At 38.3% G+C, this 72089-nt stretch overlaps 4 protein-coding genes across 6 annotated transcripts; 3 read left to right on the plus strand and 1 right to left on the minus strand.

Moving 5' to 3' along the window:
* The first annotated feature begins 1347 nt into the window (after positions 1-1347).
* On the plus strand, positions 1348-3416 carry LOC145780147 (C-type lectin lectoxin-Enh6-like). The gene is made up of 4 exons (XM_082591858.1): positions 1348-1452; positions 2039-2083; positions 2377-2533; positions 2908-3416. Exons 3-4 carry the CDS (start codon positions 2514-2516, stop codon positions 3161-3163), a joined length of 276 nt encoding a protein of 91 aa, XP_082447984.1. The 5' UTR covers positions 1348-1452; positions 2039-2083; positions 2377-2513; the 3' UTR covers positions 3164-3416.
* A 21728-nt stretch (positions 3417-25144) lies between these two features.
* On the plus strand, positions 25145-29009 carry LOC145779209 (uncharacterized). Its single transcript, XM_082590744.1, has 4 exons — positions 25145-25205; positions 26824-27075; positions 27876-27975; positions 28430-29009. Exons 1-4 carry the CDS (start codon positions 25145-25147, stop codon positions 28842-28844), a joined length of 828 nt encoding a protein of 275 aa, XP_082446870.1. The 3' UTR covers positions 28845-29009.
* A 682-nt stretch (positions 29010-29691) lies between these two features.
* Positions 29692-46519, minus strand: LOC145780093 (neuroglobin-like). Of its 3 annotated transcripts, none has more exons than XM_082591806.1 (4): positions 46382-46519; positions 31964-32080; positions 30554-30674; positions 29692-30025 (listed from the first exon to the last, which is right to left on the minus strand). In XM_082591806.1, exons 1-4 carry the CDS (start codon positions 46477-46479, stop codon positions 29897-29899), a joined length of 465 nt encoding a protein of 154 aa, XP_082447932.1. In that variant the 5' UTR covers positions 46480-46519; the 3' UTR covers positions 29692-29896. The 3 variants fall into 3 exon arrangements, with proteins under 3 accessions (XP_082447932.1, XP_082447933.1, XP_082447931.1); XM_082591807.1 differs by lacking the exon at positions 46382-46519 and adding an exon at positions 32255-32383; XM_082591805.1 differs by lacking the exons at positions 29692-30025; positions 30554-30674; positions 31964-32080 and adding exons at positions 44723-45028; positions 45330-45450; positions 46092-46208 and having other exon boundaries at positions 46382-46518.
* A 14637-nt stretch (positions 46520-61156) lies between these two features.
* LOC145780079 (neuroglobin-like) lies at positions 61157-67223 on the plus strand. Its single transcript, XM_082591789.1, has 4 exons — positions 61157-61297; positions 64176-64292; positions 64542-64662; positions 66282-67223. Exons 1-4 carry the CDS (start codon positions 61200-61202, stop codon positions 66405-66407), a joined length of 462 nt encoding a protein of 153 aa, XP_082447915.1. The 5' UTR covers positions 61157-61199; the 3' UTR covers positions 66408-67223.
* Positions 67224-72089: the final 4866 nt, after the last annotated feature.

A 72089-nucleotide genomic window follows, 5' to 3' on the forward strand; every position in this document is an offset into this window, starting at 1 on the left:
CTATTTACTGTAATTGCTTCAGCTCTGCTTGCTGCATTGAGCACTTGGTTTGCAATTGCTGCAATTAAGCTCTGGAAAACGCTAAAGCTATATATATATAGTTATATACTGTATGTTAACGTTGATGCATGTATATAAATATATACAGGCCCATGTGAGCACCGCCTTGCCCCTCTCCCGAAATTCACTAGTGGGCTTCTGACTGTAGTGATGGCTATTAAAAGTAAGGCAGGAAAGCACTAGGTTACGGCCGCAAACTCTTTCAATGTATAGGGAAAAAATTTACGTTTATCATTTCTGCAAATTACAGGCTAAACAATTCCATAGGTTTTTATGAAAAAATATTGAAAATGCCAACAAGGCAGTAGTGTAACCGGAAAAAACTTTGACAATGTAAGGCCTAGACTTTACTAAACAGCCGTGCCTCTCTACCCCCCCCCCCCCCCACTATTGGCGGGCACAGGGGCGGTTAACACGGCCCAGATATATATCATTTAGAAAAAAATAACAAGGAAAAGTTTTGTGCTACTTAAAGTTTGACGTAATACCGGCGCAAACGCAAACTGAAAAATAAAAATAAGCAGAAAAAAGTGAAACTGTAATCAACCGATCAAACGCATCAATTTGTAAGCCTACAAGCATGAAACATGAAAACGTCAAAATTATTTACGGCCAAAATTTGCAAACAATTATTGATTGGGACGTGACCATAGATTAGAAGGTAAAATTGTTTTTTGATGTAAAAATATGAAGTAAAGAGTTTTTAGTAATGAATATTGATATTTGTGGCGAAAATGCAACATAAAAAAACGTGTGGTAATGGTAAATTGAGATAAAAAAGAAGATAAAGTAAGTAATACAATTTACAGTTTTTTAATTTAAATTTGTGTCTGCGCTACTGAAAATTGTTTAGTATTGATGGCAGTAGAAGGATCTGCACTAGCAGTAAATATTTTTTCGGTGACGCATAAGTCGTATCATCTGATTGCTTTAAAGCTGGCAACGATTTTCAAGTTTGTTGTTATAGCTTTTCAATAACCAGATTAATTTGGAAAGTTTAATTGAATTATCTTCCCAGTTAGAGTTAATTGAGTTAAGTATTGGAAACAGAGATATTAGAAACAGTTTTTGTTTCCTGTAAAGAAATCCAACACATCAAATCATAAATGCATAAACTTTTTATCATAACACCACTCAGCAATAAGGTACCTTAGCTGAGTGGTGTTAATACTTTAGCAGCTAAGGTATAATACTCATGCATTATAAACGCTTCTAACCACATTCAAAGTAATATAAGTAAATTTCAATTAACCAGGATGACTCTACACTAAAAAGTGCAAATGCCGAGGATAAAAGAACTGTCCACTAAATGGAAATTGCCTCTTCGACTGTGTTGTCTGAGGCTCGCAAGACAACTCATCACTTAGCAGAAACATAATGGACTCACAGAAGGTAAGTTTAAACAAGATCTTGAAACCATGTAAAGTCTTTCAACAATCTAAAATCAAAAAATGAATTTTTCAAATTAATTTAGTCACTAAAAAAAATAAAAATATAATAAATTACAATTAAGTGAAAAATTGTTGCCAGCTTGAAGCCACACCGATGTGATTGAATCCATCACATCACGTACTGATGGATTCAGAAGATGTGATTTATGCTTCACCGAAAAAACGTATACTGTAGGTTACATTGTTACTTTAGATCCTTTTATGTTCATCAGTCTATTTTTTGTATGGTAACAACACCGCAAAAGTAGTCCCGAAATCACATAAGATACAATGTAGGCCTACAGAACGATTATAACTACTACCGGTACTCACACTATCAACAATAACAACAACCGATTCTGACTGACATTAAGCGTAGTTAATAGCCTCCAGTCAAATTTGACTTGCATGTTAGTTTGATCTGCATGTAGGACGTAGGTGTTCAGGTAGGTATGTTTCAGCATAAAGTAAAATCGTCAGCTGCACTAAGTGCGTTTAACTGCTTAGGTTAAGAATTTTTTTAACAAATTTATGTTGAATTGTCGCAGGAAGAATAGCAGCTCTGGAGCAGCAACTGGGTCTTCTGACGCGCGGTAAGAACCTCGAGATTTCAAAACACCAACAAATCTAACTTTTAAAATTGTTTTTTACAAACGTTTTCTTTTCAAGATTAATTAGGATAAGAAGTTTTTTATTACAACATAACTAAAAATTTCTATATGTATTACAATTAGTGTATACAACCTAAATTTTTTTCATAATATGAAAAAATAGTTTTCAATGCTTCAATAAAAACCAGTAATCTGTGCCTGTTAAAACGATATCAAATTAGCAATGAACACAACAGGAATTAGTTGGCAGTCAAAATTATATTCTTTTCCAACAGCCTTGACCACTGTGCCAGAATCAGGATGGTTTAACGGATTGAATGGATTCCAGTACAAGTTAACAGAAGCTGCAGCCAGTTGGCAAGCAACCCAAGCAGCTTGCCAAAAACTTAGAGGAGATCTTGCTATTCATGGGATGCAAAGTGATATTAGAAAGTTAGTGGTTGCTTGTTTTATTTTTAATTTTTGACCGATGCATTGTTGCCTCTACCTTGTCTCTCCCCTTGATTTTTTCTCAAGCTATTCTGCCTTCGCTTTATGCAATACTTGTCCGTAAATGATATACAGAGTTAGGTTTTATCGAATAAGAATATGCGAGGGATTTAGTGAGCTCAATATGTCCCTGGAATATGCAATCAGAAATAACAGCGTAGGTTAATATGTTGTAATCAGAGAAGTTTATTGGTGAATTCATTTCACAGAATACTACATTCACTGAAAACAACCTTTTGAAAAAGTTGTTTGTTTACTTTTGCAAAATATCACCTCTAAACCAGTCATGTCTTTTTGATGTTGATCTTATTTTTAAGGTACATATACAATGGAATGTCAGGTTCTGGTGGCCTTTGGATAGGATTGCGTGATGTTGAAGAAGAAGGAACGTTCAAATGGATAGATGAGACTGTTTCAACTCCAGACAATACTGCATGGTACATAGGAGAACCAAACGGAGGCATCGCAGAAAATTGTGCAGTGATAAATCCACCTCACTTCTTGCATCGCTTCAGCGATGCCAGATGTAATGGCTTCTTCAAAGGAATCTGTGAGAAACGTCTCACTGCTTAAAGCTGTGAGTTCAAACAAATAAAAGGACAAGAAAACTACAAGAAAGCTTTGTTTTGATTAATGTATTAAAATATCTTGAATCAATGGGCCACAAACACAACAGTCAAAACGAACGATTTTATACGAATGGCAAATGGAAGACCATGGAAGACCATGATTGCCAACGTCTGTATCAGATCAGGCACATAATCATCATCATTAAAATATCCACAAAGCCGATTTGTACTTATCATTTATATTTTACATTTTTTTTGTGCAGTGATCTATTTTGTAGCTATCAACGTTAATGGTAGTTCAACAACAAACTGTGGTTGACATGTTGAAATTTTCCTGCTTGTTTTTTTGCAATTGCTTTATGATGAAATACAATCATTGTAATTTTATGGAAATCTATGTTCATTCGGAGTAGTCTGCTAAGTAATCAACAACAAAATTGCGAATCAGAATATAATTTATATGCAGAACGTTTCAAACAGTTTCATTCGCTTTCATTAGCCTAGATTGCTTTTTATAGTCATGTTTGCAGCTTTCAGAAAGGCAGAGAAAGCAGAAACTAAACATCAGCTGGGTCAAAACCAAGCCGGTCAAAACTGGTTCTCCATTCAGGGAAATAGAAGCTTTCGTTGATATATTTCGCTTGGACAACCAACGGTCCTCAGTCGGCTGAGAAAACTAAATTCTTGTGTTCAAAATTCATCTCAGAGAAAAAAGATTTAAGTACACGTTTGTACAAATTGACTGAACAAAGTATAAAAAGATTAACTTTTAAGGACGATTAGGAAAAAGAATTACCTTCTGACATGTGTCAAACCCACAACAATGCTTGATATGAACGACTTGGTTACATGTCTTGTAATGCAAAGGAATTTATTTTCACACGAGTCAGTTCAATCATTAACAGCTAAAAATTGATTTTGATCAGCTAGCAGCTAGATCATCTTCAGTTAAGCTTATTCAAACGAGATATAAAAAATTTAATTTTAAATAGAAAATTAAAATTTTATTTGAATAAACTTAACTGAAGATGATCTAGCTGCTATCTGATCGAAATCGACTTTTAGCTGTTTATGATTCAACTGACTCTTGTGAAAATAAGTTCGTTTGTGTCAGGCTACTTTTAAGAACGTTGATCTTCTTCTTCTGGCTTTATTCCCACTTCAAGTGGGATTGCCGGTGCAGATTGCAGTCCTCCACATCACTCTGTCAGCAGCATCTTCTTTATTCCCACTATTTCCATATCTTCTGTCACACAATCTTTCCATCTTCTTTTCGGCCTTCCTCGCTTTCTTTTACCAACTTTCTTATTCTTCTCGCGAAATAATCTTCGTCTCACTTTACGAGGTGACTCAACCATTTAAGGCGTGTCTCTCTCAGCTTGTCTTCCAGCTGTCCGACTTGCATTCGTTCTCTGATGATTTCATTTCTTACTCGGTCCTGCTTTGTTAAGTTAATGGCTGTCTTAAAAGTTTTTAACATTTGTACTTTGTTCCTAACCGCATCTGGTGTTGCGTCATCAAAACATGAATCACAAATGTGGTTAGTTGAAAACGCCGCATGGTGTCACTCAAGAGCTCTAATCAAAATTATTTGTTGTCTTTTCGAAACAAAAATTATGCAAATTACGGTCTGGTTTATTGCGCTGCGAAATATTGGTCTACGAAAAGTTTTGGGTATCTCTTTCTTTACTGTTCCTGGAGACATTGAGCTTTACTGAGCAATCAAATCAGCTTTTTTTACATTAATTCCATGTAGATTCTATTTGAATAAGACCTTCTGATGATCCGTTAGATGAAACAATTTGTAAAGGCTTCAGATAGTAATAACAATATTTGATCTAATTCCATGTATGTAAACGTTAAAGTCAAAACCACCTCACAAAAAAACATTTTATTCTGTTAGTCTATTTGGATTTGCTCAGCCAGGCAAAATTTGTGATACCTTTTTAAGCGGAAGAGAAAGTGACATTTTGCTGCAAAGTTGAAATGACGAGACTGTTCAAGAGAGTGCCAAAGCCTCATGCGACAAGTGACGTCATCTCGTTGCAGCTTACAATTTTAAACGGACTTCCTGGTGACAACAACACACTCTGCATAAGTTTGTTGTTTTGAATTTGTGCGAAAAATAACGTTTTTTAAGTTTGAGCCTATAATTAAGGCTGACTGCAACTTTAAAGCAGTTTTTGTGGCATGTCACCAATTCAAGTAAGGTTGAATAACAATACGAAGTTTAAAATTAGATACAGAAAAACTAAGAAATGCCTGTATTTACGTTATGTAAAGTTGGTTTTTACAGTGGTATGTGTTACTAGGGATTTGAGGTTTTGCTTTTGACAAGGCGACTAAAAATATACTGGAGTTAATTTTAGTTGGCCTATTAATCAAAGACTAAATTAGCAGAGGTTCGTGATATCGCAATTGTAAATGTTTTCTTTTTACTTGCGACAAAGACCTAACATATGTTTGGCCACACAGTAGCTTAATTGTGTTTACCAGACGTTAAATTTGGATACAAACAGGCTGTATTCAGCTAGTAAAAGTCAGATGAAACGCAGTAGTTTGCATTAAATAGATTGTGGACACCATAGCACACTGACTAACATACAGCTTGTAGCCAAAGCATGGTAAAAGCAGTGCGTGGAAAAGTAGAACGGCAAGTTCAGATAGCATTTATCGAGGACTACTACATATCACTCAGACTTGACGTCGATTGCCTGTGCGCTATACAAAGCAGTCAGTGTCAATGCAGTCTTACAGACACCCAGCCAATAGCATTAAGTTATTACTTGCGGGAAACGTTTTTGTCAGATACTTACATAATGTGCATTTTCAAATAACGTTATGTCCCTTTTAGATGTACGTCGCTTACAAAGCTTCACCATGCAGACAGTTTCAATCGAGTCTTACAGAGCAAGATTTCATTACCGTATTTCACTGGAAGCCCAATTGAAAAGTTGAAAATTCGTCGTGTCACATCTCGACAAAAATATTCTGAAACTTTAAGGATATAAAGAACATGAGAATACAAAAACATTTTATAATGGCTACCTTATAAACTAACGCTCGTTTACAGAGAGAAGCAAGAAATACTGTGGTGGGAGCAATATTTCTCTCATTACTGTAAAATCAAATCAGGGTAAGCTACTCAACGTAGCGGTGTAATACCGCAACTTTGATCTCGCAAAGCGGGTTGTTGCTGGTCATTAAAATGACAACTTGATTTGACGCATGTGACGCAGTAAAATAAGTTTCATTCATCATCATTACCATCATCACTAAGTTCATCCTCTCATCGAGGATCGGAGGCAATGAAACGCCAAGATTCTCTGCTGAGATATTTTTATTGTAGGTTTGAAGACTTTAAAGTGCCTCTGACAGGTAAATAAATTCGCTAAATTTACCTAAGATACCAAAAAGATGACACTAACAAACTTCCCTGACCAGCAAATCGTAAAAAATATCAACAGGCTACTAAGTTACACCATAGAGGTTACACGCTTGCAAACTTTTGTTGACATCGGCGAATCTGGCACTCATTCAATTGCAAAAATAAAAACGGCAACACCGCTGTGACGTCACAGTAAGTGGGAAGGATACATTCTTTCTTTGTGATGACTTGGTAAAGTATGGTACGGCTACTGCAAAACGTGAATGTGTGGGACTCTGTTGGTCTAAAGCATGTGCAAATTAAGAATTACCGAAATGAAAAAGTGAACTTATGATTACTATCAGGTTTCGATCAAATAGGTTGAGTTTACTTTTATCAAACAGCATCTCAATTCAATTGAAATTGCAGTTTCATAGGGCTACAATTTTCATACTTTTTCATTTGTCCTAATCTGGCTATAGCCATTTTGCAGTGTAACAACAGTATCTCACAAACAGTACCTTTAATTTATGGTTGAGGCAATGCCTACAAATTGCTGTTTATGTGACATTGTCAGTGACAAAGACCGTGTGCTTTCTTTTCCCACTTTCCCACAAAACAAGGTACTGAGAAGAAAATGGTCAAAGTTTTCTTCAAGTGTTCGAAAGTGGGATGGGCCATACAAAACTAGTCGTATATGTTCACTTCACTGAAGATGATTTTGTTAATACCACTCAAGTAAAAATGCCTACAGGCATGTGTTGGAGTGTATACTACAAGGTGATGCTCTCGGAAGCAACAATCGGATTGTGATGCCGTCATGCATTGTTTGGCGAATCCGAAACAATTTTCTAGATCCAGATGGCCGTTCCACAGGATTTCAATGGCCAACTGAAGGCACATTATGAGAGAGAGAGAGAGAACTTTTATTTATTTTTGAATAGTGAGGATGAATTAAATATGAATGATGATTAGTACGATTTCTTCATTTTTCACTTCAAGTATATTTTAGGTTTTGTAGGAACGTATCCAATACAGTTTTATTAAACTGCAAAAAACAATAAATCTTCGAAAAAACCAACCGCTTGTACCAACTCCGACCAAACTGTGATCCACCAGTTACATCTAGGAAGCGTTTGTTTCATCCGTTGCTAACGACGTCCACTTAGGATGACGTAATACCACCAAAGTCGTCCCAGAGCAGTGAAATATAGAGTTTCGCCTGTGGTCGCGCTGCGGAGCAGTCGTTTGATTAAATTACGCCCTAACCAGTCGAGCTACGAGGTTAAGATTAAAAAGTTCGCTAAGTGTAATTCTGCGCTAGGAAATGCTTTAAAAAGTTACTATACTTGGATCCAACCTGTCAGGGGCACTTTAACATCATTAGTCCGTATTCTTGGTGGTCTATTTTGTTAACCATTCATTCTTCCTTCACTACCAGTATTACAGTATATTTGTCTAACAGTTAATTGAATTTTAAATTCGACGCTCTAAATGGCTGTTTTGTTCGACTTATGATAGAGGGCCTGTCATGCTCGAGAAGTCACCTAAAAAGAGACTGTTAAAAAATGAGGTTTCCGAATGAAAGTAGTTCAAAATGCAAATAGAATATAGTGCAAAATGCAAAAATTTGTTACGTCACTAAAAAAAAGCTGAACAGTATGTTGCAACAAGCATGTGGATTGTGGCAGTTGTTATTGGTCTTGAGCTTAAATAGTAGGTAATTACCGCACCCACTAGACTGCTCGAGAGGCTGGATACAAAGAAGTTTGAAAGATGGTACGAAGCTGTCCAAACCATCCCCTTCCTTGCGCGAATTATTTGTGTTTATTATGTTTTGCATTTGCTGTTGTCTTCATAATATACAGTAGATATTAATACGATCTGTTTTCGTACGCTGAAAGCACGTCACGGGCTATATCTTTGCCCTGTGCTAATTAATCGCTAATAACGGGAGCTATGAAAATCAAAGAGCCAAAATATTTTACAAGGTAATAGCCATGTGTGTTGTGCATATAGAAATTAAAGTTTTACCGAACAAATTTATTGAAGTAAACGTCAGAAGGTCGGTTTTTATTGTACTTTCCCAAAAATAGCTTCAAAATTGAAATTTTTGAATTATAACATAAAGTAATGCTAAACTAAACAAAAATTTACTTTTGCTCATAAAAGAAGGCATATTCCCAGCCAGCAAGCCAATATGGGTCCCACATGGGGACCCATATGGGCTGATGTACGGGCCCCATGTGAGCTGCCTATATGGGACCCATACACATTGTGTCCGCGGGTATCACATTGCGCCCATATGGGCTGCCTATATTCATTTATGGGTTTCATGTGGGTTGCTCACATTCAACTCACATATTAATGTGGGCTGCCTATATGCAACCCCTACCCATATGTAACCCATAAATCTAAGGCTGCCCATATGTACTGTATATCAGGTATATATATATGGTCACAGCGGTAAACCATAATCTCTTCGTGGGAAAATTGTAACGTAAGATTCCCAAATCCGTTCGTCTGCATGCAATGACCCAAAAATAAACACACTTTCGAAACGTCTATTCAAACAGTGTATTCCAGTAAAATTAGCCCGAGGCTATCGAAAATAGGTGTAACGCCTACACCTCTAAAAAAACTGTCACTACACAACAGATTACTTGGATAAAAGACGGAACCTTTGTCCAGCTAGCAAGCACTAAGCCAACAGTTAAATGTGCGGCCAACTTTCAAACAATCATTTTACGAATGACCAGAATAGATAGCAATATCTCAAATTCACGTATGCAGTACTGTGACGCAATAAATGAAAGACAATTATGAAGTCATTCCAACAGGTGTTTAAGCTGATGTAATATTTCCTGTTTAAACAGGCCCAAACAAGTCCTAACAAGTTTGACACAAGTCTATGAACGATGGTGCAATTTTGGCACATTTTCTAGCAACTTCCATGACGTAATATTCAGTAGACTTGAACGGTTTTATATGACGTTTGATTTGTACAGAGATTGGCCGTAACAATATATTAACTGCAGACAGTTGCCAAAGTGCTCAAACTGCAAGCAGTGAACTTTGCGCAATGCATATCAAGGTGCCCCCAGTAAAGCGCCAACCAAGAGCGTCAATTACGTTTCTTTTTTTTTTTTTCGCGCAGCAAGCCAGCAAGCCCATATGGGCCCCATATATTATTTTAATGGGCTTGTGGGCATGTGGGTTCTATGTGGGTTTTTTTGTTTTTGCCATTTGTGCCCAATATGGGCTTTCTTGCAGAATGTGTTGCTAAATGACAAGGTGGAATATAAAACTTCCAATCTTCAAATGCGTGATCATATAAATGCATTTTAATAAATTTAGCCACATAAAATTATTGATCATGGGTTAAGCATGAAATATTGATGGGCCTCCACTTTGTTTATGGGCAGACCATGGGCTGCCCACTTTGTTTATGGGCAGACCATGGTCTGCCCACATTTTTTATGGGCAGAACATGAGCTGCCCACATTTTTTATGGGCAGACCATGGGCTGCATAAATTTTTTATGGGCAGACCATGGGCTACCCACATTTTTCATGGGCAGACCATGGGCTGCCCACATTTTTTATGGGCAGACCATGGGCTGCCCACATTTTTTATGGGCAGACCATGGGCTACCCACATTTTTCATGGGCAGGCCAGGCCATGGGAAAAAAAAAAAAAAAATTATTGCTATGCATTGCGCAAAGTTCACTGCTTGCAGTTTGAGCGCTTTGGCATCTGTCTACAGTTGTATATATACCTGATCTACATATGGGCAGCCTGTATTAGATTTATGGGTTACATATGGGCAGCCCATATTAGATTTGTGGGTTGAGTGTGAGCAACCCATAAATGAATATGGGCAGCCTATATGGGGGCAATGTGATGCCCGCGGACACAATGTGTATGGGTCCCATATGGGAAGCTCACATGGGGCCCGTACATCAGCCCATATGGGTCCCCATGTGGGGCCCGTACATCAGCCCATATGGGTCCCCATGTGGGACCCATATGGGCTTGCTGGCTGGGGTGTGAGTCTTTGTAATGGCAATTTAATAAGATGGATTTTAATAAGCTAGATATTACAGTATATTCTATAGCGTATAATTATTTTTCCTTTAATAATAGCCTAAGATGAAAATTTAGAAACCAAACTTGTGGATGCTTTCAGTATGGGCGCCATTTAATCTCTAGAATTGTGAAATGCAGTTTATATCTAACACTCAATCCTGAAGAAGTCAGTCGTGTCTGATTGACGAAACGTCGGAGTTAAAACAGATTATCACCTTATACATCTTGTCATAGTACAGCTTAGTTTGCACCCAGAAGAACGTATATCATGTCATTTAACTTAATGCCTGAACAGCCTTATTTAATTTCGTAGGCTCCTACAGTTAGATGTTTTACTACTTTTTGTTCATCCTTTTTTTATAAGCTGCTTTTTACTAAGATTAAACCTACTCTGACTCTCCGAAGTTGATTAGGAAGCAAGGTTGAAAGGTTGAAACCTTACAAATAATAAACAACGCTTGGAAGATTATTTGAAACTGATCAACTATTTGTTCACCTGGACGTCACAATGCTCGTCAAAATCATCATTCTTGTATGTGCAGGTAAATGTATAGTGTGCAAGTGATTTCAACATGTGCTTTTACTTGCACCCACAAAGTTTATTCATTGATTTACATATGCCAACTATACTGCATAGTTTAGATAAAAAACTACTATCAATCCAATCATTGAGGGTTGGATGTAGGCTACCAACAGTGCATCATTCACCGATAAAGAAAATCGATTGATTAAGCAATTTTATCCGCCGATCAGTTTTTCTCCAACCAACTACAATCCTTTGCATAGAATCGACAAAGACTGATTCACAGATAATCTTCACAATTATTGATTCTCAATTTAACGAATCGAACGACTAGCTTAATCGCCTGCTTAAAAAATCTTATGTTGGTGCAGGTTGCTCTAAAAGATCTTAAATGTCATTAAATGTCGCAAAGCATTGACCGGAAGTTCGTGTTCATATAAAACTCGTAGCCTACTATCAGCCCATGCTGGTGCGATCTATACCTTGTTTCGTCATATAAGATAGGTTTAATGGGGTGATGACATCATTATTATTGTTTTCTTCAGCTTATAGATGTAAACATTCTGATTTGATTAGTTACTGCATGTTTGATTCAAAATGAAAGTAGACTAATCTGTATGCCATGACAGATGTTGATTTTCAATATAGAGACTTGGACTTCTTTTCTTTTCAGGATTTTGTTTCAAAAATGTTGGATGTCAAAATCCAAGAATTGTGAACGATACCTTTCGCTTCCAACAATTTAGAATTATGAATAATAACTTTTACCAACAATGGGAGTTCAACCAACCCAATAATAACGTCACGTTCGCCGCATTTGTGCTACAATTCTATACAGATCGAGCAGGAGACGAAATCACCTTGCCTGATAGTGAGTAAAACGTATGTGCCGTATGTTTAGAAGTTTATCCTGTGCACCTGTAACTTGAGTCATTCGAAAGTCAAGTGACGCTAGATCAAGGCGCAGCAAGTAAAGTGCTGTTCGGCCAACACCACATCACCCAACAGTGTTAAAAACTTATTTTTGTCATTGATTAAAATTAAATACATCTCTTGTGCTATTTGCTGTATTGGTAGGCTAGACTACTGCAAAGTTGTGGAAAGTAACTAAAATGCTTTTGCTCCATAACTCACACGACTACTTACAGTAGCTCCAAAAGAATTCTGAAATGTTGTTTCAACCGGGAATTTTCTTGCCTATTTGTTTTCAGAGAAAAAATTTAACTTGACCTCAAACATTTTGGTTAATTTTTGTGTTTTCTCCAGTTGGATTGGCACTTGCAGTATTTGTGTTTCAGATGCAAACCATTTGATGATGATGTTTTGTCAATACCTAAGACAAAATTAGCGGTCAGTTGTACACTGTACAAGTTGTGGCTTGTGCCAAGGGAAGCAAAAATGGGCTTACTGCTCCCACTTTTCGATAAATTTCCTTAATTTTTCCACAAAACATAAAAAAGAGGGATAATTTTAAATTTATTTTGTCGAATGTCGTGGTTTTTTTCTGCCTCTTGTTTGTTTGAGTCCTACTAGGTCTAATAACTCATAGGGTAGGCTACTTACAAAGCATGGTTTACCTGTGATATTCTGGCATATTGTAGGTGTACATAAGAATTGCAAAAGGAGCCCAAGTTGGAATTTTAAAAATTGAACCTATTCTAAACTTAACAGCATGAAAGTCACATTTAGGTTTTTATTCTGGGCTCAGTAGCCAAAAATTAAATGGAGGCTTATTGAAGAAGCAAAACTAAAATGATTTATAAAAATTACCCGCTTTTAAACCTTTCAGGTTTTTACACAATCTGGAATGAAAGCATTTTAATCAATGTAACTTCGTTAAAAGTTTACTGATTCCAGTTCAATTAAATTCTTGTTGCTGTTTTTGTTGTAAGTTATTTCATTGCTTAGCTATTGACTGAGATGTACGTATACGTCGCAAATTCTACGCCGTAGACTTGCGGCGCAGCAAAATGTCAGATGAACACTTTCAGATGCTTGTGTTTCTTCGTGGAAATTTAAAATAAAACTTGTTTGTTTCGAGTAGTTTATACAGTGTGTTTATACAGCCTTATACAGTGTTTATACAGTCGGCAGCAATGGCCGAGTGGTTAGCGCGTTGGGCTCACAGTCGAAAGCCTGCATGTTCGACTCTAGCCACCCGCACTTGTTGTTGTTTCTCTAGGCAAGAAACTTTACGATAATTGCCTCTACCCAGTGATCGATTTCGAGTAATGGGTAGTACCAAATTTAAGTCATAAGTAAAGTAGACAACCGGAAACAGACATTGCCGTCGGCTGCAGCGTGGGTCAGGTGTGTGTCGGAAGGCGTAGACCGATGCATAGCGCTCAAGTCCGCTTTCCCGCAATGCAGGATAAAGATAAAACAAAACAAAAAACAAACAAAGTGTGAATGTTGGGCACCTAGCAAACAAAATGAGTTTACGCTAGTGTATGCGCTACGCTGACGCCGCCAACTATTTTTTACAAGTTACGTTGACGCATACGGCGTATGGTTTTTCGAACGTTTGCGTTTACGCTGACGGCGTCAATATTTTTTGTATGCGCGTACAATGCCGTACATCACACTGGCTATTGATGGGAACAAAAAATCCATGTTGCACCATATAATTTTATATTATTTCAGATCAAACGTTGCCCACACTAGCATCAAAAAGTAGAAGAAAAAATTGCTGGAGATATATTCTTTCAAACAACTTGACATCATGTTGTTTGAATCAGTTAGAAAAAACATATTGCCCTAAAAACAACGTCACCAGCAATGCAACAGGAAGAATTCTTCTCTCAATAAATGCTGCAAACAATACTCCACGCCTTCGACTTCAATTCACCTCGCTCTTTGTACCTTGCCTTGCCTGCGACACCCCTGGTAAGTTTTGATGTATAACTTTGTTATAGTTTGCACAGCTGTAGAAAATCAACCTTTTATTAGTAAAAAAAAGTGTCACGTTTGTAGTTTCAAGCCAAAGTTTAGAACAAATTTTTCAATTTTGTGGTTTTAAAAAATTTGTCAGATTTGAAAAGTTGTGAAATTGACTAAAAATTTGCTTGAAACGCAAGCGATATGGCACATTTAATCCCGTAGTGTCATAACTCATGGGCTTTTAAGGTTAGTCAGAGAAAACCAATTACATCACATAAGACACAACTACTGATCACTAGTGCTGGAAGTTGCTGACGCAGTTAACAAAGTCTGTGGTAAGTTCGTCGCCGTTGGAAAACAGGACTAGCTTACATTCCACTAAGTCAGTGGAATACACATTACACAGGTCAACAGTTTAAAATCAACTTTCTGGTACATAAACAAAAAGATTGTTTTTAAGGTAAATTTGGGTCGCTGAATAAATCTTTTTTTTTACTTCAGCCTTTACACGTTAATGTGTGATGGCTGCAGTGAAAAAAAAAAGATTTGACACGCTGAAACGGACTTTAGTTTCGCATTCCCCGGCCTCGAAAACTCCCAAACCCCTTCTTATTGTGGTGACCAGTGCTGTTATTCATTTATCCATATCCGTTTGGCTTTCCAAAACTTTTCGCTTTTGAAATTTGCTTCTCGTGTCTTTTATAAACTTTTTTTACCGCTTGTGGTTTGGTATAGCGCGCTCACCTGGCAAGTGTCCTTAAAGTTTAGTGATGTTAGCAAATCTGAACGAAATGAAGCGTGTCATCGTCAATAGGCTAGCCATATATTCCATTTTTGCTATGAATAGAACGAAACAAAAAGTTTGCTCTGTTGCGAAACGAAATAGTTTGAATATATGTCCCACTGTAGATTTCTTACCAAAGTAACCATCAGAAGAACCATTATTTTAATATAAGTTTTGCCCGGATAATTTTTTTAAATTTTCAATGCAAGCCTAGCAATGCAGGCCCAGTAGTAGTTCCTACTGCATTATTTTTTTAACTCAACAACAACAACAAAAAAACTGCTACCTTAATATCATGCTGTTTTTTCAATTTTGTTGCTTTGAAATACGGTTCAATGACGTTGAACACTGTGGGATGTTTGCATTGAGGGTTTTATCATAATGCTTTTAAAAACAGTCTACTACTGCACTGTAAAAACCTTAGGTTAGCTTTGTTGAAGCATGCTTTATTGATAGATAGGCTACTGTATTTTAACAGAAAATGTATTTTACGCTGCCATTAGCAATCAAGCTTTTAAGGGTACCGGGAGTTAAAATGAAAAAATGTGCATCAGAAATGAAAATTCGCAGACAACTTTAAAAGTTAAATTTCCTTGATTGTAAACTGGAATGTTTTTAAATTCTCATTCAATAACAAGTGAGAGTAAGATTGGAGCATTTTAATTTTGTTTAGTTATACACATATTTTTATTTAATAACACATTGCTTATGTATATTACGAAAATAAGTTTAAATCTAAGCAAAACTTTTTGAACTTTTTGCAGTCGACAGACCGTGTCAAAAGGAAACGAGCCAAAATAAAAGTAAGATGTTGTCATATTGCTTCAATATGTCACCAGCCATAACTTAAGCAACCAAAATTAAATAACGTCAAAGTTTTTTTGCTTTGTTTAAAGCTCTATTTCGTTCTGGTGTAACATAAGGTCAAACAACGTGATGTGAAGGTTTAACTTATTTTACCCTTTTGCTAACAAGAGTGCATGAGGCCTATGCTTCCAAACGATTACGTTTCTGCTTTTGCCTATATTGTATATATAATAATATTCATCACACTATTATCTTACATATTTTTGTTGAGCCTTTAAAGATCGAAAAAACCTAGAACATCACATAACTAAGGCGAAAGAGAAAATTGAATTGAGTCCTGTCTTTGTCATGAGTTACCAAAGGGGGTGATGGGGGACTTATATACCAGTCCCAGGTATACAAGTCCCCCCACCACCCCCCTTGGTAACTCATGACAAAGACAGGACTCAATTCAATTTTCTCTTTCGTCTTAGTTATGTGATGTTCTAAGCGTTACCTTAAAGATCAAGTTCCTTCCAATGCTACACCTCACACGAGCGATCAAATTCTGCATGTGTTATTGCTCTATGAGAAAATCGAACTTGCCACTATTTTTGTTTGTGCATTAGTTTAAATCGCTCTTGTTGCAAGTGTTCATACGTCATCAATTGAAATTGACCTGGAATATAGGGAGAAATAGCTGTATTGTGTCTTGACCACTTTCCCTTTACTTTAATAGTTTCTAACCCCAACCGAAACCCTCACCTAACCCTGAAGTTTGTGGTTTGAAAATAATGAAGTAAAAGGAAAGTAGGTAGTAAAGTCTTGAATTTTGTTTGTGCAATAAAGTGTTAATCGTCCTTGCATTTGCAAGTGTTAATTGTAGGTCTATTTTCAAAGAAAAGAGTTTTATTTTTTATCTCTTATCTAGGTTTGGTGCACAGATATCTAGACTAGTCTAGAAATCTGTGGGTTTGGTGACTGTACAATTTTAAAATAGTGGTAACACTGTTTTATCGATGTATATTTTAAACCTTTGTGTTTTACCATCTTTTCTTTTTTGTTGTTGCCCAATTTGTATGTTTACTTTGCAGTTCTTTACATGTTTGAGCAAGCAGCAAAAAATAAAGTTGAAATAAAATTGAAATGAATTTAGTTCGTAATATTACAACATTGCAAGAATAGTTTTTACAAAGTATTTTGTTTGACTTTATAGCTTTGCAATCAACTACACAAGAAAGTCAATCAATTAGCAACAGCGCCATTGCTGCTACTGTGGTTGCCGTCTTGTTTGGCATTCTCTTGCTGATAGCATTAGCTCTGATCGGTCTTCTGCTCGTGAAACTGAGGTATGTGTCTGAATAGAATATACTGCACCTGACTACAATAGTGAGCATTTTACACCCTTTTGCAGCACAATAAAGCATTTATATTAGTCGAAGCAAACCATAAAGCAGTCATTGAAAAGTTGAATGAACAAATTTATTTGCAGTTAATTTAAAGCAATGGTTGTTTGTCCACTCCTTCTATCACCCCCTTCATCACAACGGTAGCTTTACTCGAATTCTTAATTATTCTGCTGCTTGAATATAAGACATTTATTGAACAATAAATACTACTAATACTACAAAAAGTGCTCAATTCCAAGCAAAAAAGCCAAGCAGAGCGAATAACGTCAAATATAGTTATTACTTTCTAAAACCTCTACAGCCTGTTTCACCCTAAAAAGGGAATCATCAGAAGGTCTTCATTCAAATGGAATATAGACTTTCTGGTGTTTGTCGTATCCAGGCTTACACCCGGTGGTTGAAGATTTAGATTAAGTGGACGGAAAGGTAAGGAAGCCAATCTTCGTGTCCACCTTCAGGCATGTCATTAAGTGTCCTGCCAAAGACACAGCCGCATGCTCTTGAGCGGTGTCGAACCGGCGCCCTTTCGATTACCGTTCCAGGGCTCTAACCACTCGGCTATGCAGCCGACGATCCCCCTTTAAGGGTGAAACAGGCTGTAGAGGTTTTAAAAAGTAATAACTATATTTGATGTAAATGTACAAGGTCATATCTTTGCATCATTTCAGCATTTTCTAATTTTTGTTTTGCAAATGTATCACATCAATTGAGTTCTAATCTATTAAAGTTTTGACAGCCGCACAATGTTACGTTTGTTCTTAGTAATATAATTATTAATTTTGTTTTTGTGTTTGCCTTGGCTGAATTACACGCAATTATTGCAGTTGGGTACAATGCATTTTTAAATTTATCATTTTGGACTGTTTCAGTTGTCCTATTATAAGGATATACAATTGTATGATAAGGCTAGAGCTCCTTTGAAACAAAACACAAAGTGCTGTATAGTTTGATCTTTTTCTAGGTAATCATGCGCTGTGACATACAATCATGTGGCTATTCGTTTGATGCCTCAGAGGAAAAGTGTTTTTTTTTAACCACTTAGCATGCCAACCTTCAGCCTCGTCATTCAAAACATGTTGTTGTTTTTAATTTATCCTGCAGGCAGTGGCTCGATGTTTTAACATCACTTTTTCATCATTTCTACGTTAATGTTCAGACCGTTGACAAACGTGACTGGAGATAGCTTTGCGCAGCTACTTTCTGGTGAACAAAAATAACAACATATACATTCGACAAGGAAGTTTGATATTGTATCCTATACATAGATGGCAGTCAACGTTATTTGGAACGGTGGCAGCCTTTGTTGCGGTGCAATTCCACTTCCTTCAGATCTTAGTAACGGTTTCTTAATTGATGTTGTTTAGCCGGAGGATATTGATTGAGGTGTATTTGTCTTCGGAGTGAGAAACTCTTTTAAAAAAACTTAATAGCCTACTAGCAGGTTTGTGTAGTTGCAAGGGCTTTTGATTATTGAGAGATGCCCACTAACCGAGGCTGATAGTTTAACATTATTGTAATGTTCACTTGTTGTTGAAATGTGAAGAAAGGCGTTCTTCCCGGCTATCAGCACAAGGCTGATTACTCACTAGCACAGCGAGCAGCAGTAACGCTTCGCTAACCAGAACGGTGTAGCTTCCACGCTAGCCATAAAGACCTCCAATTAAACGTTTAAGTTATTTTGGCAGCCGATTGTAGCATCGAATAGACAGCGATAGACACGTGTTTCGCCCATGAGGCTGGGCTCATCAGTATCGCACCGTATTCTTGCTGCACTGATGAGCCCAGCCTCATGGGCGAAACACGTGTCTATCGCTGTCTATTCGATGCTACAATCGGCTGCCAAAATAACTTAAACGTTTAATTGGAGGTCTTTATGGCTAGCGTGGAAGCTACACCGTTCTGGTTAGCGAAGCGTTACTGCTGCTCGCTGTGCTAGTGAGTAATCAGCCTTGTGCTGATAGCCGGGAAGAACGCCTTTCTTCACATAACCCACCCCAGGCACCTGCTGGTTTTGTTGGCTCTTTCTTTCCACAAAGATAAGAGTTAAACTGACTGGTAAAGCGGCGGTCGATTACTCAAGTGGCAAGAATACGGTGCGATACTGATGAGCCCAGCCTCATGGGCGAAACACGTGTCTATCGCTGTCTATTCGATGCTACAATCGGCTGCCAAAATAACTTAAACGTTTAATTGGAGGTCTTTATGGCTAGCGTGGAAGCTACACCGTTCTGGTTAGCGAAGCGTTACTGCTGCTCGCTGTGCTAGTGAGTAATCAGCCTTGTGCTGATAGCCGGGAAGAACGCCTTTCTTCACATAACCCACCCCAGGCACCTGCTGGTTTTGTTGGCTCTTTCTTTCCACAAAGATAAGAGTTAAACTGACTGGTAAAGCGGCGGTCGATTACTCAAGTGGCAAGAATACGGTGCGATACTGATGAGCCCAGCCTCATGGGCGAAACACGTGTCTATCGCTGTCTATTCGATGCTACAATCGGCTGCCAAAATAACTTAAATGTTGTTGAAATGTTACTGCCTGCAACTTTATCGTTCACTAAATGCTACTAAACGCAGGGTTGTCCAAATATACGTTGTACAAGCATACAGGCCGAAAATGAAACCATCGTGGCATGATCACATCGTTTCTAAGTTTGCAAAACCGGTTGAAAACCATTGAGCTATTGGGTAACTTTTTTATCCAAAACCACAACCTCAAAAATAAATACTAATTCTATTTGCAATATGTTGTGGTAGTTTAGCGTACACTCATGTAAAATGGGTCACAGCAAATTGTGTGATGACGGCAATGAACCCCAATCGATTGTGAGTGAATTATGTTCTGTTGGATGGCTCAAAGCCTTCAGTCTGACATTATGACGTTAGAAAGCCCATAAAGTTGGAAAGCCCATCTAAATCAAGATCCGGCCAACGGACATGCAAAGGAACAATTAACATATCGAGCACAGCCGAGTGATGTGGGCTACAGTACGATGCTTGAAAGGGCTTTGGTTCCGTTCTTGTCGCTCAACAACTGATAGAGTCTTTAACGACACGGCTAATCTGTAATTTTGTATACGATATCATCACATTATTACCCGACTTATTCTCACTGCATTATGTGAGAAAGAACACAATCGGTACCGTTTTTAAAGTTTTTGGTATGACCCGATCTGGAATGAATCTTGAATCTAGCATATGGATAAAACAAAAGTTGCACAATTGTTTCTATATATTTTATAGCGTCAAAACTTAGAACAAAGAAAATAGAGAAGAACAAGCCGTTCGCGCACACTACCAGCACGAGAGCCGAAATCGAAGCCGCTCGACCCCTGAGCTGGTTCGACACCACCCAAAAGCGCCCGACTTCCCGTCCACATAATCCAGATCTTAAACCACAGGCGTGAGCGCGGACACGACAAAATTCTCATCAAAATTTTTGTTGTATTTCCAGACGTTCAGAGCTTTCCAAGCCTACCGCATTCAATCCCCCTGCGGTCGTCCTACAAAGTAACAATGACGTCATAGACGCAAATACCTACCATGAGATTCATGTAAACCACAGCGATACCTTTGATGACGCTGCATCAGCTGACAGTGTCGTGGAGGGTGCTACAGAGAATGGATATTATCAGTTTTCACAGGAAGAGCCAGCGGCTGAGCCCACCTATAGCGTTGTACAAAAGAAGAAGTCGTTATCTGCCACGCCGGACCACCTACCCTCCAATGAAACCGAGCAATCTCCCGACGATACGTAAGAAAGGCGATGTCATCGTCACAACAATGATGAATCTTTTAAAGATGAAAGATCAAGCTTGCATTAGCTGGCTAAATATTTATCAACATTCTAGCGTTTTACTTTTCATAAATGTTTTTGAGTGAAGAAGACTACGTAGGCCTAATTGTTTGTTGTGTTTTGCGCATGATGCTCTATGTTAGCAACTCTATGATTTGAAAAACAAGTTGTTTACACATTTGACTATGCCTGCTGCAAACCAGTGATTAGCAGCCTAAGTTAAATCTTAGTGCGTTTACTTGGCCAATGAACATTATCACGTTTTCTCGATATCATCGCAATTTATACATTCGGTTGCTGTGTTGTATATCTCAGTGCTTGCAGGCTTAGCCTACTAGCTGCTGTGCTGTTGCATTGTTTCCTGTCTAATCTGCATAGCTAGATACTGCTACCAATTAGGATAATCACGACCACACTAGTGTTGATTACGACTACTCTGCTTGTCTATTCGGCGTTTACGACAATAACTACAATTATGTAACATTTTAAGTAATCGGATACAATTGCTTTCCTATTCTACAATTATAATTATAATTATTACTACAATTTCAAAACACATGCTTATGATTATAAAAGTTGGCATGAACTGTGTCACATTAATAGCCTATTAATGTGACACAGTGATAGGCTCAAGAAGAACCAACTGCTTTTTCTTTCAATTATGATCATATTCGTTTTTCGTTTCCAATTTTGTAACATAATTTATGAAACATCGTTAAGTAGAGATTGTAGACTATAAAAAAATTAAGAGAAAAGCAGCCAAAGATCATGGTGTAACCAGTTCGAAACAACATAAATCACCAAAAGATCTCCTATGATTTCGCAGGGCCGTTGAAAAGAAAATTTTTGGCCTAACGCTAATCAATTCCCCCTCCCACCAAACAAAGTATCTCTAAAGAACACTATAACTTCAAGAACTACGAAGTGGCTTCTTTGTTCCCATTTCTCCCTGAATCAATTCCGAACCCCTAAAATGATCTATGAAACCCAGGTTCCAGAGTAGTATAGCTTCTGGAGCCTGGACCCTGTCAACCATATTGAATTTGCAAGTGTATTTTTCTTGAAGCTGTTTGCTTTCAATTACTTTGACAATCAATAAGATGATCTGTGTTTTCGTGCATTTAATTAGATTGCTGAGTACTCTATAATTACCAAAACTTTATGCCAAAACTCATTTGGTAATCTATAATTACCAAAACTCCTGCCACCTACCATAGGCGTAGCCAGGGGGGCGAAAGGGGCCATGGCCCCCCAAAAATTTTCAAAGTTTGGATTCCGAAGTTGAGCCCTTTGTTGAAAATATAATAAAATTTGTAGAAATTTATAACGTTTTCCAAGACATCTGGCTAGTAACACCCCCCAGGACTTGTTTTAGACACACAGAAAGACACCAATAAATTTTGCAAATCGTAAATCGCGCAAAATTTACTCGATTTACGTTTCTTTTAACTAATTTGTGGAAGCAATTTCAGAATCGCTTACTCTGTTGGGTTTTAATAAGTTAATAGCTGTTTATCTGCTAATAAATTTCATACAAATATTACCCTAAAAGTGTTTCCAGAAAGCGCTATAATCCATTATTTAAGTGTAATTTTGCAAAAATTTTCCGGGGGAGCATGCCCCCGGACCTCCCCTTCGGCACGCTCTAACCCCCACCAGTTTCATTGCTTCCCCTTGCTCAAGCCACCAGGATACGCCACTGCACATCAGGTGGTGATGTCTTAAATCAAACACTTTGTCGTTCTCTTCAATTCATCAAATATTTGCGCACCCCCCAAAATTTTTTTCCTGGCTACGCCACTGCCACCTATATTACCTTTTTGTAGTTACCATCCGGAGCGCTTTCTTCTATCTAACAGTCTTGCTATTAACTTAGATGTTATACTGTTGCTTCCCTGATTTAATGACAAATTGCATTGATGATGATTATGTGCCTGATCTGATGCAGACGTTAAAGATCATGGTCTTCCAAACTTCTCTGTCATTTGACATCCGTACAAAATCGGTAGTTTTGATTGTTGTGTTTGTGACCCAATGGTTCAAGCTGTTTAAATAAGTTAATCTTTGCCGACCTCTGCTTCTTTTTCCCTGTATCATGCTCATTAGTGCTAATCTTTCCAAATCTCCATGTCTGTGAATATGCGCTATTGCCATGCAAAAATTAATACCAAATATCCTTCAATAATATAAGGCATATCATTGAAGGAAAATTGGTATTAAGTTTTGCATGGCATTAACGCTTGTTTGCCTTAAAACGCTGCTATGTAACTATGCGCAATGCTGCACTTGATTTATCGCATTTATCGATGAGAAAACCGTTAACTTACGGTGCTGCATCGACACCGCACGAGCTCCAGACAGTGAATGAATCCGTTTGTTGTAGAGGTGTAGCCTACCTAGTTGGGTTGACTTTGCAACTTATGATTTGACGACCAGAACATACCGAATGTTTTGTCAGACGATCACCATCAGTTTCGTTTTCTCATTTATAGTAACAACTGCACTTCTTAAATTGTGGCAGTTTCGAAGGAAAAGTATTGCAATTCTAGGAGATAAAAATATGCCACGTCGAGAAATTGACCATCGCTTCAGATTAAATGTATTTAATGTTCAAACAATCTAGCTTTCTTTGAAAGCAACTTAGTTTACAACGTACAAAGCAGAAAAGACAGTGACAAAAGGCACATTAAGTCTTAGGTATCGCCTGATTGATGTTTATTTTGATTTGGAATGCTTAATTAAAACTTTTTCCAGCTCTTTACGCCACACTCAAATTTTTCTGTGATTTGGAACTTTTACTCCCTGGAAATTGTTGAACATCTCTAAAACTTGCGCCTGCTTTTTTTCATCGCATAACTGTGGCAGTCATTATTATTCATGTAAATATTAATTTACAGTTGCAATCAATGTGTTTAATGCTCATCAACATACTTAGCTGAAAATTGAATGAGGCTGTTCACCAGGCATTTAGTTAAAAGACATGATGCGTTCCACTAGTGCAAATTAAGCTAACCTACCCTACTGCAGTTCATTGCTATTTAGAAGTCCCTTCAATCATTTCATTTTTGCAAAAAAATCGCTGTGTTTGTTTTTTTATTTTATCTTTAAAAAAATGAAGTAATTAAAATGTTTTTATTGAAACATGTGGTGTCATAAATAGGATCATGGTTTAGGGACTCATGTTGTCAATTTTCTTGTAGCCAGGTAAGTCCCAAAAATCTGCAGTTCACAATAGGGAATGACAACAATTAGAGACAGTAATCTTAAGCCCTCCAAAGGTAATAAAAAATAAATCTCGGCCCTGGAGCATGAAGAAAGAAGTTGGGTTTTGCCACTCCGGGTTTTGTATCGCTCTTACAGTTAAATGTGGAAGAGCTTAATAAAGCAAAACGTGACGTTTTGGGGCGAATAACACAGCAGTAGCCTACGAGGCAAGTGCAATTCTCCTACACAAAACTCATTTTCTGTAGCCTGCTCTCCCAAAAGCAGTTGGTTTGTCAACATTGGGCGACTGCATTATCGAGTCGCTGCTTGAGGATGCGCAGATATCTGACCCCGATGAAACGCAGTGTAAAACAACAACAACTTCTTATACAAAAAAAGAAGTAGGCTAAACGTTGACAGGAGGTGCAGGGGGTACGTTTGTACGCGGGTCCGGAATTATTTCTAGTTCTTTGTAACCTGAAGGGCTCCTGGAGTTTGACGAAACCACCGCGCATGGTTTGAATACAAGCCTATTGCGTTTTTTATAGTAGGATCCCTCAAACGCTTAAGTATTATAGTCCTGTACTGCGAAAACTCACGCGCGACAACGCAAAAAATACTCATTTTGTTTCATTGGTCCCACATCTCCCCTAGTGTCTTGATTTGGAGGTCGAGAACCTCATTGGTATCGGACCAACATCACTCTCTCAATGGCCCTGTTTGCTGATGTGTCGATGTCATGTGAGGGCTGCTGGTTTTTGAAACAAGATCCCCGAGATATATAGCAGTAAACATTCCCATTAGAACCCAGCTGTTCCAGCCGGAAGCACGTTTGCTAGAAATACAAGTCAGTTTGTTATAGGATAGTGAAAGGCCGCAATTTCTGCAATTGGTAAACAGAAGGGAAAAAGCAGGAATCTAAGCGAAGTTAACTAAGCTAGAGTAGGCTACTTAGCCTAGGTTCAAACCTACACAGGTTCTGCAATGCTTACGGACATCAAACCTTAGGTATAGGCTATGCTTTCAAAACATAACGCTTCGCCGAAATCTTGACGTCTTTGTAAACTTTTCTATTGAACAATAATTGTCCACCACTTGTTTGAATCTTCTTTCGTCTTAAAATAACAAATATAACTTTGGACAGCAGTGTTGTAATGTTTTCTCAAATTAAATGCCATTCTGAAGACTTGAGGAGTTTCTTCACAGCAGCCATATGTAAGTATTGTGGTGGTGTTGAGTTAAACGAAAGTTTGAGGTTTTGCAAACTAAGTTGTCACACTTCTTGCGGTATAGTGCAGGGACTGTACACTGACAGCAAAATCCATCATGTTTATATTGATTCGACTTCTGCAGACGTTAAATCAATGTAAAAACGACAAGTTTGGTGTGCGGGAGACTACATTTATGTGCTTTGTTAATTAATGTAAGTTATCATTAATGTTGCCTTTGTGTATAGGCCTAATTACTTTATCACTAAACCTCTCAATGCTACGACATTAGGGCGCAAAATCAACGGCTTTTTCATACAGTATTATGAAAGATTTAAACTAGATACGAAATTGACAACTTAGAAACTGACATGAGCCAAGGTGACGATGAGAATCAAAGATTTCTGGGTTAGAGCAGTGGGGAGAAAGAGAGGCTTTATGAAGCCTTAATAAGCCATTGTCTAGTCTAAAAAATCGTAAAAAAAATGGTTTGGCGTCACAATTTAGCAAATTGTACGAGTTAGTATAACAGAAACCCAGCGTTTTGCAAGGTACTTTACTGGGTGGGTTAGTTTTCACATGGGAATTACGTTTCTTTAATATTATTATCTAATAGCTGTTTAGAAAACCTACATGGTCAAAAAATCTCATTGTAATATTTTTGATTTCTCTTCCGTTTTTTGCGCTTTTCCATTTGGAAAAAGCCAATGCCAGTTCAATGTATCTTCTCCGTTTGGTGTGCGAATTTATCAGTCACGGAGTATTAGAACAGTCCAGAAATGTTCCTGGACCTTCCTTCCTCAAAATAATCAAGAGGACTTCACTTTAATAGTGAAAGTTCGTGACTTTGAAGGAAAGAGCGAAACCGATTACATAGAATGGCCGAATGGTAAAATATTTCGAAATTTACTTTTGGTGTAAAATTAAATCGAACTTTTTAATTCGTGTGTAGCACTGACTGTTTATATGATTTCATTTGGAACGGGCTTTGGCATAAGAATCTGTCTTTTACCATGACACTTCTTTGTCTAACCTGCAAGCACATATGTAACAACCTAAACAAGAAATAAGTTTAATTTGAAGGAATTTTATTGACGCTCCCCTTTCGAATGAGATTTTATTCAACAAGAGTCATAAAACGCAATAATTCTGATGAATATAAAACTAACAAGGCTAAAACAAACACAACAGTTAAACATGGAGGTCATGAACATTTTATCTAATTAATACCGTATGTAATTTTTCGTTCGTTTTGGTCCACTAGTGCTGAAATCTATTTATATTGTAGGCTAGTTGTGTTTCGAATAATTTTTGTTTCGGTCCAGTTGTGCTGAAGAGTTCTAATGAACGAAAACATGTTCCACAACATCAATTAAATTATATTTATTGAAATACTATTGTGAGTGTTAGCCTGGTCAAATGTTTTAAGGTTCAGACTTTTAGGGAAAAAAAGCTATTGATTTGTTTTCTTAGTGATTACTTTCTGTAATAGGTTGATCGCCCATTTGAGGAAGTGTCATAGTACCAGATCGCCTTTTCCGGTTAGTTTTTCCCACTTTTGAAACACAACAGTTATAAACCTATGGCAAGTGAATTAACACTTTAAGAGCTTGAATTTATTCCAGGGGTACGGTGGACTGGACTAGACTATTTAGCACCTCCTGCATACAACTGTATGAAATATGTAAGGGCGAATGGAAAGTCCAAAGATTGCGTCGGAAAGTTGGCGGATGAATATTGCCCTGGCGAACAAATAGAGTTGAAAAACTGGCCACCAATTATAACCAGTTCAGCATCAGGAAATTCTGGTCGGAGTTTTCCTCCATATCTCTTCTTTGAAATAGTCTACATCGACTTATTTTGCCCAAAACCTCAAGGTATGACGAGTATTAAAGTTGTGGCTATATACTCTATAGTTAACACAAAAGATATTTTTTAAAGAACAGAATCGGTAGCCTACTGTTGTTTCAAGATTTTGGTATAATTAGTCCTGGTATCGAACCCAGACATGCCAGCACTAGAGCCTGTAACAATAACCACTCGGCTACTGAGCTGGTGTACGAAAACGAAAGATGTGGGATTCTAACTGCATAATGATTGCGCATGTGCGAAACTCATTGCAAAAAACATACGCTGATGTGGTGATGTTGCGTGACAATAGCTAGTTTCTATTCATAATAATGTGCATTGTGCAATGTGCAGTAAGCAGTTCATTACGTTACTTGTGTCAAGCTTCGCGACAGTTTTTCTCCTTTGGTGTTGTTGAAAAGACTGATCGTGCTAACTAAGCCTTGCCTGCCTACCTACATTTTAACTGTTAGCATGCACGTGTATTGGCTGTTCAAAATAACGAGACAATGGGTTCTAAACACTGTTTAACGAGTGCATATTTTAAACCAATGTATTGATTTTGCTCTTTTCTTCTATTGGTGCCAAATCTGTGTGTTACTATTTTTTCTCTGCATGGTTGCTCCAGCAATGAAACAATAGATTGAATTCAAAAACAAACAAAAAAATTAATCAGTGACATTTTGATTTCTCTCTGACGTCTTTATATAATGTAAACGGATAGAAATAAAGCTTGCGCTCCTATCTAAAGAACTTGACCAAGGTATAACTGTTGCAACAAAACACAAAATGTAGAGGAATATTATTTGACACTTCTATACACTTTCAGACACCAGCGACAACATGATCTCCACAGCAGTAGCTGCAATATTTGCGATTCTTTTTCTAGTAAGCGTGCCTATCATTATCGCATTATTGCGCAAGACAAGGTGAGATAACTAAATTCAAACTTGCGTTTGTTTTTTCCTTAGTAAGTCCATGTAAGCAGCAGAATACCCTTGTGACAAAATAAAAAACGGTGTTGGTTGTAAATTGTAATGTCTTTAACATGACATGAGATGAAATCGAACCCAGACGGTGGGAAACTCCAAGTAGGTATAGACGTATAGTAGATCTAATATTGCGGACATAACACACTATAATGTAATTGTTTAGTTGGTTTTGTTTAGGTAGGCTAAACTTTTGAAAATATTATACCCAAGGTACAATCGGCGTTTGTTTGTAGAAAACCTGAAACTATCGCAAACGAAATCTAGTGATAGTAGCCTTATATTTCATATTTGAAAAGTATATTTTAGGAAAATTATGATTCATTCGCACAGAAAATTAAATGAAAAACTGCCATTTAAAGTCGAATTTTTCGTAAAATCTCATGATTTACAGAAATCCATCAGAATTCAACCAATCTACCATCAGAGAAACAAGACAGAGAAATGTAGGAAGCATCAACACGTACAGTGAAGTAAGTCCATCAGTAAAGGCACCGATCACTTTAGCTGGACCAGCAAACATGTCTGCATTACAAGAAAATAAAGATATTTTAGTTGGGTCAACAAAACCTTCAGTCGATAATAATTCAAGATATCAAGCTGGTGCGTCACAAAACATCACACCGATTGGTGCAAACCAACCGGTAGCATCATCTAGCGGACCTAATAATTACAGTGAAATTGGTTTGCTAAACAACTCTGCAATAAACGGTTTTCAGCCTGATACTGGCGGCAATGGAGGAGACAAGCAAGTAGTAGAAAATGTCCTTTATCACACTTTTGAAGGTTCCAAAACACAGTCTACCTAAATAACTCACAATGATTGTTGGCAAGAATCTAAAATTACGTTGCGTAGTTTATTTTGAATTTATCGATTGAATATGAGAACACTGAACCAGGAAATTTTTTTGAAAACAGAAAATAACTTTTTGAAAACACAGTTTTACTTTACGCAGCATATACAGTGGTGTCATCTGTCTTCGTTTTCATTGTGCAATAAATTACCAGTAGAAATGTTGGCGTCTGGATGTCATTGTGTTTGACAAGGCATCCAGCAGGCAAAGATAAGTTAATTAATTAAATAGCTACAGTAATGGATCTAGTCTACTCAAGATAGGCTAATATATCAAGGCAACACACTAATTTTCTAAATAAAAATGGACAAACGAAGCAAGCCTGAATGGAGTACGAGTGTGAGCTCTGTGGAACCCGATCTTGCAGATCCCAACTAAAAGGAAACACGCACTTACAATTGAAGGATGTTTTCAAAAGTGCTACTTTATAATCAGTAATTGTTCTACAAAACCTTATGTAATAGCATCGTTGGTGGCTGAAAGAACTAAGGAAACCTTTCACATAACGAGTCACAATGTTATCCGCTTACCAACGATTGTTTACGACCTACGCTATTCTGCCATCTCACTGAAAGTGACAAGCTGGGCAGTTAAGTAACCCATTGCTTTCCTGTTAGCGCCACAGTGGGTATAGCCCATACTAACGAATTGTTTTTATCCAACGGCTTTCTAATGATGACACTTATCTAAAAGTTTAATCGCTGCAGACAACTGGTGGACCCTGATGGTCCAAGATAAAGACCAGGCTTCGTAAGCCGAATTGAGAGAACATCTTATCTAAAAATGATCGCAACACGAAACCTCAAACGAAAGGTATTTTATCAACGCAACAAAAAAACAGGCAATTGTTACAATGCACAAAGTGTCGTGAAAACAAGCCAGTGTATAGCCTGATAAAGTCCAATATGTCGCCTACACAGCACGTAGAAACTTCACTTTGACTTTGCTTTGCTTTGCTTTCAGTCCTGGATAGAACCATAAAAAGTCAAACCCATGGTTAGTCGTGTTCAGTACTGACTGAGGATTCCATTCTTAATAACTTCGTAACCCGCAGTCCATGCCTCCACAACTTCTGCGGTTGCTTTGTCTTTAAGAGCAGACTTGATGACCTTGATCAAAACTCCTCCCATCACCAGCTGAAATAGTTACATTAATAATCTGTATGGTTTGTATCATGTGGTGATCATGTATTTGGTGATCATTAAGCTTAGTAGTGATTTAGCCATTTATAGGTAGGCTATGCATTTAGTTGGCAAACTGTAGGAACCTAATTTTTCACAATTGCTTCAGCATGTTGCACTTCAAAACGCGAAAGTTCTATTTTAAATGTTCATCACAACTATGAGCACAGAATGCTGTGATTCAATGCTTGAATGCTAATTTTTGGTCTGAGGAGCACCATTAAACCATGTCAGAATATAAAAGCAGCTTCAGCTGTAATGCCAATAAAAATATACAATCGCTACATGAAAAGGTGTCCTGAGACTGCACAAAACCAAATTAAGTATGATCAAAAATTTCAAGTAATTGAAAGAGGTGAAGACGCTACTGGGTATGCAAGTTTGGTGATATCAGTCATTCAGTGATGTCGTAAATCTAAACACTAAACATATGTCATAGATTTATTTCATCACAATGATGTTCTCGATGCAGCATTGGCAAACCTCAAATTCTTTTTTGGCAACTTCCTTGAGCTTATGCTTACGTCCAAGCCGATGCAGCAACGCTTCCAACTCTTCGGAGTGGTCCAACAAGGTCACAATTTCTCCAATGGCTCTGGCAACCCTGTCGAAGAAAGTGAAATTGTTTAGAGTTGAGGACAAATGTAACTGTACTTGAAGAATTTCCAAAGTAATTATAAGCAAGAGCGCAGTCAGGGGAGGGCAAAGGAGGCAATTGATTTTACGAACTGAAGAGGAAAGTGTGGATTGTTACAAGGCTGAGCAATTCAAGACACTAAAATTTCGTTTTCGTTAATTTGTAACTACTACGACACTTGAGAGGACACCGATTCGACATCACTCAAGAGAACGCGGATACGTCTTTAGTGTCTGCCTCCTGTTATGAATCCATACTCATTCATCACAAATCCTCAAATTAGGGTTTAATAAACAAAACACACGATATAGCTGAACATAAACATAGTGGTTAACATCAACATAAGGTAGTAGGTATTAACTTAGAGATTATACACTACAGCTTACAAACTAAAGATTACATGCAACTGAAATGTCTTCACTACTAAACAATCTGCTGTATGAAGCTACGCTGCTAAAACACAAGTAAAATGTCGCGGCAGGTATTTGATTGTTTAAACCAGGGAGTCGAACCGAACCCGAACCGGATTTTTGTAAACCGGTTTTGGTGCGATTTTGTCTGAACCTTAACCGGAACTGAACCGAAAATTTGAGTTAGCTTAAACCCTAACCGAACCCGAACCGGTTGAAAAAAGCGGTTCACTCCAGCATTACGTCATTGTTCGCATTGTAGTAAGTGAAGTTGTACGTAGCATGTTATCTTGGAGGCCACATTGTACGGATGAATTATAGCCTATTCCGTAACACACGATCCACTATCATCGATGCTTTGGAGAGGAAAGTTTGAGGTAAGCAACTTTTGTTCTGTGACATCATAGACAATATAGTTTGATTGTAACTTGTGCAACAAACAACAAAGGCAAGTTAATTGAGCAAAGCAGTGTTGAGATCAGTGTTGCCAACCTTGCGGTTTTCACGCCCCATTGGGCTAGTTAGTAGTTGGGCAATAGTAGGCCTAGGCCTAATTTTATCGGACCCGAACCGGAACTTATAAAACCGGTTATAAGTTTCTTCGAACCCGAACCGGAACTGAACCAAATTTTGAAACAATCTTTGAACCAGAACCGGACCCGAACCGGAAAAATCAAACGGTTCGACTCCCTGGTTTAAACGAGCAATTGCCTACGTCATAGTAGGAGGAGCAATACCGCAAAGGAGAAGCAATCGAAATGATTAGGCATGAGGCAAAATAAAAATGGTCCGTTGTAACTTGTAATCTACAACACCTAGGTGTAACAAAATGAATACCGAACTTACTTCGTTGCGTGAGCCATCAGCTTGGGATAATCTTTTATGTCCTTGACAAGAAATCCGACATCAACCGGGGCACAATCGTAAAAGAATGCAGCGAGGCGTAACTCGTCAGAAAAAAGCCTTTGAACAAAATCATGTATAAATACACTAAAACGAATCAAGATGTGAATTAGAAAACTGTAGCCTAATCTTGTTACAACACATTGCACTACAACGCAAATAACACTTTTTGTTTAGGAAGCATTTTTAAACACTTAATAAAATGCTCAACTATTTACACCCACATAAACTCACTGAATAAAGATAGCACGGCCTACTTCTATCATTCCGAGTTTAGCTATTTCCTCCCATGAAGTTCTCAGGAGTGTGATTTGACGTTCAGAAAGAGACATAATGAGTTTACATTTAAATGGGGAAAATAAAAAGTACTTTGCAAGTAAACGTTTCATTAAAGTGGTTCACCTCCATCAGAATCGTAGCTTGACCGTTTTTTTAGGTGTTCACTTTTCAGAAAACCTCAGTTTACTTGCATTTAAAAAAATCCCTGGGTGTGTTTTCATCAAGAGCTTCACTGTAACTGTGACAAGTAGACTTATGTGCTTAAAGCTTACTTTAAAAGTAAACACCTAAAACAATGGTCACGCCACGCTACTGCTCTTTATGCAAGTTAACGTTTTAGTGCATAGCAGATAAAAGTTAAACCTTTTAAAAATAAATTAAACTTGCAATATATTGTAGATGCCTACACTTTTCTTTGCAATGTCTTGCATAATAACGAATAGTTTTTTCTGATCTTAAGCGTATAAACATCAACCGGGGCTGGTCTGTTTACAACTGTAATAGCTGGTCTGTTACCAAAGGAAGTCTTGAAAGATTGGATGCCTGTCATCGAAGACATTTACGTTTCATAACTGGTCATACTTGGCCAAACAGTCTTATCTCGAACAAAAATCTCTACAAAATATGCAACAGTGAACCATTGTCTTGCAAGATCTCCACCATGAGATGGAACATGTTTGGACACATTCTGAGACTTCACCAGGACTCACCTTCCCAGAAAGCCCTTGAATTTGCAATAATTGGCAGCAAAAAGTACCAAGGCCGAACCGGACGTCACCGTACCAATTTATTACAACTGCCGAGATCTGACATCAGAAAAGCTGGCCTGGGATCCCTGCTCAGCACACCACATCTCCATCGATTGCAAAACATCGCAATGGACAAAACAGAATGGAGATCCTATCTACCTTGTTGAAAGACTGATCGAAGCCAGCGGATGCCAAACGATTTGGCTACACTGGCGGCGGAGACAGTTACAATAATAATAAGCGTATAACTGATGCGCTAGCTTAGTCAGGAGTCAGGACACAACCCGAAGCGTTCGTTCTAGAAAAAGAAATCTTCACTCACAGGGACGCAAACGAGAACAGCATTGTTCACCGCTTCACGATGAGTTCCTTTCTACCAACACTCTCTTTGCAAGTGAACTCGAGCTGTGCGGCGATGCTGCTTGAAGTGAGACTGAAACATCAGCGGTAAGCTACATTACAACCATAGGCTTCATGCAAACTCCTGGTAACAATGATAGCTTGGTAAAGACGCATTGGAAACCAACCTTTTTGTGTTTAATTCAACAAATATACAAGAACTTTATGCTTTGAGCTTCCACGTTGCAACTGCACCATTTAATTAAAAAGTAGTGTTTTTCTTCATTTTGTGATTAATTCACAAAAACGTATCGTTGCAGGCAAAGCTGATGGGCAAATATGTTCTGCAATATTGTGTTGTAGTGTTTGTTCATTCTATCAGCGTTCTCCGCTTTCGCCTCTAGTGCTGGTTGATCTGAAATCAATTCCAGGTCTGGTCATACCTGAGACTTTAAAAAGGATACGGATTGTGTTCTTTATTATTGCGTAACACAGTGAGAACAAGTCGGGTAATGTGTGATGACATTGTAAATATGATACAAAATTGACAAAAAGAATGTCGTTAAAAAGATCTTAATTGTTTTGTTTTTTTTTTGTCGTATCCAGGCTTACGCCCGGTGGTTGAAGATTTAGATTAAGTGGACGGGAAGGCAAGGAAGCCAATCTTCGTGTCCACCTTCAGGCATGCCTTTAAGTGTCCTGCCACAGACACAGCCGCATGCTCGAGCGGTGTCGAACCGGCGCCCTTTCGATTGCCGTTCCAGGGTTCTCACCACTCGGCTATGCATGCTATCTTAATTGTTGTAGAGCGATAATAAATAAACGAAATCACTAAATTGTAGAGAAGGCTACGGTTACCGAACTAAGCAAATTCTACACATATAGTTTTTAGTCTAGAACAGTGTTTCCCAAACTTTTTTTTAATAGCGCCCCCCTGGACAACGAACAGAGTATCAAACGCCCCCTCGACAAAAAAAAAGTAAAACCAAAGTTGTTTTCCATTCATTACAACTTAAAGTCCAACTCTAATGAGACAGATGAGGTTGGTGCAATGTCATTAGCCTCTTGATATCGGGTTCCAGTTTGGATAGGAACAATCTTAAGTCTCCCCGTCTAACTTTGTCAAGACGGTTTCTTTTGTTATCCAAGTATTGTCATGGCACTGCAAGCACGCTCCACCAAGTATAGGCTGAGAAAGGCTATGATAAAAACTTTGACCCGATTCCACACGTGAGGGTATTTCTCTTTGATTGGGTTCTGCAGCCATAACGTTTGATGCAAGATATTGAACTTCGGTTTGAGTGCAAAATCGCTTTGCAATGTTATCAGTTTCTTCTCAAGAATTCCATGTTCCGAAATATCACAGAATGGGTCGATTATTATCCAGCCAGGGATTTCAAACTGGAATACATCCTGGAATCGAATACTTCTTGAATATGATTGCTGTACGTCTCTACATCAACATTAGATATGCCTTTGTCACTGGTATCAAGTTGATGCAAGCTTGAGATTTGGAAAAAGTCTCGTCTCCCTAAATTTCGCTGATACAACACGAGCTTATTACTGAAACCAGACAGTGCCGATTTCACTTTGATTAGATTTGCTTCGTTACGGTACCCTGAAGGGATACATGTAATTCATTAAATTTGGAAAATATGTGGCACGAAACAGCTTAATCCGCTTTCAGGATGTTGCTCTAGTTCGGTACCACAAACCTAAGTTGTTTCTAGTAGAACACAAGAGTCGACTTGCCTTCGCTGAGAAACCCAACATCGGGAGCTCCCACTCCCAAAAAAAAAAAAAAAAAAAAAAAAAACATGTAAGGCAACGTCGACCAAAGAGCGTGAGGACTATTCACCCTCCCACAAAATATGTCTGACAAGGAGGCGATATCATTTCTCACAACCAGAAGGTCATTAGCAAGATCAGGGTGACAACTCTGTAGAAATTCCGCGACAGTTTCAAACAGCGAATAAAATCGCGCAAGGCCATTTCCCATGGAAAGCCATCGTATTGATAGCCATTGCATGATAACAAAATGCTTTGCAATCCTCTTGTAAATGCCCCGATTTACTCTCAGCGCCCCCCAATCGCCCACTTTATAGCTAGCGCCCCTTTCATGGTTGCAAATGCCCCCAGGGGGGCGCTGGCGCCCACTTTGGGAACCACTGGTCTAGAAGGTGTTTAAACGACTTTAATTGGCGTAATGTTTTTTTTTTGTTTTTTTTTCTAGATTTAAGCCATCATCTAGTCTCGGAAATTGTAAAAAAATTGGTTTGGCGTCACAATTTTACCAAAGCGTAGGCCTACGAGTTAGTATAACAGAGACCCAAAGTTTTGAAAGGTACTTTACTGCCACTGGGTAGGTTTGTTCTCGTATGGGGACGTTTCTTTAATGTTATTATGTAATAGCTGTTTAGAAAACCTACATTGTCATAAAATCTCATTGTTATATCTTTGATTTCTCTTCAGTTCTTTGCGCTTTTCCATTTGGAAAAATCCAATGCCAGTTCAATGTATATCTTCTCCGTTTGGTGTGCGAATTTATCAGTCATGGAGGATTAGAACAGTCCAGAAATGTTCTTGGACCTTCCTTCCTCAAAATAACCAAGAGGACTTCACTTTAATAGTGAAAGTTCGTGACTTTGAAGGAAAGAGCGACACCGATTACATAGAATGGCCAATTGGTAAAATATTTTGAAATTTGCTTTTGGTGTAAAATTAAATCGAAATTTGTAATTCTTGTATAACACTGACTGTTTATATGATTTCATTTGGAACTTTTGTCAAAGTTTGGCATAAGAACCTGATCAAAGAACCTGGTCAAAGCTTGGCATAAGAACCTGTCTCTCACCATGCCACTTCTATATCTAACCTGCAAGCACATATGTAACAACCTAAACAAGAAATAAGTTTAATTTGAAGGAATTTAATCTATGCACCCCTTTCGAGGGAGATCTATTAACGCGATGTTTGTCAGCGAAATTTTATTCAACAAGAGACATAAAACGCAATAAATCTAATTAATATAAAACTAACAAGGCTAAGAAAACACAATGGTAAACCTATGGTAAGTGAATCAACACCTTAAGAGCTTGAATTTATTCCAGGGGTACTGTGGACTGGACTAGACTATTTAGCACCTCCTGCATACAACTGTATGAAATATGTGAGGGACGAATGGAAGGTCCAAAGATTGCGTCAGAAAATTGGCGGATGAATATTGCCCTGGCGAACAAATCGAGTTGAAAAACTGGCCACCAATTATAACCAGTTCAGCATCAGGAAATTTTGGTCGGAGTTTTCCTCCATATCTCTTCTTTGAAATAGTCTACATGGACTTATTTTGCCTAGAACCTCAAAGTATGACAAGTATTAAAGTTGTGTCTATATACTCTATAGTTACCACGAAACATATTTTTTAAAGAACAGAATCGGTAGCCTACTGTTGTTTCAAGATTTTGGTATAATTAGTCCTGGTATCGAACCCAGACATGCCAGCACTAGAGCCTGTGACAACAACCACTCGGCCACTGAGCTGGTGTACGAAAACGAAAGATGTGGGATTCTTACTGCATAATGATTGCGCATGTGCGAAACTCATTGCAAAAAACATACGCTGATGTGGTGATCTTGCGTGACAATAGCTAGTTTCTATTCATAATAATGTGCATTGTGCATTGTGCAGTAAGCAGTTCATTACGTTACTTGTGTTAAGCTTCGCAACAGTTTTTTTTATCTTTGGTGTTGTTGAAAAGACTGATCATGCTAACTAAGCCTACCCTATCTACATTTTACCTGTTAGCATGTGTGTAGTAGCTGTTCAAAATAAGCCAATGATATCTAAACACTGTTTAACGAGTGCACATTTTAAACTAATTTATTGATTTTGCTCTCTTTCATTGGTGCCAAATCCATGCGTTACTATTTTATTCTCTGTATGGTTGCTCCAGCAATGAAACAATAGATTGAATTCAAAAAAAAAAAATTAAATTAATGACGTTTTGATTTCTCTCTGACGTCCTTATATAATCTGAACTGATAGAAATATAGTTTGCGCTCCTATCTAAAGAACTTGACCAAGGTATAACTGTTGCAACAAAACACAAAATGTAGAGGAATATTATTTGACATTTCTGTACACTTTCAGACACCATCACACCAGCGACAACATGATCGCCAGAGCAGTTGCTGCAATATTTGCGATTCTTTTTCTAGTAAGCGTGCCTATCATTATCGCATTGTTGCGCAAGACAAGGTGAGATAACTAAATCAATCAATTATCAATTAATTTATATTTCGTCATTAACGCGTCCGGGACGAAAAAGATACTAACTACAAAAATCGATATGGACCTACCAGCACGTTAATGAAAGGGAAAAGGTGGCAAAACCTTGAAAGGTTTAAAACGTGTCTGAATGGAAAATCATGTAGTAGGCTATACGAGGTATGTCAGTAGTTAGCACGGCCACAAAACCCAAAAAACAAATAAAGGTAGCAAAAAATAAAACAAAAACAGAGAGAAGCACACATGTAGTAATGAATGACAGCCTAATGAAAAGTGTTGTGGATTGAATTTGCCAGTTCCAATATTGATGTGGATGAGCAGTCATAATAATAATAATAGGATGGAGAAAGAAAACCGGACATAAAAGAAACCGATCCTCAGGCAAAAGCCCGTTTCGATGTGGCCCAGGAGAGCAAGGTGTTGAGCTCTTTCTATGGTCAGACTGCACATCACACAGTAGCCTACGACGATTGAAGTTCGAGATCCAGTGTAAGTTATTGTTTCTTTTCTTGGTGGGTGATGGAATGGATGAGCTGGTAGATGATGATGTCCTGATGGTGTTGATGAAGCTCTCATCCCCTTTTGTGACGTGTCGTGTTGATTATGGAGTGGTGCGTTTGCTGTTAATATCTACAAACCAAAAAGTACAGCACAAGCAATCGACATTATTGTTAGGTAGGCCCAGGGCCTCCGAGAGAAGTCAGCACTGGTCGGGAAACAATACGAAAAATGGGCCCCATAATATTTTTAGCAAATATACAACTAATTTGTCTCTTGCGTTGCATGTTCGTGTTAAGCTGAAATTAGCCTACTTTTCTCAGCATGAAAAGAACTTCGTTCAATGTAAAAAGTATCAATAATCACTGTATTACACTTGCAGCAAAAATGCCATTGAGGCAAACTATTTTGTCTAGAAAGCTTCGTAAACACACAATAGGCCTACAGGCAACGAAAATAGTTCAACCAAGCATTTAATTCAGGAGTGTCCAAACTTTTTCCACGCGAGCCAGATTTGATAATAAGTGTTCGCGGGCCAACAGCCACAATAATTTTTCTGAAAACTGCAAGTTGAACTTATATAATTTTTGTGTGTCTGCAGGCCAAAAATAACACATTGTATGACAACAGGCGCGGGCCATACAAAAACGTCTCGTGGGTCAGAGTTGTCCCGCGGGCTGGACTTTGGACATCCCTGATTTAATTCAACCCTTTCTAGATTTTTTGCAATGCAAAGTTACGGATCACAGCATCAAATGATAAAATCTTGCGACGTCTGAATTGATGCACAATATGTATAGTTAGGCTTTTCAATCCGTTTTGAGTCATAGGCCTACTGGAGCGCAAACAATTCTTTACAAATTTCATTAATTGCTAAAATCACGTTCTCAAAGCGCAACCGTTGGAGGTAGCCACCGGAACACAAAAAAATCATAACAAAACTATTTGGAAAAACCTTTCGAAAGTTGCAATCAATGATTCCTTGTGTAGAGATTATGGAGTGGTTCGTTCTGGTTTGCAGCTGAAGTTTGCTGTGTGACTTTCTATCAAAAGTACCAACTCATCCAAAATGTCTTGAAAAATGTCATTGTTGTAGCTTACAAGTGGTTTAAATTTGTCCACATGCCCGCAACTGCACAGCAGACATACGATGAAATTTTCATGGAACTTCAAACTCATCGACGATATGTTTGAGTTTGTTGATACATTTGTCAATTCCAACAACTATCGAGTCCTTTGCAATGTACGGTAGAATGCATTTCCTTCGAATGATTCAGCTAGTTAAGTGGAGTTATAAAAGCATTCTGTCCTCAGGAAAAAAAACTTATTTTCTTTTAAATTTATAATTGCCACTGCAACTTTAGCTTGCGAGTAGTAGCCTACTCTTCTCAGCTTTCTCTTACTCAGATTACATCTTACTTTAATTTCATTAAATTCATCAGTGAATCTTGTTTAGGACCGTAATCCACATAATGTAAAGCAGTCACAAATTTAAAGCTGCTAGTTGTAGGCTACTTTAGCATTGACTCAGCGTCCGATCAAGCTCTTGTTGGTTCCAACTTGATGCATTTAAGAAACGTCTCTAGAGCTTCAATTGCAAAAGGGTAATGTAAAGCATTGGGTTTGACTGCACCACGCCTTGATTACCCTCTCGAAGTCAATTTTTTTTTGCAAGATGATAGGACAGCTTTCTTTAGATTTTTCAGAATTTTTCCTCTGACTGGGGTATAACTTTAAAGATGCCACAAGCTTACAGATAATCAATAACTTCAAAAATGATAAGGCATTTGAACAACGCTGTCTGTAGGCAACATTATGAATTCCAACTAGATTTAGCCTAAGCAACAACATCTATAAACAATAAACTTAAATAAAGAAAAAACTCACTACCTTCCAAAATCACATCATGAGAAGCATGACCACCAAAAGGCTACTTGACCACACGAAAACAGAAGATCTTTTAACTATGACAAAATTAAATCCAATTGCAGCAATAATAAAATCAAAAGTTTTAAAACTGTTCGGCCACACTAAAAGATCACAATTCGGAATCAGCAAAGTTTGCACAGAAGGAAAAGTAGAAGAAAAAAGAAAACGTGGCAGACAACCAAAACGATGGCAAGATAACATCCAATCATGGACCGGACTCAACTTGGCGACAATGGGCGAGCTGGCTCAAAATCGCCACTCTTGGAAGCAAATAACTCATGTTGATGCGCAATCTGCTGCAGGCGGAGATGATGACTGATGATGATGATGATCCATAAACAAAAAATATACAGGATTTCTTTAATCGTGCTTGGACTGATACCTTTAACTTTACCAGATAACCTATGTTGGATACAACATCCTATGCCTGGCCAACGCAGATTTTGAAGTTAAGGTTCAGTTGTCAAGCAAAAATAGTTCCCGCTTAGCTAAAACAGCACCAGTTTTCAAGTTGAAACTATCAATACAATCGAAACCGTTCAGTGATACAGAAATCATTTCAGCTTCAGATTTTACGTCTTGAAGCTGTTCAACATCGCCTACCTTAACACGAAAATGATTTGTTCTTGATGACAAGCATCGAGAGTGACATTTACAGTGATTGAGAAATACTTGGAACTACGCACTTCATTTAAGAATTTGTTGATTATTTAGTTGGTACATTTTTACTTTAGTACTAAAAATGGGCCTCCCTCAAAAGTGCAAAAACAAAAAACTACTCGATTTTCCTTTACAAAGTTTTGCTAGGGGGGAAACTGGCCCAACTTCCCCCCTTCTCGGATCCACTGGGTAGGCCTAATCCAGTGTTTCTGAAAGTGGGCGAAATTGCCCCCCTGGGTGGCAATTTCGAACTCCAGGGGCGCGAAAAAATCAAAGGGGGCAATCGGGGGACGAAAACACTCAAAGGGGGCGAATTTATCAAACCACCAATAACAGTCCAACGCGCTAATAACAGTCCAACGCGCAAACCGCATTTACTGCAAATAGATGAATCCAACTTGACCGACAATGTATCGCTGCTCCTGCTGCTTGGATATGTGCGTTTTGTTCATAATATGAGAACAAGAAGAAATTATTTTTGCCATTAGTCTTCCTACAGATATTCGGGCATCAAGCATCTTTAATGCACTGAAAAACTTTTACGAAGAGAAAGGGATTCCACTGAAGAATATTCCACAATGCGCAACTGACGGTGCTCTGGCAATGGTTGGAAAGCATCGAGGGTTCATTGCACTGATGAAAAGAGCAATTCCTGGACTTATTGCAATACATTGTGTAAATCACTGTCAGCATTTGGTTGCCCGTAATCTCAGTCCTGAACTGATGAATCACTGAATATTGTGATTTTTTTTTTTTTTTTCTGACTGAATATTGTGATAAAATGCGTCAACAAGATAAAACGCAGGTCAAAATGTCTTAACTCAGTTTCCCAATTTGAGCGAGAATGTTATTACAGAAGAACAACGGCAAAATACTGCTCACATTTAGACATGCTTCATAAAGACGTGAAACTTCGCTTTGCAGATCTCGTGGACCTCCATGTTCCAAACTGGGTGGTACAACTATTTTCTACCGAACCTACAGACATACTGTAGAAGTGAAACTTCAAGAGCAATTCATTGATATGCAAACAGATGATGAGTCAAGAGTGGAATTCAGAAATGATCGATACGATTTGTTTTGGTGCCAGGTTGCTGGCAAATATGAGCTTCTCTGGAAAGAAGCTAGAATGTGGATTTTGTCGTTTCCTACTTCATATATGGATGAAAAGAGGTTTTTGGCTGTGACATTGATGCTTTCAAAGCAAAGAAATCGCTTGCTATTTCATTAAACGGGATGATCTTCGACTCTACCTTACGAAGATGTCGCCAAACATTTCAAAACTTTGTAAAAGTCGCCAAGCTCATCCATCCCATTGAACATTATCTTGTTACTGTCAATTTCGTTGAATAAATTCCCAAGACTAAATTTGTCTATCACTCTATTATTAATGTTTATTTTACTTGACAGAATTAGGGGGGCGAAATTTTATTTCAATAACGAAAAGGGGGCGATGGACTAAAAAAGTTTGAGAAACAGTGGCCTAATCTTTTGTAAATTATTTTAGATTTTCACTAAAATCTTCACAAGAATGCAAGAAAGCCTTTCTACGTTGTCTTTCTATTGCGTGTCCGTTTTGCTTAAATGTTGTTTTAGTTTGTGAACAAAAAGTGACTTTGTATCAGTCTTTCTAATTGAAGAAGGAAATTCGTTCCATGTTTTCTCACCTGTGAATTCCATTGAATGCTGAGTAAGCGTTTTTGAGAAGTATGGAATGTTTAGAGAATCATTATCATGGTTTCTTGTAGACAGGCTGTGAACCTCTTTGACATATTTAAAAAGGTTGGAGAAGCAATCTGGTAGTAAATTGTTGTGAAATTTAAACACGAAAACACCAATTTTCAGTTTGAACAATTGCTCAATTGATATCGGGATAAATTCAAACTTGAGTTGTTTTTTTTTCCTTAATATGTTGCGCAAAACAAGGTGAGATAACTAAATTCAAACTTACGTTTGTGTTTTCCAAAGTCCATGTAAGCAGCAGAATACCTTTGTGACAAAATACAAATCGGTAGTGGTTGTAACGTCTTCGACATGACATGAGCTGAAATCGAACCCAAACGGTGGGAAACTCCTAGTGGGTAGTAGATCTAATATTGCGGACATAACACACCATGATGTAATTGTTCAGTTGGTTTTCTATATTTATGTAGGCTAAACTTCGAAAATGTTATACCCAAGGAACAATCGGTGTTTGTTTATAGAAAACCGGAAATTATCGCTTACAAAATCTAGTGATGGTAGCCTAATATTTCATATTTGAAAAGTATATTTTAAGAAAATTATGATTCATTCGCATAGCAAACTAAAAGAAAAACTGCTATTTAAAGTAGACTTTTTCGTAAAATCTCATAATTTACAGAAATCCATCGGAATGCAACCAATCTACCATCAGAGAAACAGGACAGAGAAATGTAGGAAGCATCAACACGTACAGTGAAGTAGGTGCATCAGTGGATGCACCGATCATTTTAGCTGGACCAGCAAACATGTCTGCAGCACACAAAAATAAGCATATTTTAGCAGGGCCAACAAAATCTTCTGTCGATAATGATTCAAGATATCAAGCTGGTGCGTCACAAAACGTCACACCGATTGATGCAAACCAACCGGTAGCATCATCTAGCGGATCTAATGATTACAGTGAAATTGGTTTGCCAAGCAACTGTGCAATGATTGGTTTTCAGCCTGATAGCGGCGGGAATGGAGGAGACAAGCAAGTAGTAGAAAATGTTCTTTATCACACTTTTGAAGGTTCCAAAACGCAGTCTACGTAAATAACTCACAATGAGTGTTGGCAAGAATCTAAAATTACGTTGGGTAGTTGATTTTGAATTCATCAATGAAAACATCTTGAACCAGGCTACTTTTTTGAAAGCACAATTTTACTTTACGCAGCATATAAGCTACAGTGTGTTACCTGTCTTCATTTTTATTGCGCAATAAATTACCAGTAGAAATGTTGGCGTCTGGAAGTCACTGTGTTTGACAAGGCATCCAGCAGGCAAAGATAAGTGAATTGATTAAATAGCGACAGTAACAGATCTAATATACTCTAGATAGGCTAATAATCAAGGCAACACACCAATTGTCTAAATAAAAATGGACAAACGCAGCAAGCCTGAATGGAGTGTGAGATCTGTTGAACCCGATTCGTACGATGTTTTAGTTTGTAAATATGAAGTGTGATCTTATCGCGTGTTTCCTTCCAGTTGAGATCTGTAAGATCACGCTCTAACAATTGAAGGATGTTTTCTAAAGTGCTACTTTATAATCAGTAACTGTTCTACGAAACCTTATGTAAGGAAACGTTCAAATATTACGTAACGCCTTCGAGGGGGAAGGGGGGTTATGTAAAGCGTTACGTTAGCGTCACATCGAGGGGGAGGGGGGTTCAAGCAAAACGTTACGTAACGCTTTCGAGTATGGAATGGTAGTTTTTTGTGCTGAATTCGTAGTGAAAAAGCGTCACATGGGGGAGGGGAGATTGAAAAAAGCGTTACGTTGGCGTTACATGGTGGAGGGAGGGGTCAAAAATTCGGAAAAAAGGCGTTACGTAATATTTGAACGTTCCCTAAAGCATCGTTTGTGCCTGAAAGAACTAAGGACACCTTTCACATAACGAAAGTCACAATGCTATTCGCTTAACGATTGTTTACGACCTACGCTATTCTACTGTAGGCCTACTATCTCACTGAAAATGACAAGCTGGGCAGTTAAGTATCTTATTATCTTCCTGTTAACGCCACAGTGGGTATAGCTAAAACAACTACCGAATTTTTATATAACGGCTTCCTAATTATGATCACTTATCCAAAAGTTTAATCACTGCAGACAACTGGTCGACCCTGATGTTCCATGATGAATACCAGGCTTCTTAGGCAGAATGGAGAGAATAATTTATCTAAAAATAATCGCAATGCGAGACCTAAAACAAAATGTATTTTATTTACCCAACAAAACAACAGGCAACGGTTTCAACGTATAACGTGTAGTGAAAACAAAGCCAGTGTAGCCTGATTATCGAAAGCAAGGCCCAATATGTGGCCTACACAGCACGTCGGGACTTCACTTTGACTTTACTTTCAGTCCTAGATAGGACCATGCAGTAGAAGGCAAACGCATGGTTAGTCGTGCTCAGTACTGACTGAGGATTCCATTCTTAATAACTTCGTAACCTGCAGTCCATGCCTCCACAACTTCTGTAGTTGCTTTTTCTTCAAGAGAAGACTTGATGACCTTGATCAAAACTCCTCCCATCACCAGCTGAAATAGTCACATGAATTATCTGTGGTTTAGAAAATAATTTCATGGAAAATTACTGTGCCGTTTAGTATAAAGAGCACCATTCAAACCATGTCAGAATAAGAGCAGCTTCAGCTGTAATGTCAATAAAAATATACAATCACTAGATGAAAAGGATGGCCTGCGACTGCCACAAACTATTAAAGATACTACTGGGAAGGTAAGTTTTGGTAATAAAACAGTGATGAAATTTAAACACTAAACATATGTCATAGATTTATTTCATCACAATGACTTTGTTTTCGATGCAGCATTGGCAAACCTCAAATTCTTTTTTGGCAACTTCCTTGAGCTTATGCTTACGTCCAAGCTGATGCAGCAACGCTTCCAACTCCTCCGAGTGGTCCAACAAGCTCACAATTCTTCCAATGGTTGTGGCAACCCTGTCGAAGAAAGTGAAATTGATTCGAGTGGAAACATGCAACTGCACTGTACTTGAAGTTGCCAAAGTAATCATAAGCAAGGGCGCAGTCAGGGGTGGGCAAAGGAAGCAATTGATTTAACGAACTGAAGAGGAAAGTGTGGACTGTACAAGGCTGAGCAATTCAAGACACTAAAATTGCGTTTTCCTTAATTTGTAATCAGTACGACACTTAAGACACCGATTCGACATCACTCAAGAGAACGCGGATGCGTCTTCAGTGTCTGCCTGGTGTTATGAATCCATACTCATGCATCACAAATCATACAAAACACACAATATAGCTGAACATAAACATAGCGGTTAACAACATAATAAGGTAGTAGGTATTAACTTAAATAAGGATATTATACACTACAGCTTACAAACTAGACATTACATGCAGCTGAAATGTCTTCACTACTAAACAATCTGCTGTATGAAGCTACGCTGCTAGAACACAAGTAAAATGTCGCGGCAGGTATTTGATTGTTTAAACGAGCAATTACCTACGTCATAGTGCTGCAAGGAGAAGCAATAGAAATGATTAGGCATGAGGCAAAATAAGAATGGTCAGCTGTAATCGACAACCCCTGGGTGTAACAAAATAAATACTGAACTTACTTCGTTGCGTGAGCCATCAGCTTGGGATAATCTTTTATGTCCTTGACAAGGAATACGACATCATCTGGAGCACAATCGTAAAAGAATGCAGCGAGGCGTAACTCGTCAGAAAAAAGTCTTTGAACAAAATCATGTATAAATACACTAAAACGAATCAAGATATGAATTAGAAAACTGTAGCCTAATCTTGTTACAACACATTACACTACAACGCAAAGAACACTTTTGTTTAAGACTCATTTTTAAACACTTGATAAAATGCTCAATTATTTACACCCACAAAAACTCACTGATGAAAGATAGCATGGCCTACTTTTTTCATTCCGAGTTTAGCTATTTCCTCCCATGAAGTTCTCAGGAGTGTTACTTGATGTTCAGAAAGAGACATAATGAGTTTATATTCGAATCGGAAAAACTAAAATTACCCTGCAAGTAAACGTTTCATTAAAGTGGTTCACTTCCATCAGAATCGTAGCCTGACCGTTTTTTTAGGTGTTCACTATTCAGATAACCTTACTTTAGGCTACTTGCATTTCAAAAATAGCTCTGGGTGCGTTTCAATCGAAAGCTTCACTTCCTAACTACAAGTACACTTACATGCTTAAAGTTTACTGTAAAAGTAGAACACCTAAAAAATGGTCACGCCACGCTACTACTTCTTATGTAAGTCTACGTTGCGGTGGGATGGCGCAACGGATAAGGCGTTGGCTTTCCAATCATGCAAACCTGGTTCAACTCCCGGCTAAGCTGGTTGTTGAAAACACCGCTCACCTCTACCCAGGATGTAATAAATTGGGTGGGCATAGTTGCTGCAGGAAAGGCGGCCAAGAGAAAGGAACTGGTCATTCTACTCTCTTTAGTGCCGAAGGCTTAGTACAATGAGAACATTAGCTTCTCATCCCCGACACTTGAATCAAGTATGGGACCACTTTTACTTTTACAGTGCTAGTGCATAACAGATCAAAGTTAAACCTTTTTCAAAATAAATCAAACTTGCAATATAATGTAGATGCCTACACTTTTCTTTGCAATGTTTTGCATAATTAATAACGAATTGTTTTTCTGCTCTTGAGCGTGTGACTGCTGCACCAGCTTAGTCAGGGGTGGACACAACCCGAAGTGTTTAGTCTAAAAAAAGAAATCTTCACTCTAACAGACGCACACGAGGACAGCATTATTTACCACTTCACGATGAGTTGTTCCTTTTTACCTACGCTCAGTGCCAGATTAAGGGGGGGGGGCGGACTGGGCTGAAGCCCAGGGCCCCCACTTTTGGGGGGCCCCACCTCAAAAAAAAATCTATCAGTTTGTTTAGCTGCACAGCTGGAGATTGCTGCTTTAATTCGTATCTCAAACAAGCAGAGGCGGCTCGCCCATATGTGCTGCGGTGCTTCAGCACTCCTGCCCCGCCCCAGTTATTCAATTTTTTTTTTTTTAACATTAAACGTATTTATTTGCTCCCTACATATCCGGAAATGGTACGGATTTTTTTTGAAAAAAAATTTCAATACTGCAAACATGGCTTGCGCTGTTTTTTTTTTTTCATTTCGCCGCCGTGTCGGTTGGGTGGGTTAGTAGGCTAGGCAGCTGGGTAGGCTTTATCAGATGTGCCGGATTTAGATTCAACACCGGATTTAGAACATGTTGACCATCTGACAGTAATAATACGATACGTTTCGAAACAAGGTCCAATCGAGAATCGAGCGATTTTTTAAAATTTGTACCAATGCACTCTCATACATGAGCAGAAATCGCCATATTATTGTTTTGGAGTTTTTGGAAAAGCTTAATATCAACATGGAAGACTCCCGCGATTAAAGTTATGATAATGTTGCCAATATGAATGGCAAGTACAGTATAACGGTCTTCAAGCTCTTCTGCGCGAGAAATATAGTGTAGCTCATTTGGTGCCTTGCACAGCACATTCACTTAATTTAATCAGTAAATGAGCTGTAGAAACATGCCGTTCTGCCGCTGAGCTTTTTGAATTGTTGCAAAGACTTTATTCATGGCTAGTCTCGTCTACTCATCGTAGGCAAATCCATCGAAAATTCCTAGATGGTTTGCCTGTTTTAAAGACATTATCTGATACAAGATGGTCTGCTAGATATGATGCAGTCAGTGCATTAAACAAAGGATGCAGTGAGACCATTTTAGCGCTTGAAGAATTGGCCTCTGATGATACTCAATCTGGGGAGAGCAAAGTCGAAGGAGAAGGATTTGTAAAAAAGTTGAAACAACTGGAGACAGATATTTTGCTTGAAATGTGGAGTGCAATTTTGGAAAGGTTTCAAAAAACGAACCTGTCCCTTCAAACAAGTGGATTGTGTTTGAATAATGCAGTGCAGTTGTTACAAAGTCTCATGAGCTTTGTCAAAAGCGAAGGATCCAACTTTGAAATGTATGAAGAAAAAGGTAAGAAGAAATGTGGATCCAACACCTACGCAGGTTCTTCAAAACGAATTCAAACTCAACGTTATAGGCATTTTGATGAGCCCTCTACAGAGCCAACGATTTTTCCCCAAGAGATAAATTTAGAGTTGAAGTGTATCTTGCCATAATTGACAAACTATCTGCAGAACTGGATAAACGTTTGAAAGCATATCGTGACGTCGAAAGTAAGTTTGGTTTCATTTTAAAACTGACGGACCTTAGCTCTAACAAGATTCATTAAGCTAGTGTTGCATTGATGAAGGAATATCCCATGGATTTTGAAGCCAATTTTTCAACTGAAACAGTTCATTTGCAGAATTTGTCAAAGTGAAAACTTCTGATGGTGGAAAAGAAGCCTCAGAAAACCCTGATAAACACAAAGTGGAAGACAGTGTTGAGCTCAACATGTTCTTACTTCTAAGGGAAAACAGGTGCGTTGAAACCTTTCCCAATGTCTTCATTGCTCTGCGAATGTATTTGTGTATGATGGTCTCCAACTACAGTGGAGAAAAATCTTTTTCAAAATTAAAGGGAATCAAAAAGGAAGTTCTAAATTCTTCGCGGCAAGAGCGAGTTTCGAATCTTTCGCTTCTAAGCATTGAACACGATATTTTGGATTCATTGATTTTTGAAGAATTGATCAGCGACGATTTTGCCACGAGAAAGCAAGAAAGCGTCCATTTTGAGTTGATATGAACAATTTTCTAGGGCAGCAAACAAAATGACTACCGGTACCGCCTACCAGCAGTTTACAGTTTCATTTTTGATTGATGGCCTATAGCCATAGCCTACTCCCAGTGTTGTACGCGTCAATGAAATAAATTGACGGCGTCAGCGCGAATTGCCTAAAAACTTTACGGCGTAAAGTACTGCGTCAGCTCAGAAATTGACGGCGTCAGCGTTAATTTCTAGCGCTATTTTAGCCAGGGTTTCACAAAACGAAAGTATTGCAACTACGTTTAGGCTAACAATGGCTATAAATGAAGAGCAGGTTTTATGTTTGGAGACTGTATTGTAATTAGCTTCTTAGTTATTTCCTTGTAGAAACACAAGCATTTCAAAACGTTTGTCTGACAATCTGCTGCGTTTTGGGACGCATAATGTCCTTTCCAAGTGAAAACATGCGTTCCCTGGCAGCGCTGAATTGTAGGCTACTGGTGTGTTGTATTTCAAAAACAAGTCTTGAAATCATTTACTCGGAAAGGGATCACTGTTCCAAGCGTGCTGTGATGGCTTAGCATATGTAAATCTTTTAATGAGGTCTACTGCACCAACATCGCTCTTTTCAGGGGCATAGAGCTTTTGAAATAAAGTATCTTCAACCTCCGCGATGACATTCATTAACTTTTCGCTTTCTCTTTCTGATCCCTCCTTCTCGATACTGCTCACGATATGAGTGATCACCATTTGGCAAACTTCTTCCGCTTGTATTCAAGGTAGCCATTCCAACCAACGCGAAAGCGGGTAATTCGGATGAGTCGGGCTGGCCAGAATACATTGTGAAACGAGATTTTCCATAAAAACAAAAAATGACGCATAGCGCTTGACGCTTAAAATCGGCAAGATAGTTGATGGCGCTATCACTTCCGTCAACTAAAAATAAACTGACGGCGCTAGCCTCAGCGTCAACAAAAAGTTGACGGCGTCAACGTACAACACTGCCTACTCCTATGAATATGATTCTGTTTTTATTGTGTGAAGCTGACAAACAATTCACAGTTCATACATAAAGTTGCGGCCAAAAACAAACGTTTAGTTTTTTTGTGAAACGATTAAGCTTACTTTGATCGCTCTGTATCTCAACAGTTTTGTGTTTAAGTATTCGACACCATTCACACCAAGCACTAAAAGTTTATTGCCATTGCTAAATTTGCTTTTCAACCAGAAACGATTATTTTCCGAAGAAATACTGTTGAAAATTAACCAGGTATTTCCTCACAATTTTCTTGGGGCAAAATTGTTTGTTTTGAACAGTAGCCTACTGTATTGCACAAAATGAACATGTTATCGTACAGTATCAATAATCGCCTATTAGCAATTTGTATTGAAAATGTTGCCACTAAAAATTGTGGAGAAAGGATCGAGTTCACTTTGAACAGTGGTAACCTATCCCACAAACGGATACGTTTGTTGATCTGCTCTAAAATGATTGGTTTTGCTTTCAAACAGACAACTAGAGAACAGTAGCGTACCTAGAGAATAGTGCCGTTGCTCGGGTAAGTTTGAGAGTTTGCGCCCCCTCTAATAAAGCCAGCATTTGAACGAATTATGTCATTTTGTTGTTCTGAAAATAATGTTTCTGTTTAATCGCTTTTTTCGATCCAATCGCAGCAAAAGCACAGTACCAACTACACAATAGACACAACTCGGGATTTGGAGGCGGAGCCCCAGCTGCTGAGAAATGCTTTTAGCGTCATTGATCGATAACCTTGTTAGCGAAAAATGTCACTTGATAAGGGCCCCCGCTTTCAGCTCAGCCCAGGGTCCCATAAACCCTTAATCCGGCCCTGCCTACGCTCCTCTTTGCAAGTAAGCTCAAGCTGTGCGGCGATGCTACTTCAAGTGAGATTGAAACAGCAGCGGTGGGCTACCTTGCACTCACCTGCTTCATGCAAACCCCTGGTCACAATGATAGCTTAGTAAAGACGAATTGAAAACTAACCGTTTTGCGTTTAGTTCTACAAATATACAAGAACTTTTGCTTCGAGCTGCCACGTTGCAACTGCACCATTTAATTGAAAAGTAGAGAAGTTTTCTTGATTTTGTGATTAATTCACAAAAACGTATCGTTGCAGGCAAAGCTGATGGGCAAATATTTTTCTGCAATATTGTATTGTAGTTTTTACAGTATTTATTCTATCAGCGTTCTCTGCTTTCGCCTCTAGTGCTGGTAGATCTGAAATCAATTCCAGGCCTGGTCATACCTAAGACTTGTGGTATGACTCATACCTTTTGTTTTCTTTATTATTGCGTACCACAGTCAGAATAAGGCGGGTAATAATGTGATGACATTGTAAATATGATACAAAATTGACAAAAAGAATGTCGTTAAAAAGATCTTAACTGTTGTAGAGCGATAATAAATAATCCAAATCACTAAATTGTAGAGAAGGCTACGGTTACAAAACTAAGCAAATTCTACACATATAGTTTCTAGTCTAGAAGGTGTTTAAACGACTTCAACTGGTATTATGTGTTTGTTTTTTGTTTGTTCTAAAGGGAGGTAAATACAGTAGCAATTGTGCAACCATGCAAACATAAAATGCCCAATTTTACTTTACTAAAAAAACTTTGCTGCTGTGACCACTGACCTGGAACTACAGTCTTAGTCGCCATTTTACTTTGTTGTCGTCTTGCTTTTATTTTGTAGTCTGTCAACCTTGCACCAGACTTGCCACCGAAACAACTATGCAGGCCTACGCATGGTTGTTGTTAATTTTGTGAGTTACTTCTGCAATTGGAGGTTCGAATCCAAAGCCATACATTGATATTATAACATGCCCTTTGATATAGTTCAATAACGTTAGTTTTGCGCAATGGTTCTTACAGCATTGCATTGAGTCATGCATGCACTGCTGTTTACGTCATGCCTCCCTGTCATGCCTCCCTGTGGCTGTGAGTCATCATTATTGCAACTGGACTCGGTAACTACTACAGTGGTTTGTCACTTGTACAACATAGCTCTATTTTTGTGAATACCTTTTTAAAATTCATTTACGTTCGTGCGTTTCTTTAGCTATTTTGTAGTACCTAAAAGCGTAATACCCTTATAACATAAGTTACCAATCACCCATTCTGAATTGAAAGTCAGAGCACTTGCGATTCTTGTTTAATATCTGCTATAAAGTAATCTGTAGTATTCTTCATCTGCCAATTAGAACAGAGCTGGACAATGCCATTACCGTACATTAAAAGAAACAATCAAAGCGATTCTTCTATCGAGTCTTCTAAAGTTCGTTGATACACCACAGATTGACACATTCTTCCGCAACGGAGTTATACACTGACAGGTCCCATCTACTGCACCGGGTGGCAAGCCGAGGGCAAACAAGAAGGTGGTCCGCTGTTTGGGGCTCGGTGCCACAGATACATGCAACAGGGGCCGTGTCGTAGCCCCACTCCACCATTGCAGACTTAGTGTGTCCAACACCGGTTCGGAGACGATTTAATGTTTTCCACTTTGCCCAAGGAGTGTTTGCTCCTGGGGGGAGGGACTCTGATGGTGGGATCTTCATTTCAGTGTATGATGGGTCATTTTCGAATTGTTGTTTCCATTGCTTAAGTCTTGTTTCTTCTTTTGTTGAGGTTAGTGGCTGAACGTGTATTAGGAAGCTTTTTTTTATTTCAACCGGGTTTGTGCAGCAGTTTTTCCATATAGAGGATGTTTTTCATCACATGTTTGTTTTAGCCTTTCAGCTTGACTGTTAACGTCTCTTCTTATGTGTGGTGGTGCAATACCAGCAAGCAGATAAAGTTTGTTGGTATTTGTGGGCTTCAGACACCCAGTAATAAGACGACAAGAATGATTGAGTACCGAGTTAAGCTTCGATGAGTGACAGGACCTGTTCCAAACAGGGCATGCATATTCTGCTGTGGAGTAGCACAAAGCCAATGCGGTCATTCTGAGGGTTTGTGGATTAGTGCCCCACCCAGAGTTGGTAAGCTTCCTCAGGATATTGTTTCTGGTGTTAACCTTAGCCTTTGTGTTTTCAATGTGCTTTTTGTAGCTGAGAGTACGGTCCAGTGTCACTCCAAGGTAGACGGGGTTAGGGCAATGTTCCAGCTCTGCTCCCGACCAGGAGATTTTGAGTGTCCTTGTAGCTTCTCTGTTTTTTAGGTGGAAAGAACATACTTGTGTCTTTGAAAGGTTAGCTTTAAGGTGATTGTTGGTGTAATATTGTGTTAACTCCTCGAGCGACTTTGTGAGGTTTTGTTTTATAGCAACAAAGGTCTTTTCTTGTGATGTTATGCAAAGATCATCGGCGTATATAAACCGCTTAGTGTGTTGATCTATCGGCTGATCGTTGGTGTATATGTTGTACAGTAACGGTGCTAGCAAGGAAGTCCATTCCGTTGATGATGCCAGCGGCTTGTTTTTGAATTCAGGATAACTTGGAATCGTCTGTTGTGGAGTAACGTTGCTACAAGCTTTGTTACTGCAAAGCGATATACGAGTTAAGATGCGAAAATCTGCTGGTATGGATGGCATGCCATCAGAGATCTGGAACATGGTGGACCTCTCTTCCTGGAAAACTCCACAAACGTTTTCACATAAGCTGGGATGGCAACAAATTACCTTAAGACCTACGTGATGCAACCATCAATGCCCCTGCACAAAAACAACGGACAAAATTTTGCTGTTCTAACTTCTGTGGAATTACCCTTCTCTCCACTGCAAGTAAAATCTTTGCACGAATGCTTCAGGCTACTTTCCATAGTTGAAGAGTAGGCTACCTCGCAGAATGACAGTGCGGTTGAGAGCGAATACACTAGAAGCACCATCGACATGGTATTTCTTCTTCGTCAAAAAGAATAGCCTATGCAGAAAACTAAATAAGATTCTCTTTTTCACCTAAGTCGACCTCACTAAAACCTTCGACGCAATAAATAGAAAGGGTCTCTATATAATATCTTGAAACGTTTAGGCTGTCTGCCAAAAAGTTTTCGGTATAATCATGCAGCTGCACACCAATCAACATGACCAATAAGTAGCCTACAACATGACAATGACCTATCTGCACGTTATAGTATATCAAATGGTGTTAAACAAGGTTGTGTTTTAGCACCAATACTAGTTCTATTTAAGTTCGTTTTAACTGCAACGCTACAAGGAACTACAATTCCGTGTTCAATCTTCGGTGTTTCAGAGCTCGAACAAAAACGTAGAAACAGCTTATTCAGAGATTGCTTTTTGCAAAAGACGCAGCCTTGCTTGCTCACACAAAAGAATCACTACAACGCTTAACTTCCTGTATTGCAGAAGCTGTTAAAATGTTCGGGCTACTGATCAGTCTAAAAAAGACGGAAGTATTACATCAACCTGCACCTGAGGAAATATTCTGCCGCCCTCATTTATTTGTTGACCATTTGGAAACTGCAGTGCAGCAGTTTTAATACCTAGGATACACTCTATCTTCAGATGCCAAAATTGATGAGAAAATCAAGTGCAGACTGGCCAAAGCAAATTCTGCTTTCGAAAGACTTCATGGATGAGTTTGGAACAATCATCACTTACAAAATAAAACACAGATCATGATTTATGAGGCGGTCGTTTTAACAACTCTCCTTAATGGATCATGATGGTTTTGGGTGGTGTATCGCCAACATATATGACTTTTGGAATGTTCAATCTAACGTTGCCTCAGAATCATTCTGAACAACCATTGGAGCAAGCATGTCCCAGACAATAAGATCATCAAACAGGCATTGCCAGCATGGAGTCTTTGTTGTTAAAAATATACCGTCATGTTTCCAGGATGGACAATCACAGACTCCTAAGATCACCTTATTCAAAGAACTTTCCACAGGCCACCTCCATGTTGGAGCCCCCAAGAACTATGAGAATACGTATATCACCAACCAAGAGGGCAAGCGTCGAAATGGATAAAACTTATGAATTCTCTGTCATCACCCGTGGCAGGCTTTATATGAAACCGTTGCTGCCTGACGCTCACGCATCGGACTTTTTAGCCATATGAGAGTTTGCAAACTCTTTCAGTGCCACGCTTTTTTTGATGAAATTTTCAGGATTGAGCTTGAGCAAAGGCTTTCATTTTGAACTGCTGTATTTTGAGAACCGTAACTGCTAGAAAAAAAATCAAAACATGAAAGTTGTTGCATTTTCAACAGTCTTTTACAGTAGGCTATGTTTACAAATTTTGAGTATTTTTTTTTTTTAAATGCCTTAAATGACTAAAATTTCTGACAAACTACAAAAATTCTGTGTTTTTTTGAGTTTTTTTTTTGCTTCCGTTTAGATATCTGAAAAAAATCTTCAAACTGCGATAAACTTCACCGGTAGATGTCAGGCAAGTACTACGCTTGTCGCACAAAGGTTGTCACGGAGATATCGACGCGTTTTGCGAAGAAAAAAAGTGGATATACCTCACTTTGCACAAAAAATGACAGTTTTTTGTAAATAATTGATAATTGCAGAAAAATTTTAAATACAAACCTAGTTATTTCTTTCCACTTTTAGACAATACAAGTCTTCCTCTTTCTAAAACAGTCAGACTCATGCAGTTTGGCAAACAAAAAGACTAGATTTATCTACTTATCAAAAGACATCACACTACTACGTGTATACACTAGGGGCGGTAGATACCGGGACGCGCAACTCCGTTGTTCCGCCAACATTAGAAGGGTCAATTGCCAATTTGACATTTTTTTCACGCTTTGTTGCTCGCTTGTTTTCAACTAAAAACCTTAAATTACTTTAAAACCAACTTCATTCTTCTTATATAACCTATAAAATGTACATTATTTTGTAAATCGGAAAAAATCGTAACCCTTCTAGTGTTGCGGATAAGCCAAAAGCGGATGTAGTTGCGCATCCCGATATTCTACTGTCCCTAGTATACACGTAGTGAGCACTGGTAGTGTTGTGACTTCTTCGAAGTACAATCTTGGCTTTGAAGGATCACCATGTCAGGAAGAAACTATCTTGTTTAGAGAATGTTATAAGTTTAGCTTTGTTATAGTATTAAAAGTTTTTTGACTGCACTGTATTTTAAAGTTCAAGAAATCTTGAATGTTTTAAATGTAGCTAAACTTTTAGCTAAGAATGGACTTTGAAGTCATTCAAGATCTCCCAGTTAGCGTTTACACGAAGACCATCACCCTCGAAAATGAGGGATAGCCATTAGCCAATTAGCCATCATTTCAAGTCTTGATATTGTTGAAACAATCCAATCATAGAAATCAAAGTTTGCTGAAAATGACAAAAAATCGAATGAAATGATTTCGAGATGATAGGCTATCGAAGAAAACTTTGGCATCATCTGCTTGAAAGGAATATAAAATTTTGTGAAAACATGTGATCTGCCAGCAGTGGCATGACCTGTTGTTGATGATAATGATGGTGGCAGACAGTTATTATAGTAGCAGGCATGGAGAAACCATTTTAAAAGTAGGTGGGCCCAGAGGCGCAGCAGTCAAAGTCAATCCAACTTCTGGGAGGTAAAACCCCCCAGACCCCCCACAACATTATTGCATTCCTAATATTTGAAATCGTTTATACATTGTTTTCATGTTTGCCTTTCGTGCCAACAAGCAAAAAAATTCCGTTTTTGGGTCAGCTTTAGACAAAAATTTACAAAATTGCTCTATAGGCCTAGGCTATAAGGGCTTTACAAAATATGGCGATGTACACAAATCAAAAGGCAGCAGTACACACACAGTTATACTTTTTAGAATGAGGTTCCTCTGAGTTTTCTTTGAAACTGGACTTGTCTAAAGACCTTAGGCTATGGCGAAAAACAATTTAATTTTTTTCTTTTCAGTGTTGGCAGATAGATAGCCTACAAACAATAATACAGTAGCCGGCCACACAGTAGGCCTACTGCCCTACTGTATTAATTTCATCTCTGATTTGCCTTTTCCGCTAACTTTTCAAAGAAATTTGGCTTTCAAAAGTGGATGCGTCAAGCCCACCCAGAAAATAAAATAGGTGGGTCCAAGCCGCGAAGCCTACGTGATTCCTCCATGCCTGATCAGTAGTGGCAACAAAAAGAAGACAGTTTTGACAAAAAAGACAAAAAAGAACTTTTGTCAAACAAGTGCTTCGGTTATTACACGATTTCATTGCAAACTCAAAATTTCAAAGGTGATTTTCTTGAACCAAAGAGAAACTGTCTTCTGTGATCTAATTGGTTTCTAAACTTATGTTTGGTTAGGTTCTCAAAGCTTAAGTTTTAGTTTTCATATCATGCTCATAGTCTTGGCTTTATTTGATTGGCGTGAGCATCAAACAAAAAGGTTCAATTTTTTCGACAGGAATTTAAAAGTGCAAACTTTGACTTCAAATATTTTGTCTTATGTAATATTCAGATATTGACCAGACCACTAGTTTTCTACAATAGGCTCTGTCGCGGTAACCGGCGTTTCGATGCGTCTTTTCTTTGATCCAGAGCGTGATTGAACATTTGCCATGTTCTTGATTGAATCAGCATTTATGACAGACTATTGGCTAAAGCACACCAAGGAGGAGACGTTTGTGCGCTCACGGAAGTAATAAATTCGAATTAACCATTTGAGGGTTGTAAGATCACTGCAGTGACCTTTGTGTATAAAATTTGGAAATCTTAGATGATAAAAATAGGTCTTGTTATTTAGTGTCGCCAGAAGCAAATCAAATGCAGTGGTTTTGTGACAAGTCGTAGCAATTTTAAAATAAAACCAAATTATCAGGGCTGCAAGAAACGAATTTTGTTTTGCTGGAAGCAATTTCATTAAGTAGTAGATTAGAAATATAACGAAACAAAACAACTTATTTGGGTGAAAAATAGAAATGCTGTCATAATTTTGTGACGTAACACTCGTGAACATGACCAACTGGCAATCGTTTCGAACTCACAAAAACGAAACGGCTTCTTTTGAAACAAAGGAAATTAAAAGTAAGACAAATAAATTCAGTGTTGAAACTAAACGAAATATCTTAAAATTCGAAAATGTTTTGGCTTCCAACTGCTTTGTAAAGTATTTTAGTTTTTCAGTGCTAAATCTCAGTAGTAGGGTTTAATTTAATGCAACTACGGTTCAGAGACTGCATTTTTTATTTAACTAAGCAACAAACAGGACAGATAGACAGAAACAGAAGCGTTGACAGGAGAGTCCAGGACGTACTTTTGAACCCGGCCTGAGATGATATTAGGGGCCCGGAACTTTCTCAGGGGGCTCAGGAACTTGAAAAAAACTACTGCGTTTGGATATAGTGCGTTTTTCTAAAAAGTGATCTGGTTTGGGGCACGAGAATCTTAATGGTACCTGATACTCAACCTGGTACCGGGCCTAATTATCCTCTCAACGGCCCTGAACAGAAGATAAATGAAACAAAAGCAGATAAAGTTGATTGAATTAGATTTACAAAATTAATTCCTTTTTTTGTATAAGTTGAACTGACAAAGCCTTGACAGATTATTCCTGGTAGTTTCGCATACTTGTAGAGGCTCTTGACGCAGGACCGGTTACCGAGGTTGACAGAGTGCGGTTTCCGATTGTTGAAGTCTTGTTGCAGGGAAATCATTTCATTCAGTAGGTGCCATTGAACGGAAAACAGTCCTTAGACTCCGTTGCTTAAGCGCACACCTTCAGAGTCGAACCAGAGAGTACGAAGGTTCACAGCGATTGCCTTATTTTCACGATACTAGAAGAGCGGTATAGTTGGTACCGCGACATGAGGCTCTTTTTACAATTGCAGAAAATTTGTAATGCTGCTGGTACAGTCAGCTACAGAAAACAGTTAGCAAATGTTATGTGGAGCATATTTAAAGAATGCTAGTTTAGAAACACAGTTGAAAGGTTACCAGTAAGCAGTTTTTCTTGGGGTCGAAACCGTTGCAGTAGGCTGGGTGTAAAACAAGTACACGAGCAGTTTAATTAACAATGAGCATCCAGTGAATATCTAGACCTGATGCACGGTAGGATTAAATGAAAGTTCATTTATTAATGTTGTCTTTTCTTGCCTGGACTGCAATGCCGTGCATTGGAAAAGAATTACCTTTTGAAAGTGTACTTCCCAGGATCAGGACATTATTTGTCTAATGTCCTATTAATAAAGCTTTCTCAACAACCACCTCGCGTCGACAAACATCCATTACAAGAACTTGCTGCTGAGAAGCATCTTGAGCAGCAGTTGTCAGTCTGGAGTTTTCAATTGGTCGTTGCAGCAGAAGCATACCAAACTCAAATCAATCTACGTGATTGACTTGAAACCAGCAGATAAAATAGACAGGTAGAAGGAGAGAGATTGAGCGGAGAATCTCAGAATGAGCGCTTGAATCGAAAATGGTTTTATCGTAAAAAAAGATTTATCGTGAAGATTTTATCGTGAAGATGACTCCTGACCCAATGTGTGATTGCGGCCTAGACAATCAGACGATGAAGCACATCCTCACCAACTGCCCCCTTAGCCCTTCATGTGATGACAACGACCTCAAAAACATCACAAACAATGCTCTTACCTGGCTCCGACACTGGCGTGACAAGCTATGAATGAATGAATGAACTTGAAACCAGCAGATAAAATAGACAGGTAGAAGGAGAGAGATTGAGCGGAGAATCTCAGAATGAGCGCTTGAATCGAAAATGCAAAGTAAATGTTTGTCGACAGAAATCAAAGGCGTTTCATCAGTTAAATCAGTTATCATAACAAAACAAGCTAAAATCGACTACATTTTTTGAAAAGTAGTTTTTGAAGATACGTTTTGGTTAATTTACGGCGGCTCAACTACAAACAGCTTCATACAAGCTGTTTGTATTAATAATATTAATATTGTTTGTAATAAGTCGGCAGCCGTGGCCGAGTGGTTAGCGCGTTGGGCTCGCAGTTGAGAGCCTGCATGTTCGACTCCAGCCACCCGTACTTGCTGTTGTTTCTCTGGGCAAGAAACTTAACGATAATTGCCTCTACCTAGTGATCGATTTCGAGTAATGGGTAGTACTAAATTTAAGTCATAAGTAGAGTAGACAACCGGAAACAGACATTGCAGTCGGCTGCAGCGTGGGTCAGGTGTATGTCGGAAGGCGTACACCGATGCATAGCGCTCAAGTCCGCTTTCCCGCAATGCAGGATAAAGATAAACAAACAAAAACAAACAATACCACGCTTTTGCACACGCGCGCAGCCATGCGCACAAAGCGATATGACCACTTTCTCGTGTTTTACGATAAAACCAAAACCAGAAAAATGTTTAAGGCAGTCTTGCAGCAAATTTAATGTGTTTAATAATAACAATTAAACTCTTTGAATGTCCTGTTGTATTCTAAAACTAGGCCTAAATTTGGATTTAAAAAACAGCCGATTAACCCCCTCTCCCTCTATAGTAGATTGAGTAGACTAACCGACATTACTTTTTTTTCGTCAAGTAACGTCATTTGTATGAAATTTTTTTTTTTTGTTATCGCCAGCCTTATCTCCCCTTTGTTATCTTTGTATTGCGCTGCATACTTGCAACAGGGTAGTTCTGATAGCATCCATGTGGAATCGATTGTAGTACTAAGAATACTCTCTACTCAGCTTGTAAACACTTCACTGATATGTTGGTTGTTAGTAGGCCCCGCTACATAGTTAGACATATAAGGTAGTTAGCTACAGTAGTCCCCTCTTATTAAGCCCACGGTTAATAGGTCCGCCCGCTTATTAAGCCCAATTCGACCCCATCTGGAATTACTGAATGTATTGGAGGAGCAGAAAATTGTCTCCCGCTTAATAAGCCCAATATCGTCTGGTCCGGGTGCGGGCATAACAAGAGGAGACTACTGATGGCTAGTGGTTTCAATTTGTTTGTAACTTTCTCAGTTTTGACAGTAGCGTCACAAAGAGGCAGCATTGAGCCTATAAAGGAAGATGTAGGCCTGGTATAATGTGTTTTTTAAGCACTAATTTGATTGATGTAAAAGGTCGTTTGCTTGCAGAACAACTTGTATTTTTTCTGACTAACATAATTATATTTCAATATGTCTCTTTCTGACCATCAAGTAGGTCTCCTAAGGACTTCATGGGAAGAAATAGCTAAACTTGGAATGAAGGAAGTAGGCCTTGCAATCTTTCATCAGTAAGTTTACCTACAGTAAACTCGAAATTTTACAGAAATTTTGTGCCTAGTGGGAACTTTATTCTCAATTGTGACATTGCCCGCGACTCCAAACGAAGCCCGATAGCTCAATTCGTTAGCGCGTCATCTGTGAATAAAGTGAAGGACTGCTCTCCATTCAGCGGCATCTAATGGATGGAATAATTTCCCGGCAACAAGACTTCAACAATCGGAATCTTCACTCTGTCAATCTCGGTGACCGGGCCTGCGTCAGTGATTCAAAGCCTCTACAAGTATGCGAAACTGCCAGGATTAAGCTCTGCAAAAAGCTTACCCAGTCCGAGGATAAAGATTCAATCAATCAAGCAAGCCATTGTCTTTTGTCGACGTCTTCTTGTGACAAAATAACTGCACGTCTCAAAATATACAACTTCAGTAGAAATTGTCTTGTCATCCTGCTAATTGGTAGATGTAGGCCTACCTCACTGAGTGACCACTGACCAGTGACCAGCTAGTTTAGCAAGTGATGACCAAGCCAGTCTGACGCTAGATAAAACATTCATTTGCTGACTTGGGCAATAGCTGAAATGTACTTGCTTTGAAGCACTTGCTGAGTTGAAGCACTTGCCGAGTTGTCGCATGCTGATTGCTGAGTGATCCGACGACGGGTTGATGGCAGAAAAGGCATCTGAACGGACAATCTAGGGCTCTAGGCTATGCCAACCCATATGAAGATGCGGATCCAGTCATCCACGGACAGCCATTCAATCGTGCTGCTGAGCATTTTTATGTGATATAAGAAATAAAATTTCAAATTGGCATTTTTTCAGATGGAGACTTCGGCTATATCAGTTTTTTGGCACATTTGCCATAAAAAATGTCAATTTAGCACAGTTTTTCGCTAGCTATAATTAAAAGCTGTCTAATTAAGCTTATTAAGCTGTCTGTTCAAATTTGTATTAAAACAATTTTTTCCGGTATGCAAAAGTTATGCAAACAGACTGAATGCATGCAAAAGTGAAAACGCACAAACTGACTTTAGCGCGGTCACTTCCAAGATTGGGATCACAGCCTTATATTTTACTCTGCCTTCTAAATCCACCTCTGTTGCCAAGCATCCAGAAACTCTAACTAGTCTTTGAGATCAGTGGTTCCCAACCTTTTTGTTGTCACGGACCCCTTTAGACAAATTATTAATTCTGCAGACCCCTACCTAAAATTTTGCCTGAAACTCAATTAACATACTATTGGTAATAATTATGCTACTCAACTACTGTACTGTGTCATATTGCATTGATGCTATGACTCCTGCAACAAATATCAGATTAAATAGTTGCTCAAATAAGAAAATGAATGAATTGTTCAAGAAATGTCAGCAGTATTTGAATATTAAGGTGACCCATGGCCACCTGCAGATGCGGCCTGATTTGTCACATTTTGCAGATTTTGATTACAGCTACTGGTGGTGCTTGACTGATATTTTTTGAGATGTTTTTACTTCATGAGGTTTCCGAATGACATAAAATTTTTTGTTGCCTTGGGAAAGCAGTAGCAAATGAGAAAAAGTAAGTTGAAAAACGCAAAATCAGACTGTTATTGAAAATTAACAGTCTGACTAAAATCTTTGAAATCAAATTTTCTCTGTTTTTCAACATGTGAAGATGTTAAAACCTATTGTGTCATCTGGGGAAAAGAATAAAGAAAGCATAAAACTCTAATTTTTAGAAAAATTTATTTAAACGTACGCCCAAAGTTAGAAAAACCTGAAAATTTCTGCAAAATGTGACAAATCAGGCCGTATCTTTAGGTGGCCATGGGTGACCAAAAGTGCCATGCCGAAACTTTTTCAACGTGAGCAAATTTAATGAGAGGGCTGTTGTTGCCTTTCCTTAACTAAACGACAACTGTGGTTGAGTTTTTGACAATGCAACACGCATGTCATCTTCAACGTCCAGGCGATTTCGATGTTTAGTTTTTATTGTAGCAAGAGCTAAGATCCTGCCTCGCAAAGGTAAATGATTATGAATGGTAACAAAACAATAATCGCTTGCTTTGCCAAGAATGGGTAGGTTTGCAGTTGTGAGCACCAAAATTCTTTCACAGTTTTTGAATGAAATTCAATGCGTAATAACTCTTTTGATCTCAAATCAATTAGGTCATCTTTACTGAGATCGTCATCGCTAATGTTGTTCAAGTCAAAAAGAAAAGGATTTTGAATCCATGTTTCAACTTCGTTCGGCAGGTGTTCTAAACTAAAATAACGTTGAAATGAGATTTGCAGGGTTTCCAAGTGTGCGCAAAATTTTTCTCTCTGCTTTCTATTACGAAATAGACGAGCCAATGCTGATTTGACTGTAATCGACATGCGTTGTGGTAGATGTAGTTTAAGGTCAATGTACAGTTGTACACTGTGGGCAGCAGCATAGATTTATTTTAATGCATCCCGGTACAGTTTATTCCAGGGATATCTATAACTAGTTATAGATAACCCTGGTTTATTCTCGCGGGCTTGAACTTGGCACATTTGCATTTAAAGAGAGAAATGAAAGCAAAAAGATCGCTTTTCGTTTTTTTTTTCCAAAATTCATCAAGGTAATCATGAACCCCCAAATGCTTTTTCACGGACCCCCAAAAGGTCCGTGGACCCCAGGTTGGGAACTACTGCTTTAGATGCTTCAAACAAAAACCTAATAGATTTCCAAAACGAAAACGTAAATGATTTGTTTTTTTCACTTACTTGCAGTTTGTTTGGACTTTTTGTTGAGGTTTTGTTTAGATTAAAGTCGTTTGGGGTATATTTTGTTGAGGTTTTATGAAATACACGTTCTTTAGAATGTTCTTGAAGTATGCCATAATCAAAAATGATGTTTTATATTTTGTTTTAAATGATGCATTTTAGACTTTTTGCTGAAGAAGTGAAGTTTGCTGGTTACTTTGTTCGGCTTGCTCCAGAAGGTACAGAGTTTGATCTCAAAGATATAAAAGAATATCCAAGGCTTGTCACCCATGGAGCAAAGTAAGTAGTAGGCTAAGATCCAATTGAATACATGTCATGAACAATCAACGAAATCAACAGGCCAATCGAGTTGGCCAATTCATCAAGAAGCTATTTATCTATTTCTGAAAATCAAAGTCTTATTCAATAAAATGGGGAAAAAGATCATCAGGCAAAAATCAACTGAGTTTGATAAATTGGATTATTATTTTTGCTCATTATTGTTGTCTGCCCGACTTGTATTATTAAAATTACACAAATGATTTCCAGAGTTGCTTCTTCCATTGGAAGGGTGGTGAAATCGCTGGACAATCCGTCAGAGTTGGAAGCATTCCTGCACGGTTTGGGTCGGTTTCATAAGCTCAAGAAAATTCCTGAAAAAGACTTTGTTGTGAGTCCATTACTCACATAGACGTAAACCGTGATGCGACAATTTATCGAAAGACAATTTATCGAACGACAGTTAATCGAACGACAGTTTATCGAAACGACAGTTTATCGGACGACGAATCTCCCGAAACAAGTTTTATCTAGGATTAGGGTTAGCGGTTCGATTAATTTTCTTTCGATGAACTGTCGTTTCGATTAACTGTTGTTCGATCAATAGTCGTTCGATCAATAGTCGTTCGATAAACTGTCGTAGTACCACATAAACAACTGGACAAAGCAGCAACAAAATCTATTGCAACTTTGTTTTCTATCAGAAAAACTATGACTGACATTTCAGATAAAGTCAAAAACTAAATAATTTACTTCCACAAGGCAGTTTTCACAAGTATCAATTTGTAACAATAAAATTTGCTGCAACTGTCTATCAGTGAAACGTTTTAACTTCAAGGTTTGCAGCACATTGCTGAGCCTGGCCTTCTAAGTACTGGTGTGTACTCCACTGTTATTTTTAGACGTATTTACCAGCTCTGTGGTTCATTTTTGACTTTGAAACCTCTCCTTTGACTTTAGTCATGTAGTTTATTTGCATTCAAGTTATTTTAAACACTAACCGTATACAAATGACGATCTTAAGCCGCTCGTTGACCTTCAATAGAGATAACACTGTGCAAAGTTATTGGATAATTTACTGAGTTAGCATGTCGTGCTAATGTTTGATCAGCACATTTTCTACAATCGCTTTTAGATTACTATTCATTTTATATCACCAGGCAGCAAACATTTTTTACGTTGATTCAACGTCTAGAGAATGTAAAAAAAAACGGTTGATTTTCTATCTGGGCAATCGTCTCACTAAGAGTTTATCTCTATCGGATAGCTACCAAAGTCAAAACAAAGTTATTCCTTGTTACTTTGCTTTTCAAAAGGAAAAGGATAAGTTGCTTCATAAATCGCCATCTTGCGCAGCAAAAGATTAATGTCATTGTACAGTGCAGGCTACTTGATACCTGGATGCCAATCTATTAATATATTGGTAGAGTATGTGATCTGCCGTCTGTTCGTCTGCATCACAGTTGCATGCCACAGATGCTGATAGGGCCCACCTCACTTTTACTCCACCAAAGGCAATTAGTCTGAACGCTGGAGGACTCCACCATCAAGTGGCTGCTGGAGGAATGCCCAAATATTTGACCCCGATCAAATGTAGTCTAAAAACAACTTTTTATAGGCAAAATCATAATAAATTGAGTTTTATTTTTAGCAGCATGATCGTTAATTATTTCACAAGTTAGTGTAGATTGAATATTCTTTTTCAACTTAACGTTACGGGTTCGCTGTTTTCACGAGCTTTCGAAACACAGTTCTCTAATCATAAGCACATGACTATAGGGAACTACGTTTCGAAAGCTGGTGAAAAGTTGCAATTACTACAACGAACCCGCAGCATTAGCATAAAAAGAATATTTCATCTACACTTGAAGTAATTTTATCAGTTTCTTGAGTAGACTACTTATCACATAATCAAGAGCTAGACTTCGATGGTGTGAAATTTTAGTTACTGTAAAACTAGTTTATGAATAAAAGGTTTGTATTTAATTTGAAGCGTTTTTACTCCAACAGGCGATGGGAAGTGTTCTGATTAAAGTTATCAAGTCAGTTCTGCAAGGTAATGCAACTGATGATGTTGTTCAAGCGTGGGTTGTGGCTTACGCAGTCATTAAAGAAGGAATCGCCAGTCAGCTTTGATACTAAAACTGAAACGTAGCCATGGGAGGGAGGGGGAGCTTGCAAATTTGTATCTTGTCTCTCCCAAAAAAAGAGTTTTTAACATCATTGCATGACATTGTATTACATGTTGAATGACGTTTCATACATGTTTGGCTGTATTCAGTAGCTATATTTTTAAACAAACTCTTTATTTCAAATATTGAAATATTTGCTCACACCAATGTTGCTTTGCCCCCTAATAAAATTGTATACTTACGTCACTGACCAAAACTAATCGTATCTTTAATATCTTGTGCAAACTGTACCGTCATTTAGACTAGAGCATATTTGTTGAAGATTTCACACACAAAGTGCAGCCCAAGATTCATATTTTATCCCCACCTTCACCATCTTCACCCACCTTCACCATTATCCCCCATTTCACCATCGGCAGCAGTGGCCGAGTGGTTAGCGCGTTGGGCTTGCAGTCGAGAGCCTGCATGTTCGACTCCAGCCACCCGCACTTGCTGTTGTTTCTCTGGGCAAGAAACTTTACGATAATTGCCTCTACCTAGTAATCGATTTCGAGTAATGGGTAGTACCAAATTTAAGTCATAAATACAGTAGACAACCGGAAACAGACATTGCAGTCGGCTGCAACGTGGGTCAGGTGTACGTCGGAAGGCGTACACCGATGCATAGCGCTCAAGTCCGCTTTCCCGCAATGCAGGATAAAGATAATAAAACAAAACAAACAAAAACAAAAACAAAATCTTGTGTCTTCGACCATTAGCTCATTTGAACAACTTTATTTCGCTAACATGACTATCTTGTTAATAAAACGCTCTTTGTGACTTCAAATTTTTGTAACAGTTCGACTTACGCAGGAAAGGTGTTTGCTGTTTATATTTTTTTTAGCCGCAGCGATAGTTCAGTTGGGTAGCGCGTGGCTTCGTGAACGAAGAAGCTTCACGATCACGCGGTGCAAGTTCGACTCTCGGGGTGTGCGTTTGCGCAACGCGTTTCAAGGACTGCTCTCCATTCAGCGGCACCTACTGGATGGAATAATTCCCTGGCAACAAGACTTCAAAATCGGGAACTTCTCTCTGTCAACCTCGGTAACTGGCCCTGCGTCAAAAGTCTCTATATGTATGCGAAACTACCAGGAATAACCTATCAAGGCTTTGTCAGTCCGAAGATAAAGATTCAAAACCAAACCAAGGCTTCTCTGACGATGAAAACAAGGTTGGGTGTTATTGGTATTGTTGCCAGATTCACAAAAAAAATTGATGCTGGTTTCAAGATTCCTACAGAATAAAAACAAAAGCAAGCGTTATATGTTTTTGCAGCATCGAAATAATAAACTATGGCATATTATGTAACCTGGTCAAAGCATGATGAGTGGGTTTTGACACAAAGGAAGTTGTTGCTTTGACACAACCTATTGTGCACCGTGTCTTGTGAAGACTCAAAATAATAGTCACACTTACGTTATCTTAACATCTGATTTTGTAAAAGTGGATGCGAAATTGCACGTTATTTCAGCACAGCATAGAAAAACCAAGTGTTGCAAGTTTTACCAGCGTTTTGCGCTCAGGCAGAGCACTGTGTAGTTTGTAAACTTCTTAGAGAATCGAAACTCACAATCCTAATTCTTCATGCGAATGCAACAGCAACTAAGCGTTCAAACATATTTGCATGTCGCTACTCTCGCTGGAAGGCAAAAAGATCCAATCTGTTCTTGCTAATTTAATCAATCAGGGAAGTCGAAATAACGTTATATAAAGAAGTAAAAGCTTATTTCGTAGTTCAGCTATGCAAGTAGAAAGCATTGAGAATAGAGATACAACTTCAGTAGCAAAGTAGACGAGGGCTAAATGCAAAACTGATTTCTTGTTAGAGAATGTTGTATGTAAAACATAGGGCGTTTCCAGCAAAACTATGCCCAGCAGACCCATGTCAGTCGCTTGTCTCTTTCTTCCACAGACACAAGTCATCGGTTGCTAATCTGATTTCCAACTGCGTTTATGAACTGTAACCTACTCTGTGTGTCCAGCTTAGTGATTGAGTAGTTAGTGTCTTCGGTTTTAGTGTTGCTAGGTTTGAGTTGAATTCCAGGTCGTGTCATGCCAAAGATATTTTTATGAATGGTGCCGATAGTAGCCTATTGTTTTGTTTTGTTTTTTTAAAGCATTGAGGATAACGCGGATATGCTATTATCTAAATACGGTGTGAATTGGAAAAGTAGAATTACCAAATGTATTAAAAAGTCGTAGAGGGTCAATAAACAGACCATACCACTAATCACAATTGTACAAAATATTGCAACTGATAGAAATGACAGCTATTATTATTGTTGCTCCTTAAACCAGTGTCATGAATCCCATACAAGTTGATTCCAGAAGTGAATGACTAATACGACTGTGGTTTTTCTCTGACCAGACTTCAGAAGAAAAACTATTGTTTTAGACGCAAGACAAGTATAGCATTGCAATTTATAACGCCTTCAATAAAGAAATGATTTGGAGAGTTTATTTCTTGTTGACACGTAAGTTGTAGTTGTAGTATTTTATGCTCGTGGACCTTTTTTCAAGAATTGTAATTAAGTTATTATCAGACTCGCGTATAGGCCTATACGTGAGATCAACAAAAGTAGCCTAAGTCAGTGCAAACAAGGATTATTTCGCTAACTAGAATTGTATTTTTTTTTTTGTTAAATTTCATACTACGTTGGTTTTGTGTAGGAAAATTGAACCACTGACATTCGCCCGGTCATCGGGATTGACAAAGTAAAGTTTCTTATTGTTGAAATGTTGCTGTCTGTGAGTTATTCCATCCACCTGGTAGGCTATCACTAGGGCAACCAATTTTTTTACCAAAAAACTTGAAATTTTGACTTTATAATTTACAAATTTTGACCTAATTTTGACCAATAACTTTCTTCGTTTGCAACCCAAATGCGAAATACAAAGCATATTAGAAATTAAACCGTTAGGTAAGGATATCTTCTTTTTCTAATGAAATAAAAGGAAAATGTGGAAGACTCGACGACACCACAGCTAACGAACAGGTAATGAAAGTAACTCGAAAAACTGCAAAAGATAAATATGGAGTGTCTTTAAATATCTCGAAACTACTGAGAGGGTTCTGCAGTATTATACTCCAACATCAAGTAATGTTGCACAATGCACATTATCGCCTTTGAAGTTCTTGTCTTTTGTCATTCACCTTTAGGTGTTGAAATAAACTCAGAAGCGTAATCAAGCAGTGTACTACGAACTTTAGAAGAATTTGATTGTTTTTAACCTTAGGCATAATTATAGGCTAGCTAAAGACAAATTTGACAACATCAGGAAGCTAAAACTCAACACTATAATATGTATAATGGTCTGAGTATTCACCTAACCAAGAACAAAGACCACGCTACCTGCCTTCCACGCCTAGCTTATAATCGTCAGCAGTGGGCGAAACAAGATTATTACCTCAGAAATTGCAACAAACGGATTATTACGTCAGAATAGCAACATAAATTGCAACAAAAAATCATTATCTGTGTAGCTTTTAATAAGTCAAGTCAATTTATTTTGTTTTAACAGCGCCATATATTAACAAACAAGCGGAGTAAATGTAATTGTCAAAACAATTTAATAAAATATCAATAGAGAGAAGAAAAACTACGATAAAAGAAAATTTTGACCTAACCATAAAATTTGACTTTTTTTTTACTTAATAACTTTGAAACCTCTCTTCGTGTCAGCCTAAAATTTAGTTTATGGACGTTTTATAAACTTTAAACTAGGCAGAAAAATTTTGACTTTATTGACTTTTGGTTGCCCTAGCTATCACTGAATGGAGATTTGTTGTTTAAATACGCTGCTCAAGCGCACACCCCGAGAGTCGAACCTGCCCCGCTTCATCTTAAAGTTTCTTCGTTAAAAAAATTAGAACACAACTGAGCTGTCAAGTCAAAAATTTTGGCTTCAAAATGTATCATGTTTGTTTTGCAGTACTTGTCCACTTCAAAGCGGCTCCTGAAAAAACCACTGAAATCTCAAACCGTTTCGGAGTTATCACTAATTTTATAAACAACAATAATTCTGAGAAGTTGAACTCTACGTGGAATTTTTTGCACCCCGAAAATGATTTCTTATTTGTTGTGAAAATTTCCAGACTGTCAAACTACAAAGAAAGTGATTACTTAATTCTTCCAGATGGTAAGTAATAGGCTAGCCTAATTGTTCTTTTTCCCAACACGGCTGTTCATAAAGAAATATTTTTGAGCTCTGTTTTGTTTTGTTTTTAAATCCCTAAAAACGGCCACAATCGTTTGTAAAATGAGCAAAGATATAAAAACCAACCAAAAACACGATTGTAAAGATATTTGAAAGGAATTTTACTTGTAGACAAATACAACGAAACCATTTAAAAGAAACTTTGGGTCCAAACAAAATAAAATTTGAAAAATGTTTCTGTTTTTTATAAACTAAGTATATTTCAACATTGAGGCTACTTCTCTATCAACTGAACCGTCTCAGGCAGTCCACGGTTAGCAACTTCCGCGTCAATCATAGGCACTAGCGGCGATGACCTCGCTTGATTTTAGAACAGATCTCAAGCTGACAGCATGACGAGGTTTGATCCATGGACTTCTAAATAGTAGAATCTGGACTGGAAACTCAGTGGGCAACATGAGGCCAAACAGTTGGTACAACAGTTGGCCAACAGTAGGCCAACAGGGTTAGTTACTTGGCTGTTGGCCGACTGTTGTACCAACTGTTTGGCCTCATGTTGTCCACTGAGTTTCCAGTCCAGATGCTACTATTTAGAAGTCCATGTTTGATCATTTTAACCGCGTTGGTAATTCGCCTTCTGCTTGTTTGTTCCTCCAGGCCACAGTCACAGATCACCAAAGAAAATCATTTCCTCCTCGTTGTAGATAAAGTGCGACACCGGTGCGTGCGAGCAGTAACTTGGGTCTTACTCAAGCCGTTTTTTGCAACTGTATTTCGGTAAGGTGGAGGTCAATGTTGGAATTGACAGTGGAGGTTTTTAGAGCTCTTCTTCTACTCCATTGCTGGTTTGCATAACCAGCCATCTGAAAGATTATTTTTCCTCAGAACCTTTTGTTCTATGCTGCGTGGCAGATACAAATCATCATCACGATTTCAGCCCTCGAACTTTCTCGTTTTTAGACTAGTAGGTCTTGAAGTGAGCAGGCGAGTGGAATGTATGGCCAGATGGTGCAACCTTTTTCCTCTGGTAAGAAGCCCTCAAGAAGAGAAAGGTTGCCCAGTGGTGTTGGTCGCAGACATCTCTTCATAAAACGCAAAGCGCCAATTAGGTTGATGCTGGTTTGGTGGCACTGGACACTGAGGTTTCAAATTAGTGTACAGTATTCTACTATTGTGTGATTGTTTTCGCTACGCTAGCGCAACGCAAACAGCGAGAACATGCCAAATTTAGGATTCCAGCTAGAATCAACCTAGACAATCACTTTATCTGACCAGATCTTTACCAGATCTGATACGGATCTGACCAGATCTTGACAAGATCTGGACCAGATAAAGTGGCTGCCTGGGAAGCAGTTGCAGCATATTTGTGAATAGTGGTAAATCCTTTTGTGTTGTGATATTTTCAATGGGCAAGGGTAGCTACAGCGACATATAGCCAAAGCTACCCCTACGAAATTAGGCCTAAATTTTTAGGTTTGGACAAAAGAAC

Source organism: Aplidium turbinatum, chromosome 11, assembly GCF_918807975.1.
Source record: "Aplidium turbinatum chromosome 11, kaAplTurb1.1, whole genome shotgun sequence".
In the NCBI taxonomy this organism is placed as follows: Eukaryota; Metazoa; Chordata; class Ascidiacea; order Aplousobranchia; family Polyclinidae; genus Aplidium; species Aplidium turbinatum.

Coding starts and splice junctions, on each gene's coding strand:
- LOC145780147 (XM_082591858.1), top strand. CDS start 2,514: ATGCAAAGTGATATTAGAAA. Junction 2,534..2,907: donor ATGCAAAGTGATATTAGAAA/GTTAGTGGTTGC, acceptor CTTATTTTTAAG/GTACATATACAATGGAATGT.
- LOC145779209 (XM_082590744.1), top strand. CDS start 25,145: ATGTTTTCTCAAATTAAATGCCATTCTGAAGACTTGAGGAGTTTCTTC. Junction 25,206..26,823: donor TTTCTTCACAGCAGCCATAT/GTAAGTATTGTG, acceptor AATTTATTCCAG/GGGTACGGTGGACTGGACTA. Junction 27,976..28,429: donor GCATTATTGCGCAAGACAAG/GTGAGATAACTA, acceptor CATGATTTACAG/AAATCCATCAGAATTCAACC.
- LOC145780093 (XM_082591806.1), bottom strand. CDS start 46,479: ATGTCTCTTTCTGAACATCAAGTAACACTCCTGAGAACTTCATGGGAG. Junction 32,081..46,381: donor GGCCATGCTATCTTTCATCA/GTGAGTTTTTGT, acceptor TTTTGTTCAAAG/GCTTTTTTCTGACGAGTTAC. Junction 30,026..30,553: donor TTGCCAAAAAAGAATTTGAG/GTTTGCCAATGC, acceptor TAACTATTTCAG/CTGGTGATGGGAGGAGTTTT.
- LOC145780079 (XM_082591789.1), top strand. CDS start 61,200: ATGTCTCTTTCTGACCATCAAGTAGGTCTCCTAAGGACTTCATGGGAA. Junction 61,298..64,175: donor GGCCTTGCAATCTTTCATCA/GTAAGTTTACCT, acceptor GATGCATTTTAG/ACTTTTTGCTGAAGAAGTGA. Junction 64,663..66,281: donor TTCCTGAAAAAGACTTTGTT/GTGAGTCCATTA, acceptor TTACTCCAACAG/GCGATGGGAAGTGTTCTGAT.